Source organism: Eublepharis macularius, chromosome 5 (genome assembly GCF_028583425.1).
Source record: "Eublepharis macularius isolate TG4126 chromosome 5, MPM_Emac_v1.0, whole genome shotgun sequence".
Classification (NCBI taxonomy): Eukaryota; Metazoa; Chordata; class Lepidosauria; order Squamata; family Eublepharidae; genus Eublepharis; species Eublepharis macularius.
Window position 1 is genome coordinate 155,025,125 of NC_072794.1, and position 72,089 is coordinate 155,097,213.

At 44.3% G+C, this 72,089-nt stretch overlaps 1 protein-coding gene across 1 annotated transcript; it reads left to right on the plus strand.

Moving 5' to 3' along the window:
• The first annotated feature begins 20,141 nt into the window (after positions 1 to 20,141).
• Positions 20,142 to 42,806, plus strand: PCK1 (phosphoenolpyruvate carboxykinase 1). The gene is made up of 11 exons (XM_054981955.1): positions 20,142 to 20,226; positions 21,176 to 21,408; positions 23,180 to 23,361; positions 25,345 to 25,548; positions 26,131 to 26,318; positions 32,324 to 32,486; positions 34,445 to 34,669; positions 34,837 to 34,968; positions 37,847 to 37,941; position 38,504; positions 40,385 to 42,806. The coding sequence occupies exons 2-11, from the start codon at positions 21,185 to 21,187 to the stop codon at positions 40,837 to 40,839; spliced, it is 1,869 nt and encodes a 622-aa protein (XP_054837930.1). The 5' UTR covers positions 20,142 to 20,226; positions 21,176 to 21,184; the 3' UTR covers positions 40,840 to 42,806.
• The last annotated feature ends 29,283 nt before the right edge of the window (positions 42,807 to 72,089 follow it).

A 72,089-nucleotide genomic window follows, 5' to 3' on the forward strand; every position in this document is an offset into this window, starting at 1 on the left:
CTGCAATCCAGATATCAGAATACATATGTAGGTTAAGTTAAAACTGTATACAGGTTAAAGATGACTTCGGCAAGCATATTCCTAAACACTTCTTAAAAAACTCATGTAATAAGCAGTTTCCTGGCTCAGATCCTACAAATTCCACAAGCAGAGAAGAGCTTGTGGAGAAAGACTTGTCAGATGATACCGTTAGAGGAGGAAAATGTGCTTAAGGCAAACTCTGGTTTTATTATCATAAACTTTAGTAAAAGATAGGTGAGGCCTGCCAGAGTGTTTTGGGGCTGCCTGATCTAGCTCAGATTGTGGAGAGAGAGAGCTCACATTACCTTTCTAAAAATATATATATTTGCAAAACTAGACATCTTATGCAGCAGCGTTTGCGTCATGGGGACCAGGGCTTTTTTTTCAGGGGGAACGCGGGGGAACGGAGTTCCGGAACCTCTTGAAAATGGTCACGTGGCTGGTGGCCCCGCCCCCTGATCTCCAGACAGAGGGGAGTTGAGATTGCCCTCCGCGCCGCTCGGCGGTGCGGAGGGCAATCTCAACTCCCCTCTGTCTGGAGATCAGGGGGTGGGGCCACCAGCCACGTGACCATTTTCTCCAAGGGCAACCCACTGAGTTCCACCACCTCTTTTCCCAGAAAAAAAAGCCCTGATGGGGACTATCTGCTCCCCTTTGTTTGGAGAGTATTTGAACTGACTGACGGAAGCATGGACGAGTGCTTTAACAGTTTACAGTGTTGCTGAGCAAGCCACCTTTCCTAATGTTGGTCTTGTTCAAACAGATAGTTGCAAATGCCCAGAGGCACAGGATGTTCAATGAAGTGTTAGCCATCTCCTTTTAACGTATTTTTTCTATTTTGGTCAGATTCTCTTACCTACACTTGTATTTTTCCACCGTCCGAAAGGTCTGTGTTGCTATATGGACAGAGCACGGTATGTATATTGTACACACTTATTGGAAATGATTATACCAGGCAAAAGTACGTTTTGTTAGTGCGTGCCACCACGAAAATAGCTGCTGTGTGATCGGGGGCCAATTAAAAATGCTGGGAAGTTCCAAGCCAAGTTTTATCCTCTGATGGAGCTAGCTATTTCTGAATGGGTAGTGCCTCCTGGACTCTTCTGAAACAAGTTCTGCTCCAGTGAGGTGGAGGACTTGATTTTTACTTTTGGAAAGAATGACGTGGGCATCAAGGAGCCCAGTGGTGGATACTGTGATGCTCATGGGAACCACATTGGGGGTCTAGTTGCTTTCTCTCATCCTAACCTATCTTCCTGAATTATTGTGAAGATAAAAGGGGTGAGATGAGAGCCATGTACTCCATCCACTCCTCAGAGGAAGGACAGATCCTGTAGCATAGTGGTTAAGTGGTTGGCCTGCAATCGGCACTCTCCTGGTTCGAATCTCACTACTGCCCTGAGTGCCTCAGGGTGGCCTTGGGTAAGCCACTTCTCTCATCCCCCAAAACAAAGGAATGGCTGTTCCCGTATCTGTGCGGCACTGACAAGAGAGAAACCTTATGGGAACAGAGAAAACTTCAATTAAAGACTATTACAAAGTGTATTTAAAGTGCAAATGCTCAATTAATTCATGACATTCATAATATTCATAAATAAATGTTTCTATAGAGCTATAGAGCTATATAGAGCTTTAGCTCTATAGAGCTATAGAGCTTGTGATTAATTTGCACAGTTTGGACTCAGCTCTATAGAAACATTTATTTATGAATATTATGAATGTCATGAATTAATTGAGCATTTGCACTTTGAATACTTTGTAATAGTCTTTAATTGAAGTTTTCTCTGTTCCCATGAGGTTTCTCTCTTGTCAGTACTTCTCTCGTCCCCAGCTGTCTTGTATTGTATAATATTGTATTGTATAATAACATTGGCTCTCTTCATCACTGTGAGTGGGTCTGATTTCAGAAACATTGGCCTTTAAGATGAACGGTGGTGGTGGAAGTACGGACGGATTTTGCCGAGCAGAACCACTAGCATAAGATAGAGTACTAAGACGGGATGTGATCGATTATGTGTAGAGCAGAAACTAATAGGTCAAGGGAGGAAATGGAAATTGGAGATGCGTTTGCCAATGTCGAGCTGGAGCCTGGAATTCTGCCGAAATTACAACTGATCTTGACAATATAGATACCAGTCCCCCTGGGTGGAATGGCAGCTTCGGAGGGCAGAATCAGTGGTGTCACGTCCCCACTCAGTTCCCCCCTCACAAAATTCAGCCCTCCCAATGCACTAACACCAACAGTGCAATCCTAAGCAGAGTTACACCAGTCTAAGCCCATGGGCCCCTAATGCTGTTCTTTGGGCACAATGTGATTTTACCTGAGAAAACTAATACCTACAAGCTTCAGGGCCAATTTTTATTTATTCTTTTTAGTGAAATTTTAATTGAAAAGTTTTTTAAAAATGATACAAGTTTGAAAGTAAGGGAAAAACATAAAAAAGAGCAAATAAAAGAGGAAACAAACAAAAAGATATGTAGAAAAAGCTTTCGATTGTCTCTACAACAAATATTGGCATAGTTTCAGAATTCATGCTTGTACTCTTGTTATCAGAATAAAACTTCTCATTTTTCTATAGTCTTTTTTCCCCTTACGCTTCAAAACCACAAATCATCAGTTCATATTTTTTTCTGTTGTACGCAGAAAGTCAATAAGGGGTTTCCAGTTTGTTAGAAATGTAGTTTTCTGTCTAATCAAAGCTGTAAATTTAGTCATCTCGAGCGAGAGGGCCAATTTTTACATGTTGTTGGAATTCCATGATCAGATTCCCGCACTTGATGCTGTGGTTAGGTAATTTTCTGAATGTAGGAGTCTTCTGGGGGTCTCCCCTTTGGTGAAGGCCGCAAAAGCAAAGTTAAAGACTGCCTTTGCCCTGCCTCATCCTGAGCCCATGATGTGTGGCCCCAAACTTCTGTCCCAGAGTCCACCCCTGATGGTACTGCTGCCTCAGGTATGTAATATAGCCTACAAAGGCAATCACGAGGGAGGCTTGTGTGGATCCCATCTGTGGTACTGAGACAGGGAAGTATAAACTTTTCTTTCTCTCCTGCACTACTTCGTATAAAACTGGCTCCACCCCATTGTTTTTAACCCCAGAAGGGGAAAGATCAATACTCTGCCTGTCTTCTTCCTTACTGGGATTAAAAGTAATTTCTTCTCTCTCAACTGCCTCATTTCTTCGATGAAAACTGGATCCACCTGACCACTTTTAACCATGTAGGGGAAAAGACGTGTCCTCTACCTGTCTTTTTTCCTTACCAGGGCTAAAAGAAGGGGGGAGGGGAGCAGTTTTGATGAGCTAAATGACACAGAGGCTGTTTCCACACGTCCTTATAGGCACGCCCCCCTCACTGAACACCGGTGGCTTTTCTCTTTGACTCCAGACGTCTCCATTTTCAAAACAGTTGCAGGCTGCTTGACTTCCATTTTTTCAGTGTCTTTTCTGGGACCACACTTTCCCTGGTCTTTTCTTTTGCTATGGGCTGGTGGAGCGCTTCTACATTCTTGAGCATGTGAATGGTTAAAGCACGCTGAGGAATTGTCTTATAAAGCCCAGCTCCTCCCCCAAAGCTCTCAGCGTGCAATCGTGCACGTGCAGAGCAAAAAAAAAAAATGGAAAGGGAGGTGGGCGATGCTGTTGAAAGTGTCTGACCTCCCCTCCCAAACCACGTTTTCTAAGAACTGCGGAGGCTGTCCTGTGACCTCAAAGCACAAGGTAAACACTTTCAGGGAGTGTGTCTGGAGGCTGAGTTTTCAGAACGACTCAGCAAAACATACACACAAAACGGGCAAAGGGTGGGAAAGACCATCTGTGTGGAAACAGCCAAAGAGAAGATTTGATCTTTTCCCCTTCACATGTAGCTTTGTTTTCAGTTTTTAGGACAGCAGTTCTTTCTTTTTATGATTTTATGCAGCACTACATTCGTGGAGCTGGTAGGTTAATGGATCATTGTTACAAATATAAACAGCAACAAAAGAAGGTGGAATGAAGTATTATGTGGCTAACGTCCATGTCCAGAAAAAAAACTTTTATTAAATGATGCTTTTGCTCTTAAAACACAACAGAATCTTACACAAGTGATCTCAGCCAACACGTAGCTCCTTCTTTCTCTCTTTTTCTCATGACAGTTGCCTGGAACATTTAGAACCACAATGAACAATGAAGTACAGTCTGTTAGCAATAAGTCATTACCCACCATCAGCAACTTTCAAATGTCATGAGATGCTTTGTTATGCTTGTTCTTGTGGTAATGAAGTCTAAAAGGTTTTTTTTCTTTGACAGTTTCTCCTTCCTTTTCTTTCCTTCCCTCTCCCCACTAACAAAGTACATCTGCATTCCCCCTTAGTTTTGAGCAATAGCGAAACGGCTTCTAAATTGAAGCGCTCAAAACCTTAATTTCTGAAAAGCCTGAATGATGTCCGTCAAAGCTGGAGTCTTGAAAACATTCCTTTTAAGGTACTCGTTGAACGCTATCATCTGGAAAAAAAATGTCAGATTCGCACTCATTTAAATAATTTGACAGCTTCCAAGAAGACACCTGATGAGCATCACGTTCAACTGTCAAAAAGAAAGACGGAGAAGATGAGGCCTAGAAAAAAAATCAGGATTTGTATTCAGCTGTTAAATGTAATGCATTATAATTCCATTAATACCCCCAAACTTTAAAATCGAGAATAAATTTGCAGTGAAAATGCTTTTAAATTTGAAAACTCTCAGGATGGTTCCTCCCCCCCCCCCCCCCCCGCCACCACTTCCTTCTCTGCTGACACTAAGAATGATGGTTCCCAGATTTAAATCCCTAGAATTTAGTCTTCTCTTTGGCCAAAGTCGACAGAGATGGAAATTAATTTTGGAACTCCACTGAAGAGGGCCCAGTTTTAAACATTTTGACAGACACACTCAGAGCCAAGCTACAAGTGACACCCTACACAGGTTGGACGCTTGTCAGCTTACCTCAAGTTTTGATGGGAAATGTAGGCGTCCTGGTTTTACAGCTTGGCTCTCCATTACAGCTGCAAGACCAGGACGCCTACATTTCCCATCAAAACTTGAGGGAAGCTGACAAGTGTCCAACCTGTGTCAGGCGTCACTTGTAGCTTGGCTCTCACATTGCTGTACCCCAAATTTTCTCCATTGTATATTGTTGTGTGCCCCACATCCCACAAAGAAGTTTGAGGCCTGGCAATAATAGACACGGGGTGACCATATGATAACAGAAGTCATACTAAACTCTTGGAGACCTGAGAAAATACTGACTTTGTTCGAGCTGTAGTCATGGGCCAAAATAAACCTTCCACCTCAAAGAGACAATTAAGGGAACCCAGGGAAACATTGCACGGACATCTCCCTGGTGAGATCAGGGCAGCTATGGATCAAGATGGGTAGCCGTGTTAGCCTGTCTGTAGCAGTAGAAAAGGACAAGAGTCCTGTAGCACCTATAAGACTAACAAAATTTGTGGTAGGGTATGAGCTTTCGTGAGTTCACAACTGAGTTCACAAGTGAGCTGTGACTCACGAAAGCTCATACCCTACCAAAATAAAGGCCAGTTATGATTTGTGATATTTCCTCTTAGGCAGGTGCAATCTGTCCCCACTGCAATTATCCACTAATTCAGGGGTAGGCAGGGGTGTTCTGGACATTATAGCCCCTAGGGAATTTCCCAGCCGTCTGATGGACTGCCCCCCAATGTGTACTGGTCCAGCCCAGGGTGGAAGGGCCACATCTAGCCCAGGGGAGGCAGCACCAGGCCCAGGGAATGTGGCTCCCAGTTGGCATGAGCATTGTCCTGTCCAGGGAAGCTGACTCCCAGCCCAGGTGAACTATGCCTTGCCTGGCTCCTGGCAGGCACAAGCTCTGCCTAGCCTGGGGAAGGCTGCTTCTGGCCCTGGCAAGCCAGGGGCAGCCTGCAGATGGCTACATACAGTTTAGCACAGCTGCAGGAGGCACTTAGAGCCAAGCTACAAGTGACGAACGACACCAACCTGGCAAGTGAACAGACTCGCGTGTATTCCTCCCTGTTCACTTGCCATTCACTTGCGCTCCACTTGATCAAGTGGAGCGCAAGTGAACAGGGAGGAATACACGCGAGTCTGTTCACTTGCCAGACAAGTGTAATTTGTCACTTGTAGCTTGGCTCTTAGCCGAGCTGCGTGAGTGCGGGGCTGGCTGGCTCCTTCTCCCTTGTTCCTTCCCTCTTTCCTTTGTGGGGGCAGGGCTTGGAGTAGGGCCCTTTTCCAGGGCCAGTTTTCTTCCCAAGTCCAACCCTGGAGGTCGGCAACTCCTAGCAGACATGCTGACTGGTACACTAGGCCATTTTTCTTGGCACCCAGTGCCAGATTTCCTCTAAAACACCCAATGCATTGGAAGCACAGCTGGAGCCAGGGTTGCAGCCTGCAGGAGAGGGCAGTTGGTGTGAGTTATGCCCCCTCTTCACCTCCTAGACCTGCACAGCTGCCAGCTGAGTCTAAGGCAAACCGCTGAGATGCTTGCAGTGCCATCGGAGCTTAGTTTGCTTCAAGTACATCTGACAAATTACAATCCTCACACTCACACACCTCTTTGTTTGCTGGCGCACCAACATCTCCGGCAGAGGTTTCATTTTTCAAAAACTCTTGGGCCAAAACAGTTGCCTGCCTATGGTCTAACTGATACTTTGATGAATTGTTTGAGCAACTTCTTCGAAACGTTCAAACTAGAGTTACGAAACCTTTCCATTTGATGATCAATTTGCTGTCCGCATATCTGCAAAGTTCAGAGTTTAGTCATTTCCTCTGTAGCATGGAGCCTGGCTTACTAGTTTGAGTTACCTGCGACTCTCTGCTTTGCTGGCAGTTTGCTGGAGTTCATGACTTCGTTTCATCATTAGACAAGCCATTCTGCCAAAGCACTTTACAGAATAGTTGTAGTAAATCCCAAAATAAGTCATATGACAAATTAATTATCAATGAATAAGATTACTAAACCTTAATGGGAATGGACTCATCCTGTTAACAGGAAGATTACACTGTATTTTTGCAGGAAACTCATGTTTTAAAAGAATCTGACTAGAATAGTGACTAACCAAAGGTAGGAGAGGTAAACATGTACCTATACTAGCTGCAATGAAACTGAAAGTATTACTGTTGCTAAGAACATCACGTAGCAGAGCAACAAAAGAAGACATCAAGTAAAGTCAACTGTTTCCCACTATTAGTTACAGAGAAGACGCTCAGCCTCTCTCTCTCTCTCTCTCACTCGCTCACACACACACAGACACTTGCACACACATAATTCTCTACCCTACCATTCTCCATATGCACCATTATTCGCTCTATATTTTGACTGATATATGTGTCGTTGGTTGTTATTAACAGTTTGTTGCTTAGTCAATAGTGACAGCACAAATGCAACGTTAAAGAAAAGACATAAGTCTGATACCCTTCGTTCAGTGTAGAAACAGATCCACTTCATAAACTTCCTGTAATCCCTAACTCACTATTATGCTGGATGCTATAACCCCAGATGGGCTTGAATAGCAAGACAAGATTTAAAAAAAAATTATTTTAACATTCACTTTAGAGTGAAAAATCCTATCTCTTCCTCACTGGACAAATTCCTTGCTCCCTAATTTATACTTAGGGACCAAATTTGCCCGCAATGGCAAGGATGCGGCGTTCATTTCCTGAAGCCAATTTACACACGTGGAGCCTTCAGCTGTCTTTGGCATAATCTTGGTACTATTAAAGTTAACGTCTCATCATCTGTAAAGTGGAAGAGGAAGCCCAACGAGAGGCATTTATAATGCAAATGAATATTAGAGAAAAAAAATGCCCAGTGTAAGTTTTACTTTCTCATTACAGACTCCGCTGAGGATTGAAGGAATAGCTGTTTGAAGATTCAAGTGTGAAAATACCCTTATTATCTCCTGCCAGGTCACCAGAGTTCTTTTTGAAGCTGAAAGAAGTCAGTACTTGAGTAATTTTTTTCTTCAAGCAGTCCTCCAGTGCTGTGGTGAGGAAAAGGGCAGCCACAAGAGGACTGGATATGGGCAGGACCTTTGAATATGTACGCCTTCTCATCCAGACAGTGTGCTAATGTAACCCCCATGAGTTAACTGGTTTAGCTCAGTCGGGTGGAGTTAGTATCTGGACTCAGGCAGCTGAGAAAGAGGCTGGCTTCTGGGGAGCTTGATTGAATAAGGGAATCAGAATCATGGTGTATGTGAACAATAATAATTAAAAGTGGTGTATGAGTGTTATAATTTGTGGGTATTATGAACCTCAGAGGACTCCCCGTTGTAGTGATAAACATCTGCTAAAGGTCCCTGGCCCCAGGAAGGCCCGCCTGGCATCGACCAGGGCCAGGGCCTTCTCGGTCCTGGGCCCAGCCTGGTGGAACACTGTCTAATGAGACCAGAGCCCGGCAGGATTTGTTATCTTTCCGCCGGGCCTGCAAGACGGAGCTGTTCCGTCAGGCATACGGACGGTGCTAGGCAGAGCCCCCTGGCCAGTTGATTACAGCATAAGCCCTCCCTACTAGCAACACCCCCATCTAGTAAACAGTCCCTACTGCGATGCTGTGGAGAGGGCAAAGGTGGGTTGGGTTGGTTGGATTTTGTGCTACTATGGTATATATATGAATTTTAATTGTGTAATGTTGGATGTTTTATGGTTTTAATTGGTATTAACTGTTTCATGCATTTTATACTGTATATGGTTGTAATCCGTCCTGAGCCTGCAGGTGTGGGGAGGGTGGAATATAAATCAAATATAAATAAATAAATATTATTGGAATTATTTTATTCTTGCAGGGCTGTAATTCCCCAAAAAGAGGACAGAAGCCTGGGTTCCAGTTGCTTCAAATTGGAAGGATTGTGGCAAAGGACTCTAGCATTTGGGGGGATCTGACAAGTTGAACTTGTGTACCTTGAGTAGTTTCAAAGACATTGTTGGCTGAAAGTATCTGTTTTGGTTGCATTTATGAGTTTGGTTAAAGAAAAGAAAAAATAGTTCTAATTGTTAAACTGTTTGGGGGGAAAAAATCTTAACTTACATTTGTGTCAAATTTTGCTTCCTAAATTGGCCCCAGAGAACCCATACAATTGAGCTTATGCTAACACACTTGGACTGTGCTCTTTCTGACAAGATCTTAGCAAGGAAGAAAAAGAAACATACCGAGGCCAGAGAGAACTGAGAAATGGACCGCTGGAGAATAAAGTGGGGTGGAATTTCCAAAAACTGGTGCTCCACTTTGGAAGAAAAGATGGAGTCATACTTGAATATGAAAGCAGCCCATGCCATGTAACGCGATGTATGGCAGACTTCCTGTTTAATTGAGCTACATCCCTTCTGCCGTATCATAGGCAGTATGGTTTGGAAGAACCTCCGCACCACATCCTGGGGAGGAGCTGGCCACTGAGGGCCAAGTTAGAAGTGACGAGTTACACTTGAATGGCAAGTGAACAGACTCGCATGTATTCCTCCCTGTTCACTTGCACTCCACTTGCACTCCGCTGGAGTGCAAGTGGAGCGCAAATGAACAGGGAGGAATACATGTGAGTCTGTTCACTTGCCATTCAAGTGTAACTCATCACTTCTAGCTTGGCCCTCAGAACATCCAGTAGAGGGCTAGCTGGACCAACGGTCTAATTCAGGATAAGGGAACTTGTATACTGAATACACAGAACACACAACAAATGTAGTTGTTTACTGGTGTCAGACTGCCAGCTTAGATCTCAAATGACTTCACTGTATGAGTCCAAATATGCATGAGTTAAAGCTTTTAATAAACTAAGAGTTCAGTACAGAAAGACTTTCTTGATAGAAATAACTTTTCCCTCCCCCTACTAGGTATATTAAACTCTTCAAGTACCACCCACTCTACTCTAATCTCCCCCTTTTGCCATCTATGCAGAGAAAGAAAGTACAGTGAAAGAAAGTAGAATTGTTATGATTAAAAATCCTTGACCATGCTGATAACTGCATTCCTTCTTAGCATCTCACAGCTTCTCAAGCCACATCTCCAGCACTCCCAGAGTATGACGAAGATGCTAATAGCACTCCCAAAGAAGATCAGGCCTGCGGCACACCAGTGAACCCCAAACCGCCAGAGTATGGCAGGGGCCATGACCCTGACAACTGGGCACACAGTACACACAACACAGACAGCACTGTTGACACTGGGCAGCAAGCCTCTATCAACAGGCCTGTTTTCAACACATTTTAGGAAGCCCCCAAGTATTTATTTTATTTTACTTCATTTATACCCCACCTTTCTCTCCAATAGGGAGTCAAAGCAGCTTACACTATTCTTCTCTCCTCCATTTTTTCCTCACAACAAACCCTGTGAGGGAGATTAGGCTTAGAGTGTCACCCACTGAGCTTCCATGGCAGATTGTGAAATCGAACCTGGCTCTCTGAGATCCTGCTCCGTCCCTCTAGCCACTACGCTACTCTGCCTGGATAAACACCACCTGTCATTCTTTGTTCTGTAAGCAAATGCTATCTCACCAACCCTTACGGAATTGTGTTTTTTGTGCACTGTGCAAATACAGCATTTTTCTCTTAGCCATAAGGATCAGAGCTACCTTTTGATCAGCTTTGCACTTTCCCGTTTTGTTTATCAGCTGGAAAGGAATCCACAATGCCATCTCAGAGGTCATATCAGTTCCCGAAAGAGACTTCAGGTGATGCATTCACCTAGATGGTTGCCCAGGGGTGAGTGGGTGGGAATTACTGTGCTATCTGATTTATAAGACAGGATCCCCAGGAGGGGTGAAAAAGCCTTTTGCACAATCAAGTTCAGATAACTGGAAGGGTTGTTTACATGGAATTATACAGACAGGCCAAAGGACAAACTTATTTTTATTACTTATCAAGGGTGCAGCACTTCAACAATACAAAGTTTGGGTATTGGGAAGTTCTTCTGAACTCTTTGCCGTTTTCACACTGCTTACTGGACACGGAACATTGCGCCAAGCTCCCGGAACGATAGCGTCTTCCTGGAGTGATTTTGTGCAAGAACTGGAGTTAATGACGGGAAATAGTGCCAGGAAGACGCTGTCGTTCCAGGATCTTGGTGCGATGTTCCGTGGCCGGTAAGCAGTGTGAAAACGGCCCTTGACAGCTTAATAACAATTAAACTGAGAACGGAACTAGGTTTAGAGGGCTGTGTGGTATCTGAAGATCATCTAGTGTAACCCCTGGCCCTATGCAATTTTACTGTATGCTGTACAATGTAAAGGTGGGGATTTATTCTGTTTTATTCCACTTTTTCAGCTTCCCCCCCAAACCTTGCAGGAATTAACAAAAATTACAGATGGCATGAAATGCAACTCTGACCTGTCTCCATGCACAAATGAGGTACGCCTGACAACTTTCAACTTTCCCCATGATGGTTCCATTGATAGAATTTTGAAGCTACGGGGAAGGGGGTTCTCAGATAGATCTGGACTAGGTTTGCCAACCTCCGGATGGGGCCTGGACATATCCTGGAATCACAGGTGATCAACAGTCTACAAGGATCAGATCGTCTGAACCATGCTTTGAAGGGTTCACTCTATATGGCATCACATCCCCATTGAGTTCCCTTCACCCCCCCTCCAATTCCTCCCCAGCTCCTCTAAATCTTCAGGAGTTCCCTAACCCAGAGCTGGCAGCCCCGATGCAAATTGAAGGGTGCTTGGCTGCTTCCAGCTTTCCCTTTGATGGCTTCATTAAAGTCAGTTGGAAATTACATATTAACCTTCTACAGATTGATTGAAATATGCCATAACCCAGGGGTTTTTTTCAGCGGGAAGGCGGTGGAACAGAGTTCCGGAACCTCTTGAAAATGGTCACATGGCGGGTGGCCACGCCCCCTGATCTTCAGACAGAGGGGAGTTTAGATTGTGCTCTGTGCCACTCGATGCGGAGGGTGATCTAAACTCCCTTCTGTCTGGAGATCAGGGGGTAGGGCCACCAGCCATGTGACCATTTTCTCCAAGGACAACCCACTGAGTTCAACCACCTCTTTTCCCAGAAAAAAAGCCCTGTCCATAACCAGAGAGCAGAAACAAAGCAATTGCCCCATTGTGTGTGTGTATGCTGATTAGAAAATTTGTTAATACCATCAAGGAAGTCTCTCCATGTGAAAAGGAGTCCTTCCCCAATGCAGATGTTCACAATACCTTCACTTTCACAAGAATATATATTCATCGGGGAGAGAGAGCACACAGCCTTTTCCACTAACAAATTAATAGGGCAGCCAGTCAGCCTTTCAACTGGAAGGAAACCTTCCTGGCACCTCCATGACATCACCTCCTCCATTTCTACATTGCACAACTCTCATTTTTAGTTAGCGGGCAAAAGCGCAAACAGAAACGCTCTGAATGAATCTGGTGAATAGGAAGCACAAATGTGAAGTATGAAAACGTTCTTGAAATGGATCGCTTGATGCAAGTAAAACGACCACTAGCGTAAATGTTTTTATTTGCGTTTAAAATGGTGCTCCCTGCATTAGGAATACTGTAAAGTTATCATCTCAAAAAGGATATTATGGAAAAGATGCAGAAATGGGCAACCTGAAGAATCGTGGGACTGGAGTACCTTTCCAAAAGAAAAGAATTTGGGGCTATATGGTTTTAAAAAGAGAAAGATGGCCGAGAGGTGAAATAACAGGGCTGTATAAGACTACGAATGGCATGGAGTGGGCAGAGATTTTTTTTCTTACAGTACTAGGACTCAAAATCACCTCTTGAAATTAATTTGTAATAAATTTGGGGAAGAACAAAGGAAACACTTCTTCACACTGCACAAAGTTAATTGATGAAATTTGCTGCCACAAATGTTGTGATGTCTAGTGGCATGCTTGGTCTGTACAGGAAATTAACTAAGTTTATGGAGGCCAAACCTACCAATGGCTTTTTGAGACAATTGCCTAATAGAGCTTTCGTGTTCAGAGGAAATATGCCCTGAATACCAGGTGCTGGAGTAGATTCAATAGGGGGGAAAATCTCCATTGTTCCCTGCTTGTAGGCTTCCTGGGAACATCTGATGGAAACAGGTTGCAGGAACATTAGCCTGAGCCAGTTTGTCGTAGTGGTTAAGAGCAGCAGGACTCTAATCTGGAGAACGGTTTAATTCCTCTCTCCTCTGCTTGAAGCCAGCTGGGTAACCTTGGGTCAGTCACAGCTCTCTCAGAGCTCTCTCAGCCCAACCCATCTCACAGGGTGATTGTCATGAGGATAATAATAACACACTTTGTAAACCACTGTCAGTCCCCGGCAGGTAGATCCCCCAAGTTCTTCACAGCAACCACACAGGTGTATTGGTTGAAGTAACTTTATTAGAGATCCATCAAGTTCAAGGTGCTCAGACAACGGGATTGGCAGAAGTGACGTTTATGGGGTTGGTAGTGTTAGTTATAGGGGAGATTCCTGCCTTCAGGACAGTGACCATTAAAGTTCTGGCACGAAGGAGTCAGGGAGGGGTCAAAGGGGAGAAAATAGGTTTAGGCTAGACAGAGCAAAGAATGAAATCATCTTAGTTCCTAAGAAGGATACATCTCGAGCCAGCTGCAGCCGGCATTCAAGGACACTTGCTCGAAGCGGCAGGGAAAGAGAAAGTAAATACTTGCAAGATAACCCACATAACACAGAATACATACATGGCAGATATGCAAGATGGCATATAGGACAACCACTCTTAGTGTTGCATTAAATTGTCCTAAAGGGCAGAATATAAATTGAATGTTCTTATTATTAAACAGGGCTCTTCTTATTCACATTCTTATCCAACATCTTGTCTCCTGCTGAGGCCTGTTATGTTCCATGCCAGATGTGCTTCACAGATGTATCCAATTCTCTTATTTTCAGGAATAACAACTTCCATTTCACTATAGCAAATCACAGAAATCTTCCCGCAAAGAACAACTGTTCTTCTGAATGGAATCTGGGTAGAAAACATTTCTTTTGCAAACTGAAGAGTTCTTATGTCTTTTGGCAAGTAAATTGTTTTGTAGGAAGGGGTTGGGGGGGGGGAGAGGATTGAAATGCATTAGACTTTCCCCTCCCCTAAAGAAAGTCGTATGTCTTTAGGGCACCATTATTTGCTAGTAGAAAACTGATTTCACTTGGTGCTTGTTGCAGTGTAGGAGAGAGGGATCTGGGGCTCTTTTTGGAAGGCACTTGGACAAGGTTGCCAACTCCAGTTGGGAAAATTCTTGGAGATTTGGAGGCAGTACTTGGGGAGGGCAGAGTGTGAGGAGGGGAGGGATCTTAACAAGGATGTGATGCCATATTGTCTGGCCTCCAAGGCAGCTCTTTCCTCCAGGGGAACTGATCCCTGTAGTCTGGAGAGCAGGTGTAATTCCTAGAGAACTCCAAGCTGAACCAGGATCTTGTTAATCCTGTGTCTAGAAGCTGTGGTGGATGCACTGCAGAGGCTGATTCAGCACCTTGCATCTGCAGAGCTACCGTGGGGATAACAGTGCCCAGTGGAGGCCCCTTCGAGCATTGGTTGTTGCTATCCACTTGTGCGCTTTCACAGTGCTGAAGTATCAATCTACACTGCTCCTTCCTGACTAGGGATGTCAACCACCAGGTGGGCCCTGGAGAGCTTCCAGAATTACAGCTGATCTCCAGACTACCAAGATTAGTTCCCTCTGGAGCAAATGGCTGCTTCAGAAAGTGGACTCTGAGAGCTGAAACACATGAGATGAATTACATGTGAAGAGCACGTGTTTGGTCCTGCAAGCTTCCCTGGGAGGCGTAGTCTTATCTCCCCCTCCAAAGTCCTTGAGGAAAACCGAGCCAAGTGGATTTTCTTACAGCCACTCGGCTGGGGAGATTCTCTCTTTCAAAAATCCACTCAGCTGGGTTTTCCTTCAGGAGCTCAAAGGTAGGGCAGGGGGGCGGAGAATGTAACAGGACTCTGCTGGGAAGAGAAGACTGGGAAGGACTCGGTTTCTCTCTCGCTGGCAAAACGCTTCCACTTCTTTCCTGCCTCTTGTTATGTTCTCCCCCCTGCCCCCCGCTCATATTGAACTCCTGGAGGATTTTTGAAAGAAAGAAAGAAAGAAAGAAAGAAAGAAAGAAAGAAAGAAAGAAAGAAAGAAAGAAAGAAAGAAAGAAAGAAAGAAAGAAAGAAAGAAGAGTGAGAGATGAAGTCCCTCCAGTTGGGATTCTCCATGCTGAGAATCACATTGAGTGGCTGGTTGTTTTTTTTTAAAGACTACATTTCCCAGGGATCCTTACAGGAACTGACATGTGCCCATGCATCTCGTGTGGTTCCACCCTAAGGCATTATAACCTGCTGAGGCTCCTCCTCTCCACAAACCCCGCCCTCCCCAGGTTCCACCTCCAAATCTCCAGGAATTTCTCAACTCAGTTGCTAACCCTACTCCTGACATCCTCCAGTAAGGAATGTTCTCTCCCTTCCTATTTAGCAGCACCCAAGTCCTCCAAGAAAGAAGGAGGAACAAAATTCTACAGGCCCAGGCAGCTCTGAGGCTCCCAGAAGATGGGCAAGAGGCCAATGGGGGATACAGCAGCATCTGTCCTCTTATCAAGCATCTTTTCTGACTGAGAGGAAGACCAATTTTTTTGAGGGGGGGCAAGGCAATCATTAACTTGAGCCCCAGGATGGCTTTTGGCAGCCCTAGTGGCACCTTGCGGTTGAAATTGCTAGCCCACCAGCAAATTGTTGAATGTATTGTGGTATATTTATTGTATGCATGTATTTATGTAATGGAACAGTCTGCCCCTCCCCTAATATCTGTGCTAGTTAGTTTGGTCCTGTTGGGTGGAGCTAGAGTTACCAGTTCCCCTTACCCACCTGGCACTCACCTTTCATGTAGTGTTCGTATGTGCAATCTCCTCAGCCTTGTGATTACATCCGTTCCAGGAAGTGATGTCATCGCACACGGCATTGTGCTGCCCCTGGGAATGCTCCCATGCTCCATAGTGGGTTGATTTTGGCCTGTTTGGGGTTGAATCAGGCCTGTTTGGGGCCTAAATTGGCCCACTATGAAGAGCAGGAGCTCTTCAGAGGCCTCCCGGCTACACTCATGCGCTCTGCAGCAGGCCAAATTGGGAAGCACGTTCCCCAGCATCCCCCCCCCAATTGGCCAGGAAAGCGGTGGGGGGCGGGGCGGAGGGTGGGAGCAGGGGATCCCCCACACCCAGTGGGGGACTGGTAACTCTAGGTGGAGCTCTTGTTTCATTTTTCAGTTTCATGTTAGCTGAAGTTGTTGATTGTTGGAGTTGCTTCCTTGCAAATAAACGTCTATTGTTTTGAGGCAGCTTGTTTCTGCTGAATGGATCTACAAACAGGTGCCTGAATGAGCGCTCTAATCTGTGAACCCACAGCTAAAGGGAGACACTACATATGCTTGGCCTGTTCCTAGTGAAGGTCTTCCAAAACGTTACGACCTCCCATAGTGTGAACACAGGTTTTCTTTTGCATTCTGTTGTGTTTACTGTATGTAGAAGTCTAAAGTGTGGGCAACCCAGCTGTCTACATTCCATTGCCTTTGTTTTGACCCACTTTTGAGAACTACAAACAATCTCTTCCAGCAAGCTACAATTTCTTCTATCCTTCCTGCCGCTAAGGAGCTTGTGTTTTATCAAGCATGTTTGGCCCTGGTGTCATCAAGGACATGCCTAATTGCTTCAGTGTTTTTCATCCTTAACTTTTGAAAATATAATAAAAGACTTTAGAAGGAAGACAAAAACAGACTCCTGAGATATGCAGTCACTGATCTTCAAAAATAATAGAAAACACACACAACCCCACAAGAGATTCGCCTCTGCTTGGAAGTATGCAGGCCCCTTTTAAAGACAGGCAGTCATGGAACATTCAAACAGGGATAAGGGCACATCTTACTTGTTTCAGGCCTTTCTAGCATGCCTTTCTATGGAGAGCGAGAGACCATGTCAAGGCAACTAACAACAGGATCCTCTATAGGAAAGCCATAAAAGCAATAGAATCAATAAAAACAAAAGCACAGGCGAACTGAAGCAGACAACCAATGGAGCTCTGCAGTCAAAAATCATCCTCTACTGGGGGCTTGGAAGGGGGACCTCAGAAGAATCATTGAACTTGAGGAGGCAAGGTAAAACAAGAGCGCCGTGCGGAAGCCACTGTAGACAATAACAGCCATAAAAACAAACAACCTGAAATTTAGCAATTGAAACAAAGCAACAGTGTTAAAATAATCACCACTAGCCATAATTTAACATCTGGGACAGCTTTAAAAACATTGCAAAGTGTGTGTGGTGGGGAAGCTGAGCAGAGATGGGCACAGACTGGAAAATGGACTAAAATTTTGCGCAACCCGGGCTGGTTCGGCATTCGTGAACCGGTGGGTCATGGGAGGCCCGTTTTCCACGGACTTTTCATCGGTCTGTAGGTCCATGGTCTGTTAAAGCCTCCCAGTGTCGCTTGCCAGCAGCACTGGGAATGCTTTAACATTTAAATCCCCCCTAGCTCCAGCTGACTGGCGGCCTGCATCCCAGCGTCGTGGTCTAGCTGGAGTTTAAAGGGCCCTTTCTGGGCTTCAGCTGGCTCTTTAGACTTCAGCTGGCCCGAGGAGGGGGGATCCCCTCAGGAAGGGAAAGAACGGCAGGAAAAGGGCCCTTTAAACACCAGCTGGACCGCGGAGGGGGAATCCCCCTCTCCATGGGCCAGCTGGAGCCTGGAAAGGGCCATTTCCCTGTTGCGCAAGCCACTGGCAAGCTGACTGGAGCAAGGGGGGGGTTAGAGTGCTCCTAGCGCTGCCAGTCAGCTGGAGCGGGGGGGGGGGTTTAAAGCGCTCCGGCTCAGCCTGGACTGATGAACCGGTCAGTTTGTGAACTGGGCTGAACCGTGAAAACTTCATGGGTCCATGAAACACTACAGACCACGGACCCACAGGCAATGGGTTTTGCCTAGTCTGTGCCTACCTCTAAAGCTGAGTCACTGCAATCAATCTCAAAGTCCTCCAGTCCAAAAATCCAGTGATTGAAAAGAGCCATCAACAAAACATTTTTTTAAAACCCTAAGTAATAGACTGGTGGGGGTGGAACATACCTGAACAGTGATCTTCCAAAACCACAGCATTGCTTCCTGCTATATAACTGGGAGTGACATTGCAGCATCAGGAGATCTCAGTTTTGCACCCCCATTCCCCCCCCGCCACCTCAATGAATACCAGTGGAGAACTGGGGGGGGGGGTGGTCCTTTGCTGACAACAGAGAAATAGTAAGCGAATATTTTTTTTCTGGATGCTGAAAGATAATGGGGGGAGGAGTTAAAGAGTGAAGGAGCTAGAACAAAAAAGAACTTAGGGCTGCCAATGGCAGGTTGGGAAATTCCTGGAGATTTGGGGGTGGAGCCCGGGGAGGACATGGTTTGGGAAGTGGAGGCATCTCAGCAGGGTATAATGCAATATAATTCACCCTCTGTGGCTGCCATTTCCTCCAGGGGAACTGGGAAGTGATCTTTGTCATCTGGAGATCAATGATCATTCTGGGAGGTTTCCAGCTCTCACCTGGAAATTGGCAGCCCTATGTACCCCTAGTAGCCATCAGAAGGCAAGGGCATAAGGCTTCTGCAGAAGCTCTTAATACATGGGCCCCCACACCTACTCTGTGAGCAAAAGAGCAGGCTTGAAACAGTGCGGAAGATCTAGAGTCGGGATCTAGCATGAGAAGTGAACTTCAGCTTCTTGGGTTGTTTCGATATTTTTAAAGACTAAATATTTATTTATTTAAACATGTATATCCTGCCTTTCCCAAAGGCTCAAGGCAGCTTTCGATACATAATTAAAATGTTGAACACGAAACCCCTAAATCCCTCAAACCTTAAAAAAAAAACTTTCATAAAATGCCTGCAACTTCCGCTCCATTATAGTCTCTGGTGAATAATGCAGCCTTAGAGCACCTCCTAAAAGTTTTCAAGGAGGGTGCTTAGGGCTGCCATTCCCCCACCCGGGGCAGGGGATCCCCTGCTTCCACCCTTCCCTCTCCCATGCCCACTTACTTGGCCAGCAGGGGGGGCATGCTCCCCAGGGCGCCCCCCCCAACAGCGTGGTGCGCTCCTGCAGCCACAGCGGCCTGAATCATACCCGGCAGCATCCCACAACGGGTCCATTTCGGGCCAAACTGCCGTTCAGGGAGCGCAGGGGAGTGCCATTTGCCCTGCACGGTCACCTTTAACCCACGTGATCATGTCACTTCATGGAAGTGATGTCATTACGCAAGCTGGGAGCGCGCACATGCGCAAAAAAAAAAAGACCCAGAACAAGGCAGGATCAGTGGCAGGCTCCCAGTCTCCCGCTGGGGGAGTCAAGGGACCTGACAACCCTAAGGATGCTCCCTCCACCTCCTTGGGAAGACCATTCCATAAAGTCGAACAACGATAGAAAAAGCACAGGTCCTTGGCTTGTTGATGCCAGGTGAGCATCAATAAGGGAATAACTCGAAGGTGCCAAAGACAGTAATTTGGAAAAGCAAAGCACCAATGCAGAAGACAAAATAGCCAAACAACTAACTTCCAAATCTTACTATATGCCTCAGTAAACTTTTCCATTCATACAGTATATGGGAACTGGAGTGTGTGGGCTGAATGCAAATGTTGTTCTTTTGCTCTGCTCGAAACTTCTATTCAAGACTGCCCTTTCCCCCAATGCCAAAGGACATTTCCAAACAACGTCTTGGGTGAGCCCCCAGCTCACAGCCAACAAGCAGTTGCTGTAGCTACGAAACCTGCTCTCCCCTGCTGTTGGTTGCATAAAAACTGCCCTCAGAGAGAGCCTTGGCTGCTGCAACCATCCGGTGGGCGAGTAGTGACGATCGGGTTTCTTTCTTTGCATCAGAATAAAACCAGGCCAAAGGCTGGCTCAGCCAACAGATTTCATAAGGGCTTTGAAAACACTGGAATGGGGGAGGGTCAAAAAGTTTCGAGCACTCATTAATCGAAATAGTTAAACGATAACCTCTTTTAGGACTACTAGCTGTTGGCTGTTCCTGAAGATGTCCAGTCTTGGAAAGAATCCAAGGGACACGTTTTCCCGAGTGACGTAGGAGACAAGCCCCTTTTGCTTGGCTGGTGGGATGGACCATAACAGAGAGTGAGTATTTAAAGCAAGAAGATGCTTCCTGGGACACCAGAGGTCTCGAGAAGACTTCCGAAGAAGCAACGCCTTGCCATCGGAAAAGAACAGGGATTGTTTCTCTAAAGCCAAGGCTGCTCAAGAAAAGTAAGTGTATGTGCATTTTTATCTTGATCGCAACGTATGGTGAACTATTACTGCTCTGTTTGATAACGCGGCCCTTTTATTGCTGATGGTATTTTAGGATGGCACATTTTATTTAATTAGTTACTGTATTATGCGAGGGAGCTGTGGCTCAGTGGTAGAGCATCTGCTTGGCATGCAGAAGGTCCCAGGTTCAATCCTCAGCATCTGAAGATAAAATAGTAAAATAGGAAGTAGGGTTGCCAGTCTCCAGGTGGTGGCTGGAGATCTCCTGGAATTACAACAGATCTTCAGACCACAGAGATCTGTTCCTCTGAAGAAAATGGCTGCTTTGGAGGGTAGACTCTATGGCACTATACCTCAATGAGGTCCCTCCTCTCCCCAAACTCCACCCTCTACAGGCTTAACCCCCAGAATCTCCAGGAACTTCCAGACCTGGAGCTGGCAACCGTTACGTGAAAAACCTCCACCTGCTTCCCTAGAGAAAGGCTGCCATTTGAGTAGGCAATACTGACTTGGATAGAGCAACAGTTTGACTCAACATAAGATTATATACCAATTTCAGCTTTGAAGATTTGTAAAATTGTTTCCCAAGCAATTAAAGCCAATATCCACAGTCTCTTTGAAAAATGAAGTCATACCAGCAATAAATTGAGCTTTACTGGATTTTAATTCATATCTTTTTAATGTTTGGTTTTTATTTTCTTTTATTTTGTAAGGTGTCTTGGGCAGGTTCCGGGAGAGGCGGCATAAGAAAAACGTTCTAAATAAATAAATGAATATATAAAATGAAACTGATAAAGAACAGTGGCGTGTTTTTTAAAAAAAAACACCCCCTCCCCTCCCAGGCTAGGCACAGTTATTGTTCCTCTGGAATCTGGTTTGCAATATTTTTTCCCCCGGTTCACAATCCATCTGCACTTGACACTCACCTTGATTTTCCTCTTTACTTGCAAAGAAGAAAGCCATGCCTCCTCAGCAGCGGACACAGGTGAATGTTGCTCCAAAGGTCACCCAGGGGGACCTGAAGAGCCTGGCACCAGGTGTGAGGGACTTCATTGAAATGAATGCCAAGCTGTGCCAGCCGGAGGCCGTCCACATCTGCGATGGCTCAGAAGAGGAGAACGAGAGGATTTTGGAGCTGATGGCAGAGCAAGGCATGATTCGGAAGCTTGCCAAATATGAGAACTGGTAAGTGACGCAAAGGCTTGCGGGGATGATCACGAAATCTACTGAAAAGCACCCCATTTGGTCCGTCGTGAGCCACTGATGCATTCATCCTGCTGCCAGTTTTACATGCCTACTTGCTGTTTTATTTTATTATGGGAATGAATGAAAAATCTGCTTCTCTGTTGCTTTTCCATGTCATTCCAATTTAGGGCTTTTTTTCTGGACAGAGAGTCTGTACCTTAAACAGCTGCATAGAAGTCAGGCTAGGATTTCTCCGTCATTGCACCTCACTGCCTGCCTGTTATAAGAACAGGTGGTGGCTGGAGACCTCCCAGAATTATTTACAACTGATCTCCAGGGATCAGTTCTCCTGAAGAAAAATGGCTGCTTTGGAAGGTTGACTCTATGACATTATGCCCCATTGAGGTCCCTCTGCTCCCCAAACCATGCCCTCTCCAGGCTCCACCCTCAAAATCTCCAGGAATTTCTCGACCTGCAGCTGGCAATCCTAATTCAGAGGTCTGCTGTCTTTGTGTATGGAGGCTTCCTTTCACCCTGGCTAGCAGCCATCAATGGAACTACCCTCCATGACTCTGAGTGATTCTGCACACGTTGGATAATGCACTTCCAATCCTCTTTATAGATCATCTGGAATGGATTTTTTTGTGTGCGGAACAAAAAATCCACCTCAAACGATTGATAAAGTGCATTGAAAGTGCACTATCCAACGTGCGCAGAATCAGCCTCTGTCTGATACTCTCTTAAAGCATCTTTGCTCACAGATATCACCGTGCCTGTTAGTAGTGAATCCCATTATTGAACTGCTCACTGAATGAAGAAGTATTTCCTTATTTTATGTGACTTATGTGGCTTTTGTTGATAAAAATATAATGTGACAGACAAGCCATTTCCCGTTCTTACACTGGTTATATTCAGAGGTCATGAACAAAGTTTGATGAGAATGAACCTGTTTTATTCTTGTACCTCCTTCCTTTCCACCTGCATGGAAATGTGACTGGTGATTTGCTGGTTTAAGAAATCTTCAATCTATAACTAATTTGTTGTGTTAGGCAAATTGGGGGAATTTATTTATTTATTGGGGCATTTTCTCTGGGGACGCAAATTGGTTTAGAAGGAAATATAAAATATATTTTAGGCAACCAAGTAAGACATGTTCCTCCACGCCAAGAAGACTTGGATTCCAGTCCTGAAGCTCTAAGACTAACCAACTTTATTGTAGCGTAAGCTTTCAAGAACCACAGCTCTCTTTGTCAGATCTGACAAAGAGAACTGTGGTTCTTGAAAGCTTATGCTACAATAAAGTTGGTTAGTCTTAAAGGTGCTACTGGACTCTACTATTTTGCAACCACAGACTAACAAGACTAACTCCTCTGAATCCTGAAACTGTCACCCTTTTTATTTATTTTATTTATTTACTTTATTTGTACTCTATCTTTCTCCCCAAAGAGGCTTACGTCATTCTCCTCTCTTCCATTTTATCCCCACAACAACCCTGCAGGTTAGGCTGAGGGGTGGGGTGGCCCAAAGTCACCCAGTGGCAGAGCCTGGATTCAAACCTGGTTCTCTCTGATCCTACTCCGACACGCTAATCACCATGCTGGCCTTTTAAATTTAGCAATCCCATTGGGAACAGCGTTGCTTTATTCGGGATTAAATGGTTTAATCGCACTGTAAATTCATGCTGGCATTCTTCAGCAAGAAGGAATCCTGATGGGTTTCTGTGATGTCTAATATGTTCCTGGCTGAAGTGTGTGTGTCCTTGTCTCTGCAGCTGGTTGGCTTCCACAGACCCCAGGGATGTAGCCAGAATTGAAAGCAAAACCGTCATTGTGACCCAGGAGCAGAGAGACACCATCCCAACCCCCCAAAGCGGGGTAAGCCATCTGGGACGCTGGATGTCGGAAGAAGAGTTTGAGAAAGCGTTCAGTGTCAGATTCCCTGGCTGCATGAAAGGTAGAGGCACCGGGAATAGTCTAAGAATGAAAATGCAGTTCCCTTTTCCCTTTTACTGATCTTCTGTGGGCCAAGCTAGAAGTGACGAATTACACTTGAAGGGCAAGTGAACAGACTCATGTATTCCTCCCTGTTCACTTGCGCTCCACTTGTGCTCCACTTGGTCACATGGATCACGTAGTGATCGAGTGGAGTGCAAGTGAACAGGGAAGAATACATGCGAGTCTGTTCACTTGCCATTCAAGTGTAATTCGTCACTTCTAGCTTGGCCCTCAGTTCCTTGGGAAGTGCTCCTCCACCTCTGAACCACCAGTTTGCCCCACAGTGGACTGATAGCATGTGTACCATTTTGTCTGTATCAATCAATCATATATTTTCCTGTCAATACCCATCAGCAGTGGACATCATTCTCTCCCTGTTTTAGGCTCACAACTGTCCTATGAGGAAAGTTACCTCACAGCTTTCTCTGAGTACCCCCTTCTTCAGAAATTAGGCAGATGAACCCCAGAGAAGGGGGCATTTTCTGTGGCAGCACCCTTACTTAGAAAATCCCCTCACATGCCAAAGTCACCTGGCAGCTGCACTGATATCATTTAGATACCAGGTGAAATCTGTTTTTCCATGTTTTTCCTCACATAAAGTCAGGGCTTTTTTTCAGCTGGAACGTGGTGGAACGGAGTTCCAGAACCTCTTGAAAATGGTCATATGGCCGGTGGCCCCGCCCCCTGATCTCCAGACAGAGGGGAGTTGAGATTGCCCTCTGCGCTGCTCATCGGTGCAGAGGGCAATCTAAACTCCCCTCTGTCTGGAGATCAGGGGGCGGGGCCACCGGCCATGTGACCATTTTCTCCGAGGGCAACCCACTGAGTTTTCCCAGAAAAAAAGCCCTGGATAAAGTAAACACTTCTTTTTAATACCTTTACAGTTGTGTAGGTTTCCTAGTTATTTTTAACAGGTTACATTACTGTATTGTTTAATTTATTTATTACATTCATACATTTTACCGTTTGGCTTTTTTGTTTAGAATGTTGATTGTTGGACTGCATTGCCGAAAGACAAGACTGCAATCCTAAGGAGAATTACTCCAGTCTAAGCCCATTGAAATTAGTGGGCTTAGACTGGAGTAACTCTTCTTAGGATCGCACTGTAAGGGTGCCATTCCAAGGACTCTTTCCTGAGAGTGAGCCACATTCATGAGCCACATAACAGGCAACTTAATACTGAGCGCATCCCCTTAGGATTGCTCCCTAAAATACTAGAAAGAAATTAAAAAATATTCTCCCCAAACTCCCTCCCCCTACACACCACCAAGTCTAATATCCTTTATATGTTCAGCTCAAGTTTTCCTGGAAGGTCAGACAAAAGTTTTCAAGCGTCCCTTGTTCTTGGCATGGCTGTTTACTGTGTACAGGAAGTTTTTTATATGGGGAAACTATTGAGTATGTGATCTCCCACCCAAAGGACACTCATTTCATCCATTTATTTATGCACTGCTTTTCTCCCCAAGGGGGACCCTAAGAGGCTTAGAACGTTCTCCCCTCCTCCTTTCTCTCACACCAACAATCCTGTGAGGCAGGTTAAGCTGAAAGAATAAGACAAGCCCACGGTCACCCAGTGAACTTCCATGGTACAGTACAGATTTGAACTTGGGTCTTCCGGGACCCTAATCCAACACACTTTTCACTGCACCACAGTACAGCTCAAATGGAAGAATTCTGGAAATAAAATTACTGTTAAATCTAACAAATGTGATATGTCTCTTAAATACTGCCTTCTAGAAGATGCCAGTCAATCTGAATATGATTAGTATTCCGTTTCGGTTTTTAAAAAAGACTCTAAATGTAAAGACTCTGTGTGTGTGAGGGTGTGTGTGTGTGTGAGGGTGTGTGTGTGTGTGTGAGGATGTGTGTGTAGATGTGGCAGATGTAGACAGTGTATATCGAGTGTTTTCCTTTCAGAATCCTCACTATTTCTCTTTTGCAGGGCGCACTATGTACGTCATTCCTTTCAGCATGGGGCCACTTGGTTCTCCTTTATCCAAGTTTGGGATCGAGCTGACAGATTCCCCATATGTAGTTGTCAGCATGAGAATTATGACCCGGATGGGAACGTCTGTCCTGGAAGCCCTGGGCAATGGAGAGTTTGTAAAATGTCTCCATTCAGTTGGATGTCCTTTGCCGCTGAAAAGTAAGCAACCTGTCTTTGGCTAACTCCCAGACCAAAGCATGCAATCTTTTTATTTTGTTTCTAAAGCACAGTACTCCGTATTTTATTCTCATAGCATAATATTTTGGATGTTTTTCTTCACGGGGTTGCCAGCATAATTATGAAATGTTAACGACAGGTGGTTTTACCATGAAACAAATAGATCAGAAAAATATTCATAGACGATACCTCCAACAGGTCTTTGGAACAGTCCTTGTTTGTAATGTAAAGTCCTCTGACTCATATGGAATATCTGTCTTGAGTTTTCTCATCTTTGCTTGATTGTACAAATGAAGAACAGTCAAGAGAGTTTTTCCTCCTCCAGCCCTGTCACAGATGGTGTGCCAGATGTTTTCAAAGGATGTTAGCTACCAGATGTGAGACTTCATTTAGCTGTGCAAACAGCACTACAGTGACACCTGGTGATAGAAAACAAGTATTGCAACTCAGCTTTAATGTACTAAATTTTAAAAAAATGTGTTTCAGTTTAGAAAATATGCGTGGTTAAGAAAGATCACACTCTTAATCCAACCAGTTGCACATAACCTGTTTTGTATTTTATAGAACCTCTGGTGAATAACTGGCCATGTAACCCTGATATGACTCTGATAGCTCACATTCCTGATCACAGAGAGATCATTTCCTTCGGAAGTGGTTATGGAGGAAATTCCCTACTGGGGAAAAAGTGCTTTGCTCTCAGAATTGCTAGCAGGATTGCCAAGGAGGAGGGCTGGCTTGCTGAACACATGCTGGTAGGAAAGGTTTTAATAAAAGCATTATTTAAATCCCAATAAGATTAAAGTGAATTCGTACAGGAAAGTTATTTTCTTCAATGGTTTCTATTGCAGTGATATGAAATAATTTATTGCACTTCATCTTAGGACTGAGAAAACTGTTCTACTCAAATGCATGGTGCCCCCCCCTCCAGTTTTTTGTCACAAACCGAATACATTTTTCTTGGGAATAATCCCCATTGTATACACCAGAATAAGATTCTCAGTAAATCTATTTAGGATTGTTCTCCAAAGCATCTTTGGAAGAGAGCTACATAAAACAGAGAAGCAGGACCAAGTGAAAGTGTTTTATCCTTTGCTTTCAAGGTATTTCTGTGATCCAATTGATTTCTCCCTCCACAGACAGCTGTTTTAGCAAAGCCTCAAGGACTGGGTGGGATTTTGGGCACACATCCCTTTTGAAGAGCCGTATCACCAAATAGCTTTGAAGAGTTCTTTCCACCATGTATAATGTGGCTTGTCATGTGGTATGGGAGATACAGATTCCCAAGGCTCATTTCGAGGGGGAACGTGCAGCAACTCAGTTCCAGCAGTTCCCCAAAGACGTCATATGTCAAGTGGCCCCACCCACCTGACTCTCAGCTATTTTGGGCCCATTTCAGCCTGGATTGGGGCTGAAACGGCCCAGATACGGCCTCTGACAGGTGGTGGATCACTCTCCCATTCAGCAGTGGCCTGATCCTGGCCATTTTGGCCCCCTTTTCGGCCATTTTCAGCCCCTTTTTGCCATTTTGGGCCCAATTTCAGCCCTGAATGGCCAGGATTGGGTCCAAAACAGCCAGGATAGGTGATGTCAGGGGGTGTGGCATATGCAAATCAGTCATGCTAATCACACACTTCCAGTATTGGCAAGGGGTGTGGCATATGCTAATGAATTATGCTAATGAGTCATGCTAATGAGTTCCTCCAGCTCTTTTTCTACGAAATGACCCCTGCAGATTTCCAAAACACAAGAACGTTGGGGGCACTGTTCTTTAAAATTCTGGACATAAACTTTATTATAGCTGTAAATACCTGGGATAGTTTTACCTCTATGAAGTAGACTAAGGTCTTTTAAAAGGATACCATCTTTATACTAGCATAAGACATACTATTGTAGTCTATTGCAATATTTATTGCATGTACCACCTCCCTTTTTTAGTGCCTTTGTCGTCCCCTTTCTTCATTATGGCATGTCATGCCTTAAGACAGGTTTTGTTGCCTTAGACAGTTTTTCATTTGCACTGCTTTCCAGTTCTGTAATCCTAGTCCTACCACATTGTTTGTTTGAAGTCTTTGCTCTCTGACTGAATTGCTGTCAATATTTTATAATCTGGCCTTGAGCAGCACTGAGAAAGGAAGGCTATAAATGAAGTTAATAATAGTAATAGCAACAGCAAAGTGTGTGGTATGTGCCGTCAAATCACCTCCAACCTATAGCAACCCTATGATCGAAAGACTCCCCAAAGTCCTATCATTAACATACTTGCTCAGATCTTGCAAACTAGAGGACGTGGCTTCTCTTATGGAGTCAATCCATCTCGTTTATAGCAATAAATTATTGTTTTTACCATTACTATAATTGAACTGTGGTTATCAGCCTGGGGATTTCGCGACTCTTAATCTCATATGGAGACGTGAGGCAAACAGTTTTCACACAGCCCCTTCACTGCCTGTATAGGAGAATTCACACCAGATAATCTTCTATCAATACTATGTATATTTGGGAGTAAGTGTGACACTGTGGTTAGAGTGTTGGACTAGGATCTTGGATCTTGTTGAACTAGGATCTAGGATCTTGATCCAGGTTCAGATCCCCACTCTACCATGGAAGCTTACTGGGTGATCTTGGGCCAGTTACATACTTTCAGCCTAACCTACCTCGCAGGGTTTCTGTTGTGAGAGAATGGAGGAGGGGACAGCAATGTTCTAAGTCACTCAGGGGCCTCACTGGGGAAATGCCCTTCAGATCATGTACTTGATAGATGGCAGTGGAAGCTTTCTGGGTGGCCTTGGGCCAGCCATGCTCTGCCAAGCTAACCCTACCTTCCCAGGATTGGGAATATTTGACTGAACAGTTAACTAAATATACAAAATTGACATTGCATGCTGCCTCACTGATAGAGTACAGCAAAGAGAACATTATACCAAGGGGTTTACGCATGAATAAGCCCTCAGGGATGTATAAAAATGACGAGTTGTTTAAAAAGAAATGGGCCCAGATATTAAATAAATGTTCTTTTGACCTAATACTGCTTCTAATTGAACGAATAGCTCAGGAGAAGGATGAAGTAGGGCTGGAGATAGAGAATGTGGAGAAGGAATTGCAATCTAAATACTTGGAGGAGGAATTCAAAACTAGATCTAATGATATAAATAGATTAATTAAGGAATGTGAAACTAAACTTAAGGAATTGAAATTAAAAAAATTGAGTAGGGATAGACATGATTACTCGAGTGGGAATATTTATAACTGGAAAGATCAGGTCTCCAAGAAAAGAGTCACTTGGGCTCCTTCCACCATGGATGGTCATGATTTTGATACCATGGATCCGTCGGATACTGACCATTCCGGTGATGAGGGGGGGCGAACTCTAAGGAGTCGCACTATACCAAACCAACCCCCGAGACGCTCTTTTTTAGCCAGGGGTCGTCCCTCACGCAGGGGGAGATATCGGACATAGTCTTCAATTTGTCAAATCGGTGGCTTTCAACTACCGAACTACAGATTTTGAATAAAGGATTAGGCTTCGTCCCCTCCCCTAAGTACAATGCCCTTAATACTCGCGTTGACTTGTATAAGCTATTTCGTCAACTAAAATTAAAAAAGTTTTTTGGAAATACTAGTGCGACTCCCGTGGTTCCTGGTCTGAGAAGTAAATCTACCTTTATGCCTTCGGTCTCAGACATCCGGCTGGAGACCTTTGAAAAGCTGGTACTCAAAGAGGTGGAACTGTTGGAGGGCCGGCCAAGAAATAAATGGCAAAATTTGACCAGGTCAGAAAAAATAGCTTTTACAGTCCTTACAGGAGGATGACAACGTGGTCATTAAACCGGCAGATAAGGGAGGGGGAATTGTACTTATGAATCGCGAGGACTATCGACAGGAGGTGTTGAGGCAATTGGGGGATCGTAATTATTATCTTCCTATTGATCACGACCCCACCTCAGAAATTCAGCGTATTATCAAGATTGTTATAGATAACGCACTCGCGGATAACCTGATTGATCTTCCCTTGCATCATGCCCTGTATAATCAGGATCCTCGGATTCCTGTGTTTTACTGCTTACCAAAAATTCATAAACCTGACCGACCACCCCCCGGGCCGCCCAATCGTTTCTGCATGCAGTTCCATCTTGGAACCATTGGCTATTTATTTGGACAATATCTTACAGCCCTTTGTGATGGAGGTTAGATCGTTTATTAAAGATACCACGGATTTCATTAGATTAGTGGAAGATATGGAGATCCCTGTGGGGGCTTATTTGCTTACCCTTGATGTGCAGTCATTGTACACCTCAATCCCTCACAGTGAAGCTAGAGCTGTTATTGAGCATTTTTTGGAAAAAAGACCACTTAAATCTCCCCCAACTGGTTTTCTTGTGGATCTTATTATGGAGAAAAATTATTTCAGATTTGAATCTCAATTTTTCTATCAGGTGAAGGGGGTCGCAATGGGATGCCCTGCGGCCCCTAGTATTGCAATTCTCTTCATGGCCGCACTGGAGGAAAAATATGTGTATAATGCCGAGAATAACCCTTTTTTCAAACATCTAGTTTGCATAAGGAGATTTATAGATGATGTTTTCTGCATAATAAGGGATGCATCGATGGCTGAAGGGTTTGTGGACTGGCTTAACAGCATAGATTCTAACATATAGTTCACATCACATGGCAGTTTGGAGAGCGTGCCTTTTTTGGACGTAGTTGTCTTTAAGCGGTCTGCTACTTCCCTAGGGGTTAAACCATTCCGGAAGCCGACTGACAGGTCGGCTTATTTACAGTATACTTCCCATCATCGCCCCGTCTTAAAGAAAAATATCCCAGTGGGACAGTTTATGCGCATTAAGAGGAATGCGTCATTCCACTCTGATTATTGTAGGGAGGCAGACAGGATGGGAAAGGCATTTAAAGCACGGGGATACCCTGATTGGGTGATCTCCCGTGCCCTGAAAAAGACTGATGGATTAATTCGACCCCAATTACTCACGTATAGACAGAAGGATCCTGCAACTACGGGCATCTCTTGGGCCATTGATTATTCTCCTTTATCTGGCCCAATTGCTAATATCATTAGGAAGAATTGGCACATCCTTTTGGAAATCCCGGGATGTGAGACCTTACCGAGGATAGGATTTCGCCGCACCAGGAATCTAAAGGACATGTTAGTTCAGTCCGATCTCAGAACACCTTCTAAAGAGAATTCTTTGCCGCGGGGGCATTTCCCCTGCGGACACTGCAGTGTGTGCATCCTGTCCTGCGATCTTAAAGATATTAATTACCCGTCATCTAGCCAGTCAGTAAAATCTAAAGGGTTCTCCACCTGCAACACTGATAATGTGGTATACCTCCTTCAATGTGGCTGTCCCCTCCTATATGTAGGTTGCACTACCCGGCCGATCCGTCAGCGAATCCAGGAACACGTCTCACGGGTTAAAAATTGTAGTGAAATAACAACACTTCACCAGCATTTGTGGCAGACGCATGGCAGGGACAAAACCTTCAAGTTCTCAATATTGGAGGTGATACCCAAATCTGGAGTGAATAAACACCGCCTTTTACAGGCAGAGATCAGATGGATTTTTAGATTAAACACCATGGCTCCACAGGGCTTAAACACTGAGGTAGATTATTCAGCCTTTCTGTGATCCCCGGGAGAGTTTAAATAGGAAAGGGACGGGTTCCCAATGACAGTTGTTACCACCCCCGATTCAGAATTTTCCTTCTCCTTAAAGAATTGATTCTTCATGTTCTACCTCCTTGTTCTCTTTTCTTCCCCCCCCCCCTTCTTACCTTCGCTCTTTTCGGTCCGGCACCCATTGTGGGATAGAAATAGACTGGTCAATTAAGGGAGTTTTGGAGCTCACCCTTTTTGCATTTGAGACATGACTTGTTCTACCAATTTTTGTATATAGGTGGGGCTTCCTTATTGGTGTACCCTGGGGATTATGTGCAATACAAATAATTAGGAGACCATCCCGGTCCTGACTTTTTAAGGAAGTAGACTCCACACAGATGGTGGTCTTTTCAGGATCAGAACCCAATGAAATGGTTTTTGTGGGGGGGGATGGGATCCACTTATGATGATAGTATTTATTAGCTTAGGTATGACCTCCCTGTTACCTTTGAATGCACTTTATACTGACTTTGTAATTGGATGGTTTCTCTCACGTCCTAAGATTAAGTTGGAATGGAAATAGTGAGTATAAATCAGTGCTTTTGAATATTAGTTCTGTTATTTATTGGTGTGATATAGTCTATGATGGACTTTTAATAATAAATTGTAGGTTGGTGGCCTGATGAAGGATTTCTCCTGAAACGAGCCAAATTGGATTGGACCAGTAAGCTCGTTGCCACTCAGCATTCTTCGTTGTTTTCAAACAGCTCCTATGGACTTTGGGATGAATTAACACGAACTGACAGCGACGTGATTACAAATAGAACCACTTACCTGTTGAATATTTGAAGAAATTTGATGGAACCTTTCTTGCTCTCAATAATTGTGTACTAAACTGCTCTTCATTGTTGTATTCTATATTGTAAATTCATTGTAAAACTATACATAGGGCAATATACCTTTTGGCTTGCTTCCTTTATTGTTTTTGGTGCAAGCTAACCCTACCTCACAGGGTTGTTGTGAAGATAAAAAGGAGGAGAGGAGAATAAGGTAAGCTGCTTTGAGTCCACATTGGAGAGGAAAGCGAGGAATACATGAAGAAAAACAAAACAGGCAAACAAATAAATAACGTGTTTTTTTCAATAGATCTTGGGCATCACAAACCCAGAAGGCAAAAAGAAGTACTTTGCGGCGGCTTTCCCTAGTGCTTGTGGAAAAACGAACTTGGCTATGATGAATCCCACTTTGCCGGGGTGGAAGGTCGAGTGTGTTGGGGATGATATCGCTTGGATGAAATTTGATGAACAAGGTAAGTCTTCAGCAGCACCCGGCCAAGGCAGTGGCCATCCTGAGCCATGTGCCTTGAAACAATACTGAAATGCAGCTGGCAGTGAGTTAAGGCCAGTGCTAAAGATTAGAGGACTGGTGTGCCAACCACCTGGAGAAGAAAATGCCGTGTGCCTTTGTGTGTTGGAAAGTCCCATCAAGTCACAGCTGAGTGATGGCAACTGCTTGGCACGGTTTTCAAGGCAACAGACTAATAGTGGTGGCCTGCCTCTGCATAGCAACCCTGATCTTCGTTGGAGGTCTCCCATCCAATTACTAACCAAGGCCAACCCTGCTTAGCTTCTGAGATATGACAGGATCAGACTCATCTGGACTATCCAGGTCAGGGTTATTAGAAGCTTAAGGGAATGTTATTTACCATGGGATGGTATTGAACTCCATGCCATGAAAATGTTAAATGCACATTTCCCTACGTTAAGCCAGAGACAGGACAGTTTCCTCTGGGTCTGCTAGCAATCCTATTCTGGGATGTCTCTCAGGGCCAAATTAGATTCATGTGTTTCCCCTTGCACAAGTTTTCTGTCCTGAAATGTTGTTGGGGGCATTTTGGAAAATACACCGCTGGCAATATTTCTGATCAGAAAGACCGAGGGTGAGGGCAGGGCGGTGGGAGGCAGGAAGAACTCCCCCAACATGCTGCAGTGGTCCAGACCAGAACTGGGCCCTCATGATGCTCTTAAACAACTTTCCCTGGCACTGCAAAATGGAAGTGCCTCTCAAGGGTGAACCTGGGAACAGCATCTCATCTAGTTTGGCCTCAGATTCCCACCGTTGGATTCATTCTGAGTTCACCATGATCAACTGTAAGGGTGAATGTATAATTGCATTTTAACCCCTCTGTACTTTTATGTCTGTTCTGAACACAGCAGATATCCTGCATTTGAAACACACTTTTCTATATTTTCACTCTTTTCCCCGCAGCTTTTCATATAATTGTACAGGCTTGGGGATGGCTTAAGAAAAAAAAACTCTCTCCTTTTGCAGCATGTAAGGAAAGTTGAATAATAATTGAATTTGATAAAAGAAAGTAGGAAGACACCAGTGAAACTGATAAGGCTTCAGTGAAACTGAAATGGCCTTGTCCATTTCTCTTGAGAATAGATCAAGATGGGTAGCCGTGTTAGTCTGTAGCAGTAGGAAAGAGCAAGAATCCAGTAGCTCTATAAGTCTAACAGTTCACCTTCTTCATACCCTACCACAAATATTGTTAGTCTTGTAGGTGCTACTGGACTCTTTCTCTTTTCTCTTGAGAATGTTTGTACGGCAGCGGTGGGGGAAGACTTGAGATGTCAGCAGGGAAGGCTAAATACCTGTTGGAGCCTAGCTGCAGGACAGTGCAGGCAAACATTCAGGGTATGCAAATGGGAGGTTATCTTTTCCTGATGACATGCATTAAAAGATGTGGGAGAATGCCAAATGGAAATTAATGCACTTTAAAATGTGATTTCCGCATAACTGAGTGGGAGCTCTTAGCATCTCAAAGTGTCGGGAGTGCAAAAATAGTTTTATGGGGGTTTGCATGGAGTGGGACACGCAATGTATGAGCTATGTAGTGGTGGTGGTGGAGAATGCCCTCAAGTCATAGCAGATTTATGATGACCCCGGCAGGGAGATTAACAGGTGGTTTGACATTGCCTGCCTCTGCAACCCTGGTCTTCATTGGAGGTCTCCCATCCAAGTACTAACCAAGGCCAACCCTGCTTAGCTTCTGAGATCTGATGAGATCAGGCTCACCTAGGCTATCCCTTGCCTTTAGCAACAGATAGCTCACCTGGGCTATCCAGGTCAGGGCATGAGCTATATGGTACCCTGGTGTTTGTGTGTGTGTATTAATTGTGTAGGAAGAAGGATTCCTTGTGACACACAGACACACTCTCCAGCTGTCAGACTCTTGACTTGAAAACTTGTAAAATTCTCCAGGTAACTTAAGAGCAATCAATCCAGAGAATGGCTTTTTTGGCGTTGCGCCTGGAACATCAGAGAAAACAAACCCGAATGCTATGAAGACCATTCAGAGAAATACCATCTTCACCAATGTAGGAGAAACCAGCAATGGAGGCGTCTACTGGGAAGGCATTGATGAACATCTTGAGCCAGGAGTGAAGGTGATCTCGTGGAAGAAGAAGGAATGGAACACCGAGAGTGGTAATGCCTTTAGCACTTGCCCTCCATCTTAGAATCATATAATCTTGACCTCCAGGGTCAATCATAGGGTTGGAAGGGACCTCCAGGGTCATCTTCCTTTTATTATCTTTATAATTTAGGCTATTGTTACAGTTGTGAATTGTACACTAATGTTAAGTTTGTTTCAGGAGAACCTTGCGCTCACCCCAATTCCCGATTCTGCACACCTGCCAACCAGTGTCCAATTATTGATTCCGCTTGGGAGGCTTCAGAAGGTGTTCCTATTGAGGGTATAATCTTTGGAGGCCGGAGACCTGAAGGTAAGAGACTCTCAAAAAAGATCCATCTGCCAAGCCATAGCGAGACTGAAAGTTGACATAGCAGATAATGGAGCAATGTTAACCTTATTTCTGTGACTTCCAAAAGACACGTTTAAAAGGTCAATTCATCTTGTGTATGGCACTGTCAAGAGGTGGGAGTGTCCCTCAGCCATGCCAGGTGGTTGGACTGGTTCTTGTTTAACACAATCCTCTTCATGTAACATGGAAACGTAGAGCTAGAAGATATCCCCAAGGATCATCTAGTCCAACCTCCTGCACAATGCAGGAAATTCAAAGCTGTCTCCCCCCTCACCTGCCTCAGTGAGGCCCACTTTGTGCCCAGAGGCAGGCAAAAAAATCTCCAGGATCCCCGGAGGAGAATTCCTTCCTGACCCCAAAGCGGCAATTGGCATCACCCAGGGCCTATAAGAAAGGGCCACGAGAGCCTAGCGCCCACTCCTTTTTCTGTTGCTCGTATAAATATAAGATGGACTTTGTGCACCTGATGAAGGGAGGTCTGGCTCATGAAACATATGGTGGAATACATTTTTAAGTCTTTATGGTTCTGCCCGACTCTTGTTTTATTTTGCAAAAACAGCATGGTGGCTCAGTGGTAGGACTATGGCTACTGCCCCCCACCACAGCACCACAGAAGGGGGAAGGGGGTTTTGTGCATTTACTGCAGGGCATCAAGAAGTGGAGACGGAGACATGGGGGCTGCTGCTGCAGCATCACACATGTGCCCAGCTGCTGAGTGCATAGCAGAACACAGCGCCCTCAAAGGATGCCCTCACCTGCACCCACGCCAAGCCACACTTTTCACTCAGCAACCATGTGCTTGCACATCTCTGCCATGGCCTCCTGATGTTCTCTGTCTGTCCATCCGTCCGTCCATCTGTCTGTCTGTCTGTCTTACAGTCTGCTCACCTCAGGCTTGGAGTCTGGGCTTGGAGCGGATTACAACCAGAATATAAAAATATAACATGGTAGCATAACAATAAAAATTTCAATAAATAATCATTAAAACAGCAGTGCACGTATTGCAGTGACCCTCCCTCTGGTACTGTATCAGAAGTCTATTTTCACAGTTTTCTCTTTGATAGAATTCTGAATGGACTAAACCAGATGAAAAAGTTGCCTGTTCCTTTTATTTTCCCCCCAGGAGATGAACTGTCCTATTTAAAAATGTGCGTGGAAACAAAACATTTCTTACCCTTGTAGAGCAAGATTTGAGTCCAGTAGCACCTTAAAGACATACAAGATTTCCAGGTTGTAAGCTTTTGAGAGTCAAAACTCTCTTTGAAAACTTATCTCCAAGAAATTCTCTGTTTTTTAAGGTGATCGTGGACTTAAACGTTGCTCTTCTATTGCAGATCAACACCTGCTATTCACCTGAAATTAGTCTTGTTGGTTTCTGAGCTTCATAAATTAGGTCGAAATGACCAAGACTCACATGGGTCCATGTAGATATCCTGATAATGGTGTTTTCAAAGCCTGGTTCAATTTGTACTGTAGCAATATTAAGCAACCCAAAGGAAAAATAAGGCCTTATAATGCTTAATAGGATATATGTTATGAGCCCATCTTCAGTTTTGGATTAACGACAGGATTATCAGATCCCTCTCTGCCCTGTTCTGTTTTATCCAAAGGTATCTAGGAAGTGTGGTATAGTGATCTTTTCCCAATATTCGTCTTCATAGTAGTATAATAAATGTAGGTGGTCAGAACAAGACATTTATGATCCACGCAGGACTTACTTCTGCTGAAAATGGCAGCTGTGAGTCTAGTACCCTCACAGTAATGTCTAGTCCTATATTCTGCCACCCAAACCCTCCAGCAACAGCCAATACTAATGGTTAACATAATGTTTACTTCTGGCCTTATATACAACCATTGTGTGCATATGTGTGTGTGTGTGTACTGCATCTTCATGCCACTGGTGAGCAGCAACTAATGGGAAAGCGAATGCACTTAACCTGCGCTATCCCTGAGTCCTCCTTCCACCTTAATCACCACTCATTGGTAGCCATAAAAAGTGGGAGCTGCTAGTAATATATATTGCCTTCCTTGCATGTATAGAGTAGCCTTCTTACTGATATATTTACAATCTGAACAGATTAGATAAGGCACAAGAAGGACGGATGTTATAATCCAAGATTGGCAAATGCTGGCTGTATGCATGTTACATCGACACATTATGCACAGCACCATCACTCTCTATATGTTTTAATTTAATTTAATTTAATTTAATTTAATTTAATTTAATTTAATTTAATTTAATTTAATTTAATTTAATTTAATTTAATTTAATTTAATTTAATTTAATTTAATTTAATTTATACTCCGCCCTCCCCATGTCAGCGGGCTCAGGGCGGATAACAACACAATTTAAAACATATATAAATGTCATTAAAAATTATAAAATTACTATATATTATCATTAAAATTACAACTATTTGCATATATACACATATAGAACAGAGAAAGATGGCAACACATAATTTAGTTTAGGTGTTCCATACAGCAGTTCTTCCCAGAACAAATATTTAAAATATACAAGGATGGACAACAACATTTACATAGGAGGGCATATGGTTTAACCTCTCCCCCCCACTTGGGAGGGGCACCGCCTGGCATCAACCATATGCCTGGCGGAACAACTCTGTCTTACAGGCCCAGCGAAATGTTAACAAGTCTTGCCGGGCCCTGGTCTCATGAGACAGAGCGTTCCACCAGGCTGGGGCCAGGACCGAGAAGGCCCTGGCCCTGGTCGACGCCAGGCGGGCCTCCCTAGGGCCAGGGACCTTTAATAGATGCTTATCACCCGATCGAAGGGTCCTCTGGGGCTCATATGTTGTGGCTTTCCTGTTCCCTCCAGGTGTTCCTCTGGTCTATGAGGCCCTTAACTGGCAGCACGGGGTATTCATAGGTGCCACAATGCGGTCAGAAGCAACGGCTGCAGCGGAACAAAAGGTAAGTCAAAACAAATCAGTGCCTTTGTATTTAAATAGCACATCTCTTTTTTTCCACGAGCGCTTACTTGCAAACACTGAATCCCTGGAAGCTATTTCATTTCTCCCATTGTGTAAATATATTTATCGTGCCATAATAACTGTGAGCAAATATGCAGTGAAAAGGCAATTGTGTCTCTAGCATATCACTTTCAGTTCTCTGTAACACAATAGTCTCTACAAAAGGTTTTATGCTGTTGTTGCACTGTTAAGCTTGGCATCTCTATTCATTTTAAACCCCTTGTTTAAACCTGATCACTGGATGATCCAGGAACCTATTGATTTAATGATCTTGGCCCAGAGAATGCACAGATTTCCCCAACAGTCCAAATAGCACCAGCTCCAGGTCTTTCCAAGTTGGGAAATCTAAGTTGAGCACTGCGCACACAGGTCTACAACTTCCCAATCCACACTTTACACAGGTCTCCATTCTGTGTAACAGAAATACATGAGTTGCGAGTTCTCCTTAATTCCTGCATGGGCAGTATCCAGTTTGTATCCAGATGATAGTGCTTATGAAGAAGGGTCTTCAGCCTTCCTGCCTGTGTCATTTTCCAACCTGAAATGGTCCCGGTGAATGCTTTTTGGCCGGACGGAAAACCCGTATATATCCCATGATGGTTATGGGTTTCCTCAATGGATCAATCAGTGCCCTCTCCTGGACCATTTCAGATCAGGAAAATGACATGCTGGGGGAGTCTAAAGCCCTTTCTCTGCATGTTCTACAATCTCAATTAAAACTGGGACCCACATTTGTGGCAACTGAAAAGAATGCACAACTCACATCTGACTGGTACACAGTAATGTTTGAACCAGTCCTTCAAGTGTCAGGCACGCAGCATGTGTTTGGGAAGACCATTCTTTGTTTGAGACTCTGAAGAGCTGCTCCAGTCAAAATTGACAATAGCATGCTACATAAACCAATTTGACTCAATCAGACTTGGACTGAATAGACTCTGGATGGTTATCTCATTATCAGAACTATCTGCCTTTCAGGCAAATTCATTCAGATTCAGCTATGGAGGGGAGGCAGGGATACCATACCCCCGGTGGGGGCAGAGGATCCCCCGCCCCCACCCCTCACACCCCGCCCCCACTTACCTCACCGACGGGGGAGGCGCACACCTTCTGTACACGCTTCCCTGCGGTGCTGTGCGCTCCTGTGCACAGCAGCCACCTGGATAGGCCCAGTTTGGCCCGGATCGGGGCTGCTGTGGAGTGTGGGAGCGCTCCGCAGCGGCTCAAAACGGGCCCGATCCGTGCCAAAACGGGCTCATTTCAGGCTCATTTTGGCATGAATCGGGCCCATTTTGGGTCGCTGCAGAGGGCAGGAGCACTCCTGCGTTCCACAGTGGCTCAAAACGGGCCCGATCCGTGCCAAAATGGGCTCGTTTTGGGCCCGTTTTAGTGCGAATCGGGCCTGTTTTGGGTTGCTGCAGAGGGCAGGAGTGCTCCTGTGCTCTGCAGCAGCTCAAAACAGGCCTGATCCATGCCAAAATGGGCCTGAAACGAGCCCGTTTTGGCGTGGATCAGGCTCGTTTTGGGCCGCTGTGGAGCACAGGAGCACTCCTGCCCTCTGCAGCGGCCCCGAACCAAGCCCCTGTGGAGCGTGGGTGCACTCCGGGGGGGGGGACACCGAATGAAGATGTCTCTTCCCGGAAGTGACGTCATCACGCTTGTGGGAAGCGCGCTTGCTTTGCGAGCTCATGCACCCCCCCTGGAAAGCTGAGTGCCAGGGTTGAGGGGGCCTGGCAACCCTAAGGGGAGGGTCACACCCAGCCTGTATTGTGCACTCCACCTCTTTCGTGACTTTTGCAACTGATTTGCATCCACTCCCCACCTCTCCTCATCACCTATATATCTCTGACCAGTTTCTTCTTACCCTCCATTCATCTGACAAAGAGAGCTGTGGTTCCTGAAAGCTTATGCTACAATAATGTTGGTTAGTCTTAAAGGTGCTATGGATTCTTTACTATTTTACATAAACCAAGTTTCAGGTGGGTAGGCGGTTGGTCTGCAGTAGAATAGCAAGATTCAAGTCCAGAAGCACCTTAAAGACCAATAAAATTTCCAGGATATAAGCTTTCCAGAGTCAAGCTCCCTTTGTAAGATACCACCTTTCCATCTTGAAAGTGGAAAAAACATAAAAAGATCCTGAACTTTCAAAAGTGAAGATACATCTAATATCGGACAAAGGGAGCTTTGACTTCCAAAAGAAGATACTCAGGAAATTGTGTTGGTCTTTAAGGTGCTCCTGGACTCGAATCTACATAAACCAAAGGTCTAGTTTTTATAAGGCATGAACATATGTACCAGCCTGATAGAAACACATGTACCAGTTTGCTGTAGAAATGGTGGATACTCCCAACATTTCCCCTGATGTGATGTTTGTGTCCTTTCTATAGGCAAAGTCCTCATGCATGACCCTTTTGCCATGAGACCTTTCTTTGGCTACAACTTTGGCCAATATCTGTCCCACTGGCTCAGCATGGCACATCGACCTGCTGCGAAGCTGCCCAAAATCTTTCATGTCAACTGGTTCCGGAAAGACAAACAAGGCAGGTTCCTGTGGCCTGGTTATGGCGAGAACTCCCGAGTGCTGGAATGGATGTTCAACCGGATCCAAGGAGAGGACCATGCTTGGCTAACGGCCATCGGTTACGTCCCAGATGACGCAGGCTTGAACTTGAAAGGCTTGGAAGGTGTGGATGTACGGGCTCTGTTCACCGTCTCCAAAGGTTTTTGGGAAAAGGAAGTGGAAGAAATCAGGAAGTATTTTGAAGAGCAAGTGAATGCCGACTTACCTTATGAGATGGAAAGGGAACTGCTTGACCTGGAACAGAGGATAAAGCAGCTGTGACTTGATCCTACTATCTTAAGATAACTTCAGACATTTTAAAAAATTAAACACTCTCTTTATCACCATGGCTGGCAATACAAAAAAATTTGCTTTTGTAAGCCAGAAGTTACGGCCAGAACCACTAACGGACACTTTGCAGAAGCAATTGAAGCACTAGTTGACAAACATATCGTTCTTCTTGCTTGAAAAATTTGCTTTCATTGATAAGTTTTGCGCTCATGTGACAAGAAAGCTATCCTGAGATAGTTTCCATTTTCATATCATATTACTAGTAAATACCAGAAGTGGTTTCATGCTCAGTGAATTCTTCTGCCTTGTGAGAAATCACAGAGGGGGAAAATCAAGGCATAGTTCCTGCCTTCTTCTTTGACTATTGAATTTATGGTTGGAGGAAAGAGTATTGCGCCAAAGCAGGGACACAATTTGGGCATGGTTCACACATGTGTTGTATTATTCTATAATGAACTGCTACATAGGCTGGAAGTGGAATGTGTGAACTGCCCTGGATTGTGTTTGAGGCAATGTGTGGTAATAGACGTATGAGGGCTGTTCACTGTGCCAGTCATAATTTGAGGTTTGGAGTGAGGAGCAGGGAACTTAACTCTTTCGATACTGACAGCATCTTCTGCCTTTTCTGTTACCTCTCCATTCTACTCTGCACTTTGCAAATGTGGCCCTTTATTTTGCGTTTTTGAAATAGCAGTCAACTTTTCATTCTAGGCAGTTGCATGTAATGTGTAACTTGCCCTTGAGAAGAAGGATAAACATGATAAACAATCGAGTCATCGTCTAAGAGTTCTGTGTAAGTCACAATGCCTGTGTGGGTTTTGTCTGCTCAAGATTGTCTGTTCAAGGTTGGCAGCCAGCCCTTTATGTCCGTGCCATGTTCCCTTGATAGGCTCAATTGTCATTTCTGGAGAATCAACACAGGAACAATTAGTCATGGAGCAAGGCAACAGCTGTAAATATATTTAGAACTTTTTAGAACATTTGGAACAATTGCTGCTCCGTCTTCACACAGTTGCAATGGATTTGTGTGCCCCGTGATATTTTACACGCTCCTTGAATTTTGTATCTCTTTTGCTGACTTTGTGAGAGGTTAACATTGAGTTCTAAAATAATAAAATAAGCTTTTCTACCCTTTATGCCTCATGTCCAATATTGATATGGCAGCCTGAGTCTATGGGGTTTTACTCAGAAGTAAGTCTAATGGGACTTATCTCTCTAATAAACTGTGAATGCTTATTTGTAAATAATCTGCATTGAACTTGGAAGAAATAACTTCTGAGTGGCCATACAAAGCATTGCAGTGTTGTGACAGATAGGCAGAGGTCCTGAGGTTGAGGGAAGGCCGATATTTACCTCAAGAATAAAATAATGGCTGTCGACTGTTCTATGCACCCAGCAGTTGATACTAAAATGCTATAACGTGATGAGGCCAGCAAAAGGTATGTTTTCTCTATAAATAGTTTCAAGCCTCATTACTGAACCTCTTTATCTCTCCTTATTTCTCTGAGACTATACTACGCCTAGTCAGATTAGCACTTGTGACATATTTAAACACTTGTTTTTTGGTCATCAAGCTGATATGAAATTCTGCCTACAACAGCTTGTTTGGATATCTCTAGGTAGAAGACAGTTCAGAAACTTTGAAACAAGATTTGATTTGTAAACTCCTATTTTACACATCATTTGTCTTCCGTTGTTCAAATTGCAATCTGACTGCTGTACACGAGAAACCATAGCAAACACTTTACAAACACATTTAATTCAGTACAAAACTGATTCACAGTGTTTCTTGTGTTCATCCCCAAACAACCCTTGAGAGAAGGTCAACGTTATTGCCATTTTATAGACGAGGGACTGAGGCTGAAATACAACTCTAGCCAAGACCACCCAAGATTTCAGCCTGTTTCCTATTCCAAGTCTTTGTTCATTGGAATAAAAGTTATTATTTTTGTCCTGTTTCCTTGATGTCATTTAGGGGGCCACTTGGGTTCAGCATTTCAGTAGAAGATCCAGTTTAGTGTAGTGGTTAAGAGCGTGGGACTTTAATCTGGAGAGCCGGGTTTGATTTCCCACTCCTCCACTTGAAGCCAGCTGGGTGACCTTGGGCTAGTCACAGCTCTCTCAGAGCTCTCTCAGCCCCACCCACTTCACGGTGTTTTGTTGTGCGGATAATAATAACACACTTTGTAAATGGCTCTGAGTGGGTGTTAAGTTGTCCTGAAGGGCGGTATATAAATCAAATGTTTATCATTATCATTATTATAAGGCTGGGTTACAGACCACTTTGGTTAAACTATGTGGCCAACTACCTCTTCTTCTACGGCCTCTGAAACCCCAACTTTCACAGCTACATAGCTACTTACTGTTATATCAACCACATCATACAGTTCATTGTCGGTAAGAAAGCTCTGGAGCCAGTGAGCATCTCCATTTCCTCAGTGGAACTGGCTTCCTCAGGAGGCGGTGGGCTTGTCTTCTTTGGAGGCCGGATGGCTACATAGCCATCTGTCAGCAATGCTGATTTGATGACTCAGTATGAATTTAGACAGATGGTGAAAGGAGGGCAGGAAGAGATGAGCTGGTGCTTGGCTCTCGTGGCCCTTTCTTATCTACTGCCAATCACCACTTTGGGGTCAGGAAGGAATTTTCTTCCACACCAGACTGGCCAGGGATCCTGGATGTTTTTTGCCTACTTCTGGGTGTTGAGCAGGGGTCATTGGGAAAGGGGGGGTAGCTGTGAATTTCCTGCATTGTGCAGGGGCTTGGCCTATTTATTATTTATTTATTTTTATTTTACTTCATTTATCCTCTGCCTTTCTCCCCAATGGGGACCCAAAAGCGGCTTACAGTGCTCTCCTTTCCTCCATTTTTTAAATCACAACAACCCTGTGAGGTAGGTTAGGCTGAGAAAGTGACCGTCTCAAGGTCACCCAGCAAGTTTCCTTGGCAGAATGGGAAATGGAACTTGGATCACTCACACTAGTCTGTCACACTGGCTATACACCACACTGGCTCTCATACTGGACTAGATGACCCTTGGGGTCCCTTCCTGGTCTACATTTCTATGCTTCCAAGAACCCACTACTCCATGTGTGCCAGGTGTGCATATGTGGAGCTTTCCCCGACCCTCACAAAGGTGATTTGGGAGGCCTCCTGACATCTCACCTCTGTGTTCATATTTGCATTTAGTAGCATTGCCTGCATCTAGTAAAGGGCTCAAGGTACAAGGAGGACTGCCTCTTTTTTGCTAGCATTGTTCCTGAAGAGACTTGTTCATGGACTTGGTATGTGTAGTAAGAAGCACCTGGGAACCAAAAATCAGTCAACTCAAAAAAATTCTAATGGAGGAAATAGCAGCTTTGGAGGGTGGACAATATTCCATAGTCTATGAGAAATGGAAGTCCTACGGGGTGACATTACCTCTGAGCTCCCTCTGCTTCCCAAACTCCCCTTTCCCAGGCACCATGCCCAAATATCCAAGAGGTTCGCAAGCTAGCTACAATGGGAACTGCATTTACCCCTATGCCATGTCTCTAGCTAGAGTTCCCAGGTGCCCGTTGGTGGTGGGAAAACTCCCGGGGGTTTGCTCCCTTACCTGCCAATCTGCCAGCGATCAGCAAAAGGTGGCAAGCCCTTTGGAGGTTGTCCACCCCTGACAGGCACCCCAGGAACACACACAGCCTCCCAACCAACATGCACGATGCACGCGCTCCTGGCGGGTACAATGATGTAACTTCCGGAAATGACGTCATGCCAGCTGTGAGAATGCTCCTGTGCTCCGTTTGGGGCCAATTTGGGCCCAAAATGGGCTGAATTGGCCCGAGCGAGGTGCAGGAGCACTCCTGTGGCCAGTGTGGCAACGTCCCTTCTGAAAGTGATGTCATCACACAAGCGCTGGAGTGTGCGAAGACAGAGCACACAACTGGCACGAGGTAAGTGCTAGGTCCCTTCCTCCCATCGGGAGGGGATAGAGAACTGGCAACCCCATCTCTAGCATGATCTTTTGCTGAATAAGACACAGCTTGAGACCTGTACAGATAACCTGTCAGCAGGTTGACTGATCTGTGGGAGAGGGCATGAGCACACTAGCCCCACCTCTGTGCAGTCAGTGGCTCATCAGTGCAGCAAGCTTTTGAGCCGATAATTGCCCTGGTGTGGGGGGCAGTGCTAGCACATTCTCAATCAGTATGGACTGCAGGGAGGTTTTTCATAGATTTTGAAATCTTTAATTTCGTCTGTGGCTCCGTTTTTAAAATTGTTTCATGAAGTTATGTTTTCAACTTACTATAATTCACCTAGAGACCATTTGCACCGAAAGGAACCGAAAGGGAACCTCCACAGCCAAAAGCAGAAACCCTCTGAATAAAAAATCGCTAGAGTCCTCGGCCTCCATGTTCTGCTCATTGGCCCTCCAGGCAGGTTGGACTGTAGTGCCTCTGGAGAAGGTTGCTGTACTGCTACCAGTCTTAGATGCTGTTTTATATTTTATATAAGGGTATTTTAACTGTGGATATTTATATATTGTAATGATTTTAGGGATGTTAGCCACTCTGACCCTGCCTGGTGGAGAGAGTGGATTACAAATCTAATAAATAAAAACAACAACAACCCCACCAAGGGTGCCACCTTGCAGTGGTGGTGGGGCTTGTGTGCTCTGATGAGGCTGAGAGCTATGCTGGTGGTAGCGTTGCTACCAGCAGGGTCACCCAAACCAGACAGGTCTTGACTGAGGAGCCAGACTAAACACACCGAACAACCATCAATCATGATGAAACGAAATGAACAGAAATCCATACTGGATTCGTCATCACCCGCGTCTACAAGGACCGCAGCAGGTGCTATGGCTCCTGGACACCTGTTGACAAGTGGGCTATGGGGCTCAGCAGATTCTGTAGAGGAACCAGGACAGACTGCTGCAGTGCTACAGGAACAAAGTAAGCGCAAATCTTGGACAACCACCGAAAATCGAGAAATAATGAAATGTTACTATAAAGCAAATCCATCTGCCCATGGTTTCCAGAAAAGAATGATGCAAACTTGGAAGGAAAATCATCCAAGCTGTGGCATAACAGAGCAAAGAATAGTGGATCAAAGACCGTTCATTATTTAGAATAAAGTTTTCACAGAACTGGAATTGCAAGAATTGGAGAAACTGGCAAAAAAAGAAACAACAAAAAATAATGGCCAAAGAAGGTAAAACATCACAGCTGAACAAATTAAAGCCACAGTGGAAGAACATGCTGTACCTAAAATACAAGCTATGGATCAGCCTGATAATAATGATTTGAACGAACCGCAAAGTGTTCTGAAAGAAAATTTTTTGAGCCATGTCAGCCAAGGCAGTGAATGACAAAGACTGCCTATAATTCACCAAATACGAAGAAAATGAGTGAAAACTTTACTGAATGTAGCTAATGACGTCATCAATACAATTCCAACCAACACATTAAAAGAATCAAATCAACTCATGTATAGTACAGCGGCTATAATAACAGCAGAGCTTGGCTACAAACTGCCAAAAAAGAAAAAAGCCTAGCATACCAAAATGGAAAATCTGACTGGAAAAGAAGATTAATAATCTACGTGGAGATATCAGTAACCTGAAATACCTGAAAGATGGAAAATTGAAAAATGAGAGGATAAAAGATGGACTATGCTGAAGGTATGATTTGGAAAGGAAAACAATTGCTGAAACAATAGAAGAATTAAAATAGCGGGTAACAGCAACAGCAAAGAAAATAGAAAGATATGATGGGCAAATAAAGCAGTATAAAGAAAATTTGCAATTTTGAAGCAATCAGCGATTATTCTACAAGTCACTGGGAGAAAATGCAGTGCAGAAGAACATCATCCCATGAAAAGAAGATGCTCTGAAATATTGGCAAGAAATTTGGGAAAGACCAGTAGAGCATAACAGAAACACCCCATGGATTAAAGACATTAGTAAAGAATTTAAAGGGAAACGGATGAATGATATGGTAATAACAACTGTAATGGTTGCCAGACAAGCAAAGAATGTGAAGAACTGAAGTGCCCCTGGGCCAGATGAACTGCATGGGTTTTGGCTAAAGCATTTAACATGTTTCCATCAATGCATGGCAGTGCAATTCAATGAAATGCTTCAAAATTCTACCAGTGAAGAATGGCTCACAAAAGGCCGCACATTTCTGATTGTGAAGGATTAAGGAAAAGGCAATGAACCTGGCAATTACCACACAATCACATGCCTTTCAACAACATTCAAACTTTTCACAAAGATATTAGCAACATCAGTATATGATTATTTAATGGAAAATAATATGTACCCTGTTAAATAGAAAGGCAATTTTAAAAAGTCAAGAGGCACTAAAGATCAACAGCTAATTGACAAAATGGTACTGAAAAATTCAAGAAGAAGAAAGATGAATTTGAATGTGGCATGGATTGACTACAAAAAAACATTTGATTCATTGCCACACAGTTGGATTAATACCTGCCTGGAAATTTTTGGAATGAGTGAAAACATCAAGCTGTTCCTTAAGGAAAATATGCGAAAATGGAAAACCACGTTAATAGTCTATGGTGAAGAAATTGGGGAAGTTTGTATCAAAAGAAGTATATTTCAAGGGGCCTCCTTGTCACCTTTATTAGTCAACATCTCATTAACCTCCTTGACAATGGTCCTAGAGAAAACGGAAATGGGTTATTATATTTCTGATCAGGCTGGGAAAATAAACCATCTCCTGTACATGGATGATTTGAAATTGTATGCAAACAGTTCTGCTTAATTTAAATCATTGCTTAATACAGAGAAAATGTACTGTGATGATATTCAAATGAAATTTGGCTTAGACAAATGTGCAGTACTCTCCATGCAGCAGGGAAAAGTAAAAAAATATTGATGGAATGAAAATGGTGACATTATGAAATCATTATCAAATAATGAAAATTATAAATATCTTGGAATATTAGAATTAGATAACATTCTGCATGCGAAAGTAAAAGAACTGTCTCAGAAAGAATATATCAAGAGAGTATGAAAAATTCTGAAGTCAAATTGATTGTGGAAATACAATCAAGGCCATAAATACATGGGTGATTCCAGTGATCGGATATCCAGCTGGAATAATAGATTGGACACAAAGCGATTTAGAAAAATTGGATCAAAAAACACAAAAACTAATGAACACGCATTACTCTTTACACCCGAAAAGTGATGTTGACAGGCTATATTTACCACGAGCTCAGCAAGACCAATCAATGATAACATGCTATCTTGATTTATTATTGATTGTGTTGTGTGTAATTTGAATAATAAATAATAATTGGTCAAATAATGGCCACTGTGTGAAAGAGGATGTTGGACTAGATGGACCACTCCAGCAGGACTCTTCTTATGTCTGTAATACCTGTGCCTCCCAATGCACCTCCAGAACTGGTATTTGAAGTGCTCCCCTGACTCTGAACATATATTTTTGCTAATGTTTTATCGTCTGCAATGGCCTTTGGCCCAATGCAATAAATCTTGAACCCATTGGCAAAAAGAAAAAGGCAGCAAATATTTGTTCAGCTAAGAGACTCCCTTTGATTGCCCGATTACAGCCTTTATAGTCTCCTCTTCTTTCCGATAACAAATAAATACAAGTGACGGTCTACAGATGGCTTTCAGCGCTTGCTAAAGGAGGCTGCACGGCCACAGGCTGAACGTTAACATGTTTCCATGATTCAGCGGTTGGGCTTCAGAAGCAGAAGCAGGATTCAGAAGTAGGATACACCAAATCCAGACTTTTATACCTTTTCCTGTTGTAATTTGCAACGGCTTCTAAGCAGGGGTCATTTCGTAGAAAAAGAGCTGGAGGAACTCATTAGCATAATCATTAGCATATGCCACACCCCTTGACATCACTGGAGGTGTGCCATTAGCACAACTGACTTGCATATGCCACACCCCCTGACATCACCTATCCTGGCTGTTTTGGACCCAATCCTGGCCATTCAGGGCTGAAATTGCCCCCAAAATAGCAAAAAGGGGCTGAAATTGGCTGAAAAGGGTCCCTAAGTGGTCAGGATCAGGCCACTGCTGAGTAGGAGAGTGATCCACCACCCATCAGAGGTCCAATCTGGGCCATTTCGGCCCCAATCCAGGCTGAAATGGGCCCACATGGCCGAGAGTCAGGTGGGCGGGGCTACCTGATATGTGACCTCTTTGGGAAACTGCTGGAACTGCGTTCCTGCACGTTCCCCAGCAAAATGAGCCCTGCTTCTAAGGTTCCGTGGCCTTGAGAGAGGGGGTGGAGTCCAGGAGCTTAGGGAACGGTGCCTGCTATGGCAGGGGCAAAGTTTAGGGGAGGCACTGTACTTCCACGGTAAAGCATCTGCTTGACATGTAGAAAGTCCCAGGTTTAATCCCCGACATGTCTAGTGAAAAGGACAACATGGGAGGTGATGTGAAGGAATGGTGCTTAAGATCCAGGAGAAATGCTGCCAGATAGAGTAGATACTGACTTTGAGGAATTTAGTATAAGGCAGCTTCATGTATGTATTTAGTTGATCTTTCTGGAAACAAATGAGCACCACGGGTACAATCTTCAGCAAAGTTACATCCTTCTAAGTCATTTGAAGTTGGTTGGCTTAGAAGTGTGTAACTCAGCCTAGGATGGCACTGAAAGAGATGTTGGAAGGTGTCATGGTCATACAAAGCTTTAAAATGTTATATGTCTCTGTGTCTCTCTCTCACCAAGGCTTTTTTTCTGGGAAAAGAGGTGGTGGAACTCAAGACCTCACAATGACGTCACTTTGGGTCAGCTGGAACAAGGGGGGAGTTTTTTAAAGTTTAAATCGCTCTCGGCGAAAACGGTCACATGGCTGGTGGCCCCGCCCCCTGATCTCCAGCCATGTGATTATTTTTAAGAGGTGCCAGAACTCCGTTCTACTGCGTTCCTGTTGAAAAAAAGCCCTGTCTCTCACACAAACCATGTTTGATATATGCATGAAACTGTTGTTGCTAAATCTTCATAACAGATAAAGTCTGAGAGAGAATACAGCAGCAGGATTTTTATCCTACTTTTCCAACTAGGAGCCCAGGGCAGAATTTATGCTTCTCTCATCTTCTGTTTTATCCTTTCAATAAACCTGTGCAGTAGGCTAAGCTGAAAGAGAAAATCTAAAGTCACGGAGTAAGCTTCATAGACAACTGAGAATTTGAACCCAGATCTTGGTCTTAGGCTGTTAAAAATGGGGTAGGGGTTTGTAGTTAGTAGTTGTCTGGCACTTAGCATAGGGTTGCCAGCCTCCAGGTGGTGGCTGAAGATCTCCGGGAATCAGACCTGATCTCCAGGCAACTGAGATCAGTTCCCCTGGAGAAAATGGCTGCTTTGGAGGGTGGACCCTACAGCATTATACACTGATGAGGTCTCTCCCCTCTCCAGGATCCACCTCCAAATCACCAGGAATTTCCCAACCTGGAATTGGCAACCATATTTCTTAGGCTGGTTTCAAACTTTGCCAAGTGGATTGGAAGGACAGGTCAGTGTCATGAAGGGTACAAAGTAAATCCTGCAAAGATGTGGCTGGGTGAATCAGCTCCAGTCATTGCCTCAGTCTTAGCTTGGTACTCTGTTTAGCAACAGTACAAACTGCATGGGGGGGGGGAGGTAGAATTGCTCTGGTTGAAATAAAATAAAAACAATAATGCATTTTTAATGAAATAAAAACAAAGCAGTACTTTCTGTCTCAGCCTTGACTGAGAGTTCAAGGAGCTTGCTGAGATCATGCCCTTCTGCCAGCCTCACGTTTCAGCCCAGGTTTCAGCAAACCCATCTTTTGCAGAAAACACACATATGGGCCTAGAGACGATTGCTTTTGGAGCCAGCCAGCCACCGTACAAATCTCGTTAAGAGCTTCAGCAGAACTCGAGTAACGTGCAAGGTGGCGATAAGCGTATAAAGTAACTGTATCTGAAAGGAAGGAATTGCTCTCAGCCTGTCCAGCTGGCCACTGTTCTAATTCCTGCTCATAGCAGATGACCTGAGGCAGCTCCAAAACTATTTAGCACAGCTGTGGAGGCTGGCCAGGAGGAAACAGATGCTTGTACTGCGGGAATGGTCCTAGCCACTGCTGATGCTGCAATTTTTGGAACTGCTAAAGAGAAGGATGTGGAGGCTGAGGCAGCTATTGATATGTGTCAATGGCTAGTAGATAAATGGAGCCTCCATGTTCAGGGACAGTGTACCTCTGATTATAAGATGCTCCAAACAAACAGTGGGGGATGATGATCACCTTTGTGTCCTACTATGAAGCACCCAGACGTATATAATAATAATAATGGTAATAACAGCGACACTAATAGCAACTGTGCTCTTCTAGACAGATTAGGACCCACTCAGAGCAGTGAACAAAGTCAGTGTTGTAATTATCCCCACAATACAGCTGGGGCAGAGAGGAGTGGCTTAAGGCCACCTACAGAGCTCATGGCAGTAGTGGGAGCTGAACCAGCAGAGTGCTGATTTGCAACCCAACCGCTTAACTACTGTGCTACAGCTCAGTGTTTAAGACAGCAGCCTTGTTCAGACAACCTGTAAGCACATTGAAGAGGGAGTGCAGGCATGAGTGTGCTATTCCTATCCCCTGCCATTGAGCAATTGTTGTGTCATCTGCACAGAGGTAATGCATGGCGGAAGAGCCTGTGTGTATTCTCCCTTCCTGCGATCGGCTATGCGGCTTTCGGAACCTTGCTGACTGCAGAGAGGAACAGAACACATGGGCACTTCCTCCACGCATTTGCACTGGGCAGATGACTCTTCAGTGGGTTGTGTGCCCACTCTCCCAAACAGGTGATCTGCCCAGGGCTCAGATAGAAGGCTGGATAGACCTTGATATGACTCAGCAAGACTATTGTTATGGTGTCCTTTTAGGAAACAGTAAAGAGTCCAGTAGCACCTTTAAGACTGACCAACTTTACTGTAGCGTAAGCTTCTGCATCTGACGAAGAGAGCGGTGGCTCTCGAAAGCTTATGCTACAATAAAGTTGGTTAGTCTTAAAGGTGCTACCACTTTACTATTTTGCAACTCCACACTAACACGGCTAATACCTCTGGATCTTTTAGGAAATGGAACCCATCGATCTGTGATGCTTGTTCCTGTTGGCAGCTAATGGAACACTTTTGAAAAGAAGGGACACATTCCACCACGACAGATAAACTGGTACTGCTTTTACTGATGGGGTTGTTTGTATTAAGATGTTAAGGTAAATTGTCATCAAACATTTGAACATCTATAGAGTATGGTATTCATGTGCATTCTTATTTCTAATATGTCCATCATGGGGAATTGGAACCTCCGTCACTCTGCTTCGGTTTGCATCCTCCTTTCCAATTCAAACCAGTGTGCCATGCACAATTTGCCTTCTGCAGAGATCCACGATCCTTTTGACATCTGTTTGTAATCCTTTCAAGGGAGATGCAGAAGGCTGAACCGCAGACCTTCTGAATGCGACGCAGTTGCTTTGCGGCTGACCAAACTACCTTTATTCTTTACCCATTACATTCCCCTCCCTTTCACTCTTCCCTGCTTTCTGGCTTTCCTCTTGGCTAATCTCTCCTAATTTGCAAATGGAAAATTGATTTCTTATATACCTGGTACAAAACCAATCATTTCTTTATTATAACATGGATCATATTTCATAAAACGAGTCATGGAAAATTAAAGTGGTTCCTGTCTCGTTCCTCCCCCCCCCTCCTTTGATGAAATAATGGGAACAAGCTGGCATCAGCTGCCTGTTGTGTTGTGTGAATGGCAAATTAACTCTTTGCAAACAATCTAAATCCCGGGCAGAAGATCAGAAGGCCCGCTCTCCCCCCTTCCCTGCCTCTTTCCATCTCAGATCTCTGCTTATGCAGTAAGAGTGCGAACAGCAGGCCTCTAATTACGAGGGAATGGAGCTCCCCTTATTAAGGTAAATAAAACATTGAAATTACTGCCTCTGCTCTGTCAACAAAAATTTGCAAGGAAGGTTGCATGCATAAACAGGTACGTAAGTGCAACTGTTAAATATTTATACCGAAATAATGCCCAAAGGATCAAATCAAAGTTGCAACACCCTGCACAAATTATTGTATAAACATATGCAGTGGAAGTGGTGAGGAGGGTGAGGACTGGGGGTGGGGGGAAGGGCTTTTATACAGATATGTGGGTTGCCAACTCCAGCTTGGGAAATGCATGGATATTTGGGTACAGTATCTGGGAAGGGTGGAGTCTGGGGAAGGGAGAGAGCTCAGCACGGGCGTGATGCCACAAAATCCACCCTCCAATGCTGCCATTTTTTCCAGTGGAACTCTTCTGGAGATCAGATGTAATTCTAATTCTGATTCTATTCATAGAATCATAGGGTTGGAAGGGACCTCTAGGGTCATGTAGTCCAACTCCCTGCACAATGCAGGAAATTCACAACTACCTCCCCCCTCCACACCCAGTGACCCTTACTCCATGCCCAGAAGATGGCAAAATACCATCAGGATCCCTAGTTAAACTGGCTTGGGGAAAATTGCTTCCTGACCCCAAAGTGGCAATCAGCATTACCCTGGACATGTAAAAAAGGGCCACAAGAACGAAGCACTGATGTAACCCTTCCTGCCCTCCCTCTCATGATCTGTCCAGGTTCACAGAATCACCATTGCTGTCAGATTGCCATCTAGCCTCTGCTTAAAAACTTCTAAAGAAGGAGAGCTCACCACCCCTGCCTGTGGTTGTGGGCAAAGAATCATAGAGTTGGAAGAGGCCATACAGACCTTCTAGTCCAACACTTTGCCCAAAGCATCCCTAACAAATCCAGCCTCTTCTTGAAAACTGCCAGTGAAGGGGAGCTCACCACCTCCCTAGGCAGCTGATTCCACCTTTGAACTACTCTGACCGTGAAAAAGTTTTTCCTAATATTCAGCCGGTACCTTTCTGCGTGTAATTTAAGAAGAGGGAGGCTGGGAGATTCCCCACTGAAGCAGGAGACCTGGTCTCCCTAATAAGGATGTGAATAATACCATAGACTCCACCTTCTAAAGCTGCCATTTCCTTCAAGCAAATTGATCTCTGAGATCTGGAGATCAGTGATAATTCCTAAAGAACTCCAGGCCTCACCTTGAAGTTGGTAACCCTTGTGCTAATTAATAGGCTGAAGCAGTTAAGTAGGGGTGACAAAGACACCATCTTTTTGCTTGCGAAATGTCTACCTGATAAGATTCAGAGCCAAGACTACCATTATACAAGGCGAGATTGTCCAACGTTTGCAGATTTTGGAATCTTGTCAATTAATCGCCTTTTTGCCCCACTTTCCTCCAAGGAGTTCTTGGTGTACAAAGGTCTGTCTTTTTTGCATGCCAGTTGTATCCTCACAACAACCCTGTGAGTAGGGTTCCCAGGTGCCCTCCGGTGGCAGGCAAACTCCCGGGGGTTTGCCACTTTGCCCACCGATCCACCAGTGGTTGGCGGGAGGAAGCAAGCTCCTGGAGGTTGCCCGCCACTGGCAGGCACCTCAGGAATGCACACTGTGTGCACGATCCCAACAAGAGTGCCAACGTCACTTCTAGAAGTGAGGTCTTTGTGCCGGCTGCGGGAACGTTCCTACGCTTTGTTTGGGGCCAATTTGGGCCCCAAATGGGCTGAGGCGGCCCCATGTGAAGCTTGGAAGTGCTCACGGATGATGTCAGTCCCAGGGCAAAGAAGGACCTCGTGCCCAGCACAGGGCAAGTGCCGGGAACTCTACCCTCCTGGCAGGAGGGTAGAGGGACTTGGCAACCCTACTTGTGAGGGAGGCTAGGCTGAATGACAGGGATTGATCCAAGACTACCCAGGGAGCTTCATGGCCAGGTTTCTGAAGCCGGGTCTTACTGGACCAAATTTAATGCTCAGACTAACGCATCAACTTTTCACTTATTTAGTTTACAACCAATTTAAAGGTGGAGAATCATATGAGGAGGATGGCGAAAATAAATCACTCAAGAAAGTAAAGACAATAAAGATTAAAGTAAATATATTAAGTTTACATAACCTTCTATAAGCTCATTCTCACTACTCTATAAATAACCATTAATTATTCCAGACCAATAGAGAATTCAACAGGTGCAGTAAAAAACTCCAACTGGGAAGACATCCAACAGGTAAGCCTCCACAGTACAATGTAAGCAGAATCAAGGTAAGCACTGTATATTAATATACTCATATGTTTATGTCCTTTTACGTCGACTTTCTTCCTGGATCTTTTTAATTCTTTTTAGGTGGTACCAGTGAAGTCGGGACGTCAAAGAACACTCCCGAATTGTCCGACATACAGGGCCAGCAGGAAACCTGATGTTTCGTTATAATAATGTCCACGTGGGTGAAGACTTGATCCACCAAACGAACGTTACAAGAAAAACTCTTACAGCACCATGAGTCAATGAGGGCCAAGCTACACATGACGAATGACACTTGAACGGCAAGTGTATTTCTCCCTGTTCACTTGCCCTCCACTCAATCCACTTGCCGTTCAAGTGTCATTCGTCATGTGTAGCTTGGCCCTGAGTCAAAAGTGGCATCCTAGCCTAGTTTACAGCTACACTTTGATCACCCAAGAATTTTCTGTTAGACAGGAGCTTTAATAAATGATTTTTGGGGCCTATAACTAATCCAAAAGGGCTATTAAAACACACAAAATTTGTTTCACCTAAGCTGTGACTACCATGAGAAGAATAAATTCCCACCTACCACCCTGCTGGAACTCTGTGGAGTTTCAAAAGCACTTTGTGATCCAACATGCAGGGGGTGTTATCAGCTGTGAAAAAAGCCAAATGTGACAGAGCTAGTGCATAAACTTAAACAGCTCATTATTTCCAGCTGTTTTGGATCTTTTCCCACCAGTGGTCTCACTGAAAAGAACATTGGGATCAGTTAAACTCCAATTTAAGTAAATGGGTTTAAAAAACAAACCAACCAACTCTGCCCATCCAAGCTATTAGAGGGTCTAAATTAAAGAAGCCGGCATTTTTTTTTTAGCTAGGCCTCAAAACTGTTCTAATCAAACTGGTTCCAGACAGCTTTGCAGTAGCTGTGAGGGTAAGAGTTTCATTTCTATCGTCCTCACATGCCACTTTTGAATCTATACAGTAAATGAAACTGATTCTCCTCCAACTTTGGTCATAGATGGTCAGATGATGTAACTAAATGATGCAAGGGGGACTACGTCTCCCATACTGCTGTGCAAAAATATGCATGCACGGACAGGCACACGCACACATGAAAGACTGTAACATGACTATAACTTGATTATAAAATGGACAATGCTAAGTTTTTTTTTTAAAGGTGCTTATTATTTATAATCACTGGCTGATTAATTGGTTTTGTCACTGATATAAATGACTGGTTCTTGAGCAGTCTACAGCATAAAGGAATAAAGATGCAGACATGAAATGCTACCATTGCATCGTTCTGCACTGTTTGAATGCAAGAAAAGGCCCCAGATGCGCATAAAAAGTTGGCTTTGAAGTTGCCAACCTCCAGGTGGGGCCTGGAGATCTAGAATTTCAACTGATCTCCAGTCTACAGAGACCAGTTCTTCTGCAGAAAATGGCTGCTTTGGAGGAGAGACTCTGTGGCATTATAACCTGCTGAGGACCCTCCCCTGCTTTCCCTAGGTTTCACCCCCCAAATTTCCAGGAATTTCCCAGCCCAGAATTGGCAACCCTAATTGTCTCACTATTTAGGGTTGCCAGTCCCCCGCAGGGGGCAAGGGATTCCCCGCTCCCATCCTCCACCCCTCTCCCCACTTATCTGATTGGCGGGGGGAAAGGCGGGGAAACGCACCTCCCAAGGCATGCTCCTGGGCAGAGTGGTGTGCTCCCTCGCACCACACTGGGCCTATTTGGGCCCCAAATGAGGCCGATTTGGGACCTAAATTGGCCTGCTGTGAAATGCAGGAGCTCTCCAGGTCCTCTCAGGATTGTTGTGAGTATAAATTGTAAGAAAGAAGAAAAAATGTATGCTGCTCTGAACTCCTTAGACGGAGGAAAGAATAAAAATGTACTAAATGAATAAATAACAAACACTCCTCTATTCAGTATCTTTTAAAAAAACAACAACCTTAAATTCAAGAAATGATGAGTTGATGGTAAAAGTGAACAAGAACCACAACAATTACTATTGGATTACATTACATAACTATGACAGATTTCAAATTTTCCACTCCTACAATTTCAGGATGAAAATCCCAGTTTGGGTTTCATGAATTTCTTGTGTGAATGAAAACAGGAATTAGTTCATTTTGTGCTACTCTCTGTTTCCATACATTGAAAGTGTGTCACGAAATATACTTGTTATAATCTGTTCATCACTAAATCAGCATTATACAGACAGTATGTTGTTTGTCCAATGAAGAGTGAGTAGAGCGAAGGCCACACAAGAGAATTACCTGCTTCTCTTATCCACCTGAAATGCCCTGAAATTCTTCTAGAAATCAGGAAAACCTTATGATGGGAGACTATGCATGGACTGCAACAGGAGTGGGGAATCAGAAAAAATCCCCCACCAATAGAAATGCCTTTCTGTTGGCATAAAAGAGTGATGGTGGAGATGAAATTCCTCTCTCCTGTGGGTCCTTCTCAGTCCCCCACTTGTATGCTACACAAAATAATATTAAAGATGTAAGCTGCATTGGATCCCCATTGGGGACCCAGTGGTGTAGTGGTTAGAGTATTGTACTAGGAACTGGGAGGTCCAGGTTCTAATCCCCACTCTGCCACGAAAGCTTGCTGGCTGACCTTGGGCCACTCATACACTCTCAGCCTAAGCTACCTCACAAGGTTGTGGCGAGGCTAAAATGGAGGAGAATGATGTGTGCCACTTTGGGTACCCATTAGGAAGAAAGGTGGGGTATAAATAAAGAAAATTAAAAATTAAATAAGGTAAATGTAATAAATAAACAAACAAATTAGATGACTCATAAATGCCTTGGGTTCAATCACATGGATCCATTCTATTAGCAGTGATGCTTTGCCCCTGTATCAGAAGCCTTCCCCTGACTCAAGAGGCTGAAAGAAGGGGACTCTTCTTGTACCAGAGGAAACACCATCCCAGTGGAATGACCCCATGTACATGGTTTTAAAAACTGTACAATGTGTACACAACCAGCAGGAATCCAGGAGAGACAGGGACATGGAGGGGTAACGTTGCAACAGAATTGACAGTTCTGGTTTCCCCCCAGAAATGAGGTCATGCTTGTAAGAAGAAGAGGACGAATGCTCTCCCTTACTCAGGTTTCCGAGGAGGACAAATCAAAGAGTTATAAAGATAGAGAAGTCCAGCATCTGTTTACACTTTGCTCTTTACTGCCCTGGGGCTATCCTTTGAGGTGTAGAATGCTATTCTCAGGGATTTCATCTTCCTCTATTTGTCACACTGTCCATCTTTCCTCTGTCTCTTGAACTATGGATGCAGGACCTCTCGTCCTACCATCCACTGGCATCCTTAGACTAGATAGCTAGATAGAGATCTATCTCTCATCTTTCCTATCATGTATGGAGTTCACAAAGTAAAGAAATCTTACTTCTTTTCTAAACCTTAACCAAGGCTCTGAGTGTAAGTTTGTTTCTCTCTCCCACACACACTCACAATGCGAGCTCCTGCACCCCATGTTTCTCTGCTTACTCTTCACTCTGCTAACAATGCCTCTCTCGGAATCTCTGGAAACTCTTTGGTAAAACCATATCGTTTCTAGTGATTCCTAGAGGGGATTGACATCACTTCAGGGTGTAATTACATGATGCTGTTGCTGACGGAGCTTTTAAAAACATTCTTTTTCTTCCACCAGACACAGCAGCAGTAGTGAAGAACAGGAGCTAGAGGTGAGGATCCCCCGCTTTTGTCAGGAACATGGTAGCCCTAGTACACAGTTCAAACAAATCAAAAAAACAAGAGTGAACTGAAACAACTGACAATATATATAAACACGTTCTTAAAAATAAACCATATTGGAAACATTTGTTCATCTTTACCCTTATCCCAGACAGCATCCTTGAACACAGATTCCCTTCAGTATAAATAACAATCCTTAACACAATTTCATACTTTGGATATTCACTTTGAATGACTGCCAAATGGAACTCACTGCATTTGTTTGTTTTATTTAAACCATGACTTCCTTTTGACAAGGGTACAAGGGTTAAAATACATTGCTTTTTTGCCATTTAATCTTGGATGTATCTAGCAGCTTACCTTTAAACTTTGCTGTTGATGCCCCCCCAAACACACACACACACACACACACACACAATTCTTGCATAAAAGGCCTCCTTTGATGCAAATTCAAATCTATCCCAGTATTGCAAGATACAAAAGGTACATTTTGCTGAACTAAACCTTTGGTACTGATGCAAGAACAGAGTAATCTTCACAGGGCTGCTCCTCTGTAGGCAAAAAACAATATTCAGAGTAAAATACAAAGACAGAGTCTTTGATGTGTTAATTAAGGCATTCAATGTGTCAAAGTGCCCCATTTTACAAAACGCAATCATAATTTTTGCCTGAAGTGCATCTCTGTGAAGTTCATCATCTTGCTTTCTTCTTGCAGTTTCACTAACAAATCAGTCTGGTCTTGATATCTATAAACTGAATCAGCGTCTCTTAAAAAGCAATCTGGGGGGGGGGAGAAATAAACCCCAATGCAAATAGAATAATCTGAGAGCTTTACACATAAGGCCAAACTTTTAGAAATGAATTTTAGCAAGAGCTAAATAGGATGAAAACAAAGTGGAAAATAAAAGTACTGCTTTAACCGTGCAATCCTCTGCTGCATAACACCCTTCAACTTCAGTTGATTTAGAAAGGTGCAGGGCTTTTTTTCAGCAGGAACGCAGTGGGATGGAGTTCCGGCACCTCTTGTGTCCAATGGCCCTGCCCTCCTGATCTCCAGACAGAGATCAGTTCCCCTAGAGGAAATGGCCATTTTAGAAGGGGCCTGTGTGCAGCTCCGGCACCAGGGTCACTGGTGCCTGAGGTCATCCTTGCGCGCGCGCACACACGCCCCAGACTGCATGATGATGTCATCACGTGATGACATCATCACACAGTGACGCCAGGGGCATGGGCCAGCAGGTTGCTGGGGTGGCATGAGGAGGCCACCTGTGCTCTGCACGTCGCCCTGGCCACCTGCCGTCCCTGGCCCGTGGCTGCTGCGCCCGCCCGGGGGCATGTGGTGGCGGTGGTGCGGGGCCCCCGCGACCCCCACCTCACCGCCTCAATGGTGGCGCCGGCCCTGCCCGTGTGTTTCTCCCTCATTTCCCTCTTGAGAGTCCCACCACCTCTTTTCCCAGAAAAAAAGCCCCGGAAAGGTGTAACGGTTTCAGGATGGCATTGTTAACCTACCAGTTGCCTTTGGGGACCTGTGGGATTTGAATCCCGTGGCGCCTTAAAGACCAACAAGATTTTCAGGGCATAAGCTTTCGAGAGTCAATGTTTTCAGGGTATAAGCTTTGACTCTCGAAAGTTGATATCCTGAAAATCTTGTTGGTCTCTAAGGTGTCTCTGGGCTAAAATCCTGCTGTTCTGCTGTAGACCAGCATGGCTGCTTAGCCGAAACTTTGAGGGCTTGTTTGTTGGCTGTTCACAACAACTGGCTGGCCACTGTAAGAATCAAGATTTAGGACATTGGTTGGAATCAGCAAGAAAGAATTTGATTAAGCCTCAGAGTACTTATACGGCAAGAATTCCACTGATCTCTTCCTTTATATGTAAGATTAGGGCAGCTTACCTGGATGTTCCTCCTCCATTTTATCATCACAACAGCCTTGTGAGGGGGGTCTCATATAGCTCACAGCTATCAACCTTCAATGCACATAAAGCAAACTTTGGTCCCTATTAAGCTATACAGAAGTCTACAGCAAACGTCATCTTGACATGGCTAGAGTAAAGTGTATGCTCCTGACGACCACACATCATACGTCCCACAGAGCATTTGGGAAACTAATGACACTGTTTTGTTTTTTGAAATGTGTGGTGTCAAAGCATGGCTCAAGCATTCTGAAAGCCTGCATTCAAAGTAACACACTGCCAAGAGCGAGCGTTGCCAACCTCCGGCTGGGTCTGGAAATCTCCTGGAATTACAACTAATCTCCAGATGTCTGAGATCTGGCGGCTTGGAGAAAATGGCTGCTTTGGAAGGCGGACTTTACAGCATTATGCCCTGCTGAGACCCCCCCCCCCGCCAAAACACGCACTCCACAGGATTCACACGCCAAATTCCAGGAATTTCCCAACTTGCAGCTGACATCTTTACAGCAGTTCTAAAACAGTTCAACTTCTTTGAATAAAGTCCAATTCCTCTGTGAAATTGCATTTATTATGTTTCTTTCCCTCCCTTCCTCCCATTAGCTGAGGGCAGCAAACACAGGGTAAGCTCACTGACCTCCAGGTGGGACGTGGAGTTCTCTCTGAATTACAATGGATCTCCACACTACAGAGATCGGCACCTCTGTAGGAAATGACAGCTTTGCAAGGTGGATTTTACACCATAACATCTCTGCTGAGCTCCCTCCCTTTCCAAAGTCTGCCCTCCCCAGATCCCCCCCCCCAAATTTCCAGGAATTTCCCAAACTAGTTGGCAACCCTAAGATGAATTTGGACAAAAAAAATTGAGGCAATCTGATCAAGAGCTCACCTTTCAATGAAGTGAGTTTGATCAAGGTAAGTTCAAGCCATGGTTATGTTATTGTTTCTTTATCCCTAATGGAGATATCTGTTAGTAAACAGCAACAATTCCTCCATGGTTTTAGGGAGACCTCTCTGGAAAACCTTGGTTGTATCTCCTTGTTCTGCGGTAAGAAGCATAAACAACAGTGTTCTCGCTGCATTCAGTCCACAAAGCCTACAATACATTTCACCTGATTGTACTTCAAGTGGTTATACCCAGAGAACCTAACTAATATGATATGCTATTTAAACCTAAATAATTTGCTGAAGGAAATTAATTCATCAATTTGATTAGCTCAGCACTCACATCAAACGGTTATTGGCAACCGTTCCGCTTTTCGTTCACCGTGTGTTATGTGTCCCCAGATTCTTGTATCTGGAAAGGAATTTTGCAGCGCTGGCTGGCTGCAACTTGCTTCAGATTGAAAATCCTGATTAAACTTTGCAATCAAATTCATACCCGAGTTTTGCCACCAGTGATGTAGGGTCCATATAAGGCTCAATACACAATTCTTATCCTAACCACTGCCTAACCAATACTTATTCCAGAATGCACTGTAGTTTTCCTAATCAGATATTTATGTATTTATTTTTATTTATTTATTTACGTCATTTATAGTCCGCCTTTTTCACTGAGACTCAAGGCAGATTACACATTGTGAGATTAGTACAGTCAATATCAAGGACATTTCCATAAACAGTGTCATAGGGTAAACAAATACAAGTTTACAAAGACATAGCATTAGCAATTATCCAATACAGAGTTGAAAAGATGCTGAAACAGAGCATAGATCCAGAGGAGTTAGCCGTGTTAGTCTGTAGTAGCAAAATCGAAAAGAGTCCACTAGCACCTTAAAGACTAACCAACTTTACTGTAGCATAAGCTTTCGAGAATCACAGTTCTCTTCATAAGATGCATCTGACGAAGAGAACTGTGATTTTGGAAAGCTTATGCTACAATAAAGTAGGTTAGTCTTAAAGGTGTTACTGGACTCTTTTCGATTTTGAAACAGAGCATAAGCAAATCTAGGATTGTATTGTCGAAGGCTTTCACGGCCGGAGAACGATGGTTGTTGTGGGTTTTCCGGGCTGTATTGCCGTGGTCTTGGCATTGTAGTTCCTGACGTTTCGCCAGCAGCTGTGGCTGGCATCTTCAGAGGTGTAGCACCAAAAGACAGAGATCTCTCAGTGTCCTGAGAGATCTCTGTCTTTTGGTGCTACACCTCTGAAGATGCCAGCCACAGCTGCTGGCGAAACGTCAGGAACTACAATGCCAAGACCACGGCAATACAGCCCGGAAAACCCACAACAACCATAAATCTAGGATTGACACTAGACAACATGAAGCACAGGCAGCTTACAGAAACATATATTCAAAACAACAGGTAGTACGCAAGGCAACATAATGGTGAAGTCTGTAGTCCCCAACTCATTAACGAAGCATCTGAGACCCCCTCCCTACAATACAAAAGCCGTTTTGAATCATTCAGTTTTGCATCGTTTGCGGAAAGCTAGGAGAACGGGAGCTGTCCTGACCTCCTTAGGCAGGCCGTTCCACAGGGTAACGGCTGCATTCCACACTCCAATGAAATGAACAGGCAGTACCAATAATTGGAAGGATCTAGGTAAGACCCCATTTGGGGCTCCTGCAGGAGGGAAGATGCAGGAAAATCACTCTCAGTGAGTGAAAGTCCTTGCACACATGGAAATGGTAGTCAAGATCTAACTCAGCAAGCGAGCGGCAGTTTCTTGAAATGCTGGAACGGAAATGCTGAACATGGGTGTTCTAAGTGACCTTGCTACTTGTACTTTCAAGGGAAGTGGTTTGAGTCAGACTTCCCGTGTGTTTTGTTACCAAAGTCCACATCCCCCGGCATGCTGACGCTTTTGAGGGCACCCAAATTCTCCATAAACAGCCAGGAATGCCGATCCAGCTTGTTCTCTGTGGCGTAAAGTACTGGTCAGATTCCTGTTTGGAGTTCACTGTATTGCTCCCACGACTGTACTTTGGCCCTGGATAATTTCATCTAAAGGCATTAACTTATCTGCTATCAACTTGAGTAAATATTTTATTACCTGCACCGAGCGCACACAACTTTGTTAAATAAGCAAATAAAATGCTCTTACTTTATTTGCACTGTACGCATATTTGCCCTGCTCAGGGGAACTTTATTGCCTCCTGTGTAGTTCAGTGACACACAAACATACACACACGCACCCCTTATGTTAAAGGATGGTTTAAGGCAAAAGGTAAGGACGTTGCAAAATTTTAAAAGCGAGAAAAGACACAATGGAGTGATTTATTTTCGGATGTTATTATTCCAGGATGACTTGCGCAGTAACTGTAATACTGAAAATAAAACACTTTTAAAACATTCTTTCATTTTATGTATAATCTGTCTGTCCATCCGTCTGTCTGTCCATCCCAGGTTCAAATCCCTGCTGTGCCATGGCAGCTTGCTGAGTGATCTTGGGCCTGTTGCCCACATTCAGCCTCACCTACCTCATAGGGTTGGCGAGAGGATAAAATGGAACTGAGGAGGCAATGTGAGTCACTTTGGGTCCCCATTGGGGCAGTATATAAGTAATTAAGTATACAAATAAATATCAAGCTTGTACCTGTTCAGTGGTGATGGTTTCCCTCACAGATAGCACCCATCATTGCATCTTGTGGCAGTGAGTTCCCTAAGTTTATTTATGGGATTTATTGGGAAAGGGAAAAGGGAATAACTGTTTAACAATGTAGATCATAAGCTCTGTAAGGTAAACCAATATTATTATCCCAAATAAAAACTGCTGATGTAGGAATAAGATTATGTTGTGGTCTACCATGACTACTGGTATATGACCATTGCTGGTTGGAGTAGTCAGTACTGATTCAGTATAAGGCAGCTTAATGTGTTTCTAAGTGACAGGGGGGGCGGCGGCATTTCAAGCTGCCATGGGATGGGAAAGGTAAGAAATTTGTACTCTGTGAGTGGATATCTTAGCCACTACTCTGCACCAGTATATTGTATTCTGCATTTTCAGGAGGGAATTTCTTCTTTTCTTCTTCTTCATCATCATCATAAGAAAAAACACATTTTGAAGAGTTCTCTACAAGAAACAAGACATATTCTGGTACTCAAGCCTGGTATTGGAACAGATTCCAGATCTGATCTCTGCCACACATTAAGCCATGTTTGAAGACTGGGCTAGAATGTCAGGACCAGAATGTTGCCTATTTAACGTTCCCATTCTAAACATTTCTTTGGGTGAGTTGTCGATAGAGATGGGCACGAACTGAAATACGAACCAAAGTTTCTGATGAACCAGGCCAGTTTGTGGTTCGTGTGAACCAGCGGTTTGTCAGAGTCCATTTCTGATGAACTGCCATGAACTTTAGGCTGGTTTGTTTGGTTCGTTTTTTTGTTCGTCACTGCAGATAGCCTGGTGCCGATCAATCAGTTTCCTAGCCAACAGGGGATGGACTTCCTGCAGACCTTCTGCTGACCCGGAAGTGAACTGCTGGCCCAGAAGTGACCTTCTGCTGACCTGGAAGTGACAATTAGCTGACCTGGATGTGACATTTTCATGAATCAAAGGAACGGGTTTGTGAACCGGGGCAGGTTTGTGAAAGTTCGTGGTTCGTGGTTCATGAAATACGACAAACCACAAACCGTGCGGTTCATTTTTTTTCCAGTTCGTACCCATCTCTAGTCATCGAAGTCAACTGCATTTACTCCTGCATAATGTGTCTTGGATTGGGTGTGCACTACTCTGAGAAAAGGGCTCACAGTCTTCAAGCAACATTGTAGACTATTGTAGAATAAACAAGTTAGTTTACTCTCTGGACTCTGCAGTGCTCCAAAAAAATCTAGAGGAAGTTCCATCCATCCAGTTCCTAGTTCTGTTTCATCTGCAATTTGGTCTTTTAAAAAAATGTGCCAGGAGGACAGAATCCTCAAAAATTCACGCCAAGGTTAGCATCGTTGGCCTTTCCAGTGACTGCCAAAACCTCACATTTAATGCTGAGATCTATGTGGGTTGGGGAAAGAAGGGTCTGAACTGAAACCAGATGAATCTTAGGACCTTTTTTATTGGCTACAGGACTTCCATCAGACAATGAAAATGTTCTGTTGAAAACTCTTGGGTTACTTCATCTGCAGTTTGTATAATAATCTTGTAGTAGGCAATGCTTAACTCACAATATTTTATCATACGGAAAGAAAGACGAATTTAGGGATATTTCTGTAACAATACAGAGAAGGTATCTAATGCTAGGTAGAAGGAACCTTTAGAAGAAAGTTAATTTATATCCCATCTTTTTTCCATCATGGAACTGAAGGCAGTATTTGCAGGTATTCACTGACCTAAGACATACCTGCTTACCTTTCCGCAAAGTTGCTCTGTCGTGTGGTTCTGATCATATTAATACATGCTAAGGCAGTGCCTCATGGTGCCAAAACAAGGGCATAAAATTGCAGAAAAGAGATAAACAATGCAGTCCTAAATAGTTACTCTTAGGCTTGTCAGGCCTCCCGCTATGGCAGAAGGCCTCCTGGTGGCAAGCAACATTGTCTGCTGCCATTTGGACTGGCTGGAGGGGGAAAAAAGTGATGTCACCATTTTACTCAGAAGTGACAAAGGGGAGCTCTAGGAATTGCTGGAAACTCTATGGTTTTATTGCGCTTTGTCAAAACGACAAATTATGGTTTGACTTTTTGCCTACATACTAGGAGTCTAATCTAGGGTGGGCCAGAACAAAAGCTGAGGCAGTTTGTTTATTTGTTTATTCATTTGTTTACCTCATTTATACCCCGTGTTTGCCCCCAATAGGGACCTAAAGTGGCTTACATTGTTCTCCCCTCCTCTATTTTATCCTTACAAGAACCCTGTGTGATAGGCTAGGTAAGGTTGGAAGTGTGTGACTGGCCCAAGGACACCTGCAAGCTTCCATGGCAGAGTGAGGATTCGAACCTGGATCTTCCAGATCTAGTTTGGTACTCTGGTCACCATTCCAGCCTCGCTCCCAGCTCCCAGTGGGCACGCATCTGAGAACTTAGTTTTTAAAAATTATTGAGAGCTGTGGGCATGGAATCCTCACATAGTACATCTGATTTGCCTGGTGGCAGATCTTTGAAATGAAATCCTGCACTCAAATTATAGCTGACTTATGGTGGTGATCCCTGGTGGGGTTTTCATGGCAAGAGCCTAACAAAGGTGGTGTGCACGCACACGCACCCGTGCACGCACACACCCCTTTCTGGATCACTTGACTGCCAGTCAAGTTTTCTGGCCTGCAAGCTGTTTGACATTTTCCATCTGCTTTTTGCAAGACCTCCTCAAAAGAGGAGGTTTCTAGAGTCCCATATAGACTGCCATACTCTTTAAACATTACACTCAGAATGAAGTGGTAAAAATTAAGACGGGTAACTGTGTTAGTCTGTCTGCAGCAGTAGAAAAGAGCAAGAGTCCAGTATCACCTGTAAGACTAACACAATTAGTGGTAGGGGATGAGATTTCGTGAGCCACAGCTCACTTCTTCAGATACCAGATAGCTGAAGAAGTGAGCAGTGGCTCACAAAAAATCATACTCTACTACTAATTTTGTTAGTCTTACAGGTGATACTGGTCTCTTGCTCTTTTCTACTGATGATAATTAGTTATAATAACTAGAGTTGCCAACAGGCATGGAGAAAAATGTCCTGTCCTTTTAAAAAAGCTTAATGTGTGGAAATGGACAAATGAAGCTTTTCATGGCATGGAGGTAAATAATATCACCTGGTAATTAACTTCCTATTAAACATTTTATTAAAAAATTAAGATATTTCCCCCCAAGCCTGTTGGTACCACTTCAGACTGCAAGGGGTGGCATGCTTTTTAAGGTTCCTCCATGATAAAAAACAAAACTAAAACCTCTGTCATATGTTGTTAACTTGCACTAAGATAGCACGCTTCCTGATGAGCTAGATTACTTCATGCAGGGAGCCTGTGATATGAAAACATCGCATACACATATGTTCAGTTTGAAATGGTACTGTTTAAATTTTTCTGAGGTGTACAGATTACATTACCAGCTTCTCTGCTTTGGCAAAACATAGTATAATTGTATGACTAACTAACCCTACTGTATTTGTACGAATGCTAGAGGTGCGGGTTCAGGGCTGAGGCAAGCATAGCTCTATGCCTGGTTTGTGTTGGTGAAAAATAAAATCCCTGTCTGTAGAAGTCTTAAATTTTGAAGGGTCATTATGAATATTGGGACCTCACAAACAAGAGATTACTTAGATTGCCATCTTGTGGCTATAAACTGCATCCTCCTGTATCAAGAGTCCCCATAATAAACAGGTACGTTTCTGGAATCTGAAAGAAGCTGATGACTTACCTTACACCCATTCTAATTTAAATCCTTAGGAATCCACACTCACTCATGTTGACCCTTTACTTGAGTAATTAGTAATGTTTATTCTTCTTCTGTACAGCTTTTGAGCTATAACAAAGATTGGGTTGACTAGAGCAAAAGATTAATAAAAAAAACCCAGTATACTTGACTGGGAATCATACAAAAGCTGTCCCACGAGAGATTGTTTACTGTATTTTCCAGATAAGTCTAGGTTTAAAGTGAGCCATTATGGATTCCTAGAGCAGCCTTTCTCTCCTCTGTTCTATTGACTTGTGAGTTCCTCTCCCTCTTCTGGTTCTAAATATTCTTTAACTGTGTAAGCTCAACTGGGGCTGATTCCACACACGTTGGATAATGCACTTTCAATGCACTTTATCAATCGTTTGAAGTGGATTTTTTGTTCCGCACACAAAAAAATCTGTTCCAAATGATCTATAAAGAGGATTGGAAGTGCATTATCCAACGTGTGCAGAAAGAGATGTTACGGTGGACATGGGTCCTACCACGGCCACTAATGCCATTTTAGAGGAGAGTTTAACCACTTTAAAATTGCGGCAAAGATTGTGGAAAAGATTTCATGGTGCTACCAGGATTGGTAGCACCATGAAATCTGGCCGCCTCCCCATCTTTTCAAGTATTGAAACATTTGTGTGGGTGGGGGACTGTGTGCATAGGGCTGGGGGATTCTTTCCCCAGGAGCCTGTGATGGTTCTTGGCATCCCATTACTGTTCACAGCATCTTTCCAACTTGTAACTGTTGTTTCTAGTGTGCGAAGAAGCAGCTTCTCGATCCCTTTTGGCCACCTTCTCTCCCTCTGTCTGCCAGGCTGCGTTTTATTATTATTAAAGACATTTGGATCTGCAAATCAAAAGCGTGACAGCAAACAACCAGATGCTGCAGGGTGATAAATTGCAAGGGCATTATGCACATCCAGCTGCCCCGTATAAAAGTGCCGTTTTTATACCGTGCTCCGATTTTCCATGTGGCATCGCATGGGCCCAGCATCTGGGCGTCATCGCTGATGCCTCTCGTATATTTTGCTGAGAACTGTCATTACAATAATGAAGAAATTGCAGCAGACGTTAATGGCTGTTCCTGTAGGCGATTGCAAGAGGTGGGGGGAACTGGTAAAGCAAAGTAGAGGGCCTACCCAGAACTTAAAAGAACCACATTTTTAGATCACATTGGGAAAGCTTGTGTTCAGGAACTGCATCTTTGGTCTTTTTGCTATTCAGTTGCTCTGAAAGCCAGAAAGTATAAAGACTTGCACAATACAGATAACTTTGCACCAACCTCCCCTTTTGGAATAGATTTGCAAGTAAGTACCCAAAAAGTTACCATGTTTTACCATATATTTTCAGTCTTTTGCTTTGTTAGGAACTAGTCACTTCATTTTAAATGAAAACTAGGATGCTCAGATTGCTGACTTTGGCAGTCAGCATGAAATCTGGAACTTCTATTGTGTTTGTGCCAATTTAGAATCACAGAGTAAATATAGGTCTCCTACTGTCTCTTCCGCCTGAAACTACGCAGCCAGTCATTGAGATCCAGAGGTCCTTCGCCTAGCCATGTACCTCCTTCCTGTTCTAATCCAGCTGCACATCTCTTCAGTTCTTCTAGGTTATATTTACCCTGCAGATAGAAACTTATTAGAGACCTATCCTCTCCCTGGAGAACCTTGGGGGTGGTGACTTTAGAATGAAGGTTAGGGATCTCTAGAGATGGGCACAAACCAGAAAAAAACGAACCGTGTGGTTCGTGGTTCATCACATTTAACGAACCATGAACCATGAACTTGCACGAACCTGCCCCGGTTCGCGAACTGGTTCGTTTGGTTTGTGAAAGCATCATATTCAGGTCAGCAAATTGTCTCTTCCGGGTCAGCAGAAGGTCACTTCTGGGCCAGCAGTTCACTTCCGGGTCAGCAGAAGGTCTGCAGGAAGTCCATCCCCTGTTGGCTAGGAAACTGATTGATCGGCACCAGGCTATCTGCAGTGACGAACAAAAAAACAAACCAAACAAACCAGCCTAAAGTTCATGGCAGTTCATCAGAAATGGGCTCTGACAAACTGCTGGTTCACACGAACCACAAACCAACCTGTTTCGTCACGAACTTTGCTTCGTATTTTGGTTTGTGCCCATCTCTAATCTCTAGCTCCATCACCAAACTACAATTCCCAGAATTCCCTGGAGGAAGACCCAGCTATTAAACCCATCTAAAACTGATACATGCATCTAGTGCAACTATAGGAGTTGTTCTTTTATGCATTCCTCTGTAACTTCCATTGTGAAGCTAGGAGGAGAATGGGAGTTCTGAATGGGTTGCTGGAAAAGGCAGATCTTGAGATCCTTCCACACCATCACAGACCATGGCTAACCTACAACGTAGACCAGATGCAAGCAAAAAACTCAGAGGAGTTCTTTATTCCATGGCGGCCATAACAATGACTGCTTAGAAAGTGGCCTGCTCGTCTGACACTCCTGGCAAAGGATGCCAGACAAAGGCAAATGGGCAAAGTGCCAGGGAAACAGCCCAGAAATTGCAGCTGCAGTCTGTGGCTCAGAGACTGCAGTCGTTCCCCTGTGCCACCGAGTTCGTATTGCACACAACTTAATGAAGTCCTCTATTTCACCTTCAGGAGGCAGAAAGAGGGCCGCCAATCCCTCCCGTTCGCTGCTGCTTTCTCGTTAAACTGCAGCTCTCGCCTGTCCTCAGTGCCTGATGGAAAAAGTGTGGGAATCAGCGATACCTGACCGGCAAGTTGATTTTGTTATTTGCAGTTGATAAAAGAGTATTTCATTAAGCATAACCTTGTAATGTCGGAGCTCTTTGAAGTGGGGATGCCTTCTGAAACAAGCCCTGCACGGCCGTCTCTCACAGGGCATCTTTCAACTTCCCAGCAAAGATGCACATTCAGCAAAACTCTGGGAGCAAAAGTGGGTGTGTGGGGGGTAGCAAACTATTCCCCGTTTTGCCCCCTTTTGCATGCTTAACTCGATATATGCATGCACCTATTTTTAAAAATAGCAACTTGCAACGAGTTTAAAAAGTTCAAACCTCAGCTCTAGTACCTTCTTTCCCAGAGAATCAAAGACCCTTTACCATTTTGGCATCTGCCAGAGCTAGGGATCCCATTCCCCTGGTGGGGGCAGGGGATGCCCCGCTTTCACCCTCTGCCCCCCCATACCACTCACCTAGCCGGCCAATGGGGGGAAAGGTGCGGGAAGGGGCCTCCTGGGCATGCTCCCAGGGGGCACAATGACATCACAACCAGGAGTGATGTTATTGTGCCGCCCCAAGAGCACTCCTGCACTTCACAGTGGGCCGAATTGGGCCTCAAACGGGTGCCCACACAATGATGTCACCAGAAATGACATCACCAGAAATGATGTCATCTCACAACTGTGCACATGTTATTCAAACATGAAGGCAGAAAGAAGGATGTAAGCACCAGGTCTCCTGCCAGGAGGGTACGGGCACCTGGCAACCCTCGCAGAGCACTGGTAACATCCCTTTGGAAATCTATATGACCTCTTGGCAAGTCGAATCAGAGGCCTTATGCTTTTTTACCCCTTCTCCCCAAATCTCATGGCATATGTCAGGCTTAGGTCAAGCTATATTGTTCCTAAGACATATACTGGGAGTTCCCTGCTTGGAATTCAGTTCACAGACATACAGGGGCCCAATTCAAACTGGGACATAAGACTATAAGAAGAGTCCTGCTTGATCAGTGGGTTGCCCAGTCCAGATTGGGGAATTCCTGGAAATTTAGTGGGTGGAGCCTAGAGAGGGTTGGGTTTGGGGAGGGGCCTCAGTGGGGTATAATGCAGTAGAGTTCACCCTCCAAAGTAGCCATTTTCTCCAGGGGAACGGATCTCTGTTGCTTGGAGATCAGATGTAATTCCGGGAGATCTCCAGCTACCACCTGGAGGCTGACAACCTTATTGATCAGAACAGCATGCTGTCTCACACAGTGACCAACTAGTTATTCTGGAGGGTCAACAACAGGGCATACAGGCCAAGGTCTTCTCCTGATGTTGCCTCCTGCCTCTGGAAGTGGGGGTTCCTATTACTCGCCATGGCTAGTAGCCACTGATAGACTTCTCCTCCACAAATCTGCCTAAGCTCCTTTTAAAACCATCTATGCTCATGGCCATCGCTGCGTTCAT

What these genes read in the sequence shown, in the direction of transcription:
- PCK1 (XM_054981955.1), top strand. Translation starts at nt 21,185, where the DNA reads ATGCCTCCTCAGCAGCGGACACAGGTGAATGTTGCTCCAAAGGTCACC. An exon ending in CTTGCCAAATATGAGAACTG is followed by an intron (nt 21,409 to 23,179) that starts GTAAGTGACGCA and finishes TTGTCTCTGCAG; the next exon opens with CTGGTTGGCTTCCACAGACC. An exon ending in GGCTTGCTGAACACATGCTG is followed by an intron (nt 26,319 to 32,323) that starts GTAGGAAAGGTT and finishes TTTTTTCAATAG; the next exon opens with ATCTTGGGCATCACAAACCC.